Source organism: Leptopilina heterotoma, unplaced genomic scaffold, assembly GCF_015476425.1.
Source record: "Leptopilina heterotoma isolate Lh14 unplaced genomic scaffold, ASM1547642v1 Lhet_217, whole genome shotgun sequence".
NCBI classification, from domain to species: Eukaryota; Metazoa; Arthropoda; class Insecta; order Hymenoptera; family Figitidae; genus Leptopilina; species Leptopilina heterotoma.
Window position 1 is genome coordinate 1,168,059 of NW_025110934.1, and position 72,089 is coordinate 1,240,147.

Below are 72,089 nucleotides of genomic sequence, written 5' to 3' on the forward strand. Positions count from 1 at the left end.
TTTTTCATAATAATAACATTGTGTCGTCTGTTTGTTTTCCCTCTAATTATTTGACGTCATACTCAAACTCGAAATATTTTGATGTATGTAGTGAAACATTCTGATTATGGATTTTACTTAATAGTTATTATGCTCTGTTCATTTTTAAATGAACGCATGCCTACTCAAGAAGTCAAGAATGCTATCTATCTACCCATCACTGTTTAGCCTTTCTTGTGTTTATAGTAGTGCTTGCGAGAAGAAAATATACTAAATTTGTTTAAATAACATTGCTACGCACGAAATGGATTTAGAAGAATTAATTATTGTATCTGTACAAGAACACACATGTTTGTACGATTTAGAATCACCTGATTATAAAAATAAAACAAAAAAATATTCAATTTGGAAAAGCATTGCCCATCGAGTCAGCAGAATGTTTAACAAGCCGTTTACAGGTATGTATTATGTGAATTCAAATTTCCCAACAAATAAAACAGTCTCTTAAAGTTTATTTTATGTATAATATATATTTACTTAAGTCTTTTGATATTTATATTTTATTACAGCTCAGAAAGTTAAGAATAAGTGGAAATATTTAAAACAAAAATATACAGAAGAGCAAAAAAAAACAACAATTTACGTTCCTTCAGGCTCAGCAGCTATCAATACCTCTAGTAATTGGAAGTATTTTACTTTAATGATGTTTATGAGAAAGTTTGTGAAACATCGAAAGTAAGAATGAAAAAATTTGTTATGCCTGTCTTATTGCTGTAATAGAAGTCAATGTTTTGTTTAAATATAATTAATTTTCAATAATTTTGTTTAATAGAACTGACAGCTCATTTAAAAGAAACAAAAATCAAAATGATGACGATAGCAATGATAGTGATGATAGCGACGATAGCGACGATAGCGACGAAGATGACGTCGATAATAATAATGATGATATTGAAGATGGTTCAACTTTTGAAGGTATAATTTCGATTTGTCTACAAAATAAGTACCAATCCGAAAATGACAAGTTTTGTTAAATGTCATTGGCACTTTTGACTCCCTACAATAATTTAAACTACTTAAAAGAAAATATTGCCTTTTCAAAACTTACACTATACAATAATAATAATAATAGTAAATATGCCTTTCAGTTGATGACGAAGATTCAGGAGAAAATAAAGTGCAGACGATGGATCCCAAAACACAAGATTATTTATCAATCATTAAAGATGTTTGGCTTCAAGTTCCTCAGCACAATAAAATAAAATGCTTCAGTAAAATAATGAAGATTATTGAAGAGAAAAAAAATTAATATTGAGAAAATTCTTCTCCGAAATTCAATAATTGTCAACTTTCAAAAATTTTAATAAAAATCTTGGCAAAATTTCAATTATATTCAAAAATTTCCCTGAATTATACTATTTTAATCAAATTCTTTAAAAGAATTCAACTATTTAACATTTTTTTAATAAAATTGTACACAAATATTTAATTATATTCGTAAATAATAAAATTTCCATAAAAGTTTAATTATTTACAAATTTTGTTATAAATTGAATTCTTTTATAAATAATAAACTCATTGCAGAATTTCAATTATTTTTAATACAATTTTAAACAAATTCCTCGAAAAATGTAATTATTCTTAAAAATTTTATTAAAATTCGTCAAAACAATTCAGTTTTTTAAAAATTTATAGATAAAATTCTTTATGAGAATTCAATTTCAACAAGCATTCAATTGTTCAATAAATAATTTACTTTTGCATTTAAATAATTGAACTCTCGTAGAATTTTCAAATAAAAATTACTTAAACATGAAATTTAAATTATAAAATAATTGAATATTTAAAGAATTTTACAATAAAAAAGAATTCGTAAATACAGTGAAGACTCCATGATCCAGACTAATGGATCCAGGTACCTATTTGAATAGTCGAAAATACGGATAATAAAAAAATACAAATAAAACAAATTTTCGATTTATAATTTTATGTATTTATTTGCATATAAATTTAAATAAGATTGAAACGAAATGAAATTCTTAACCCTTTGAGGACCAAATTCTTTCTTAAAAAATCGTTATTTTTGATTATTAAGGGGATGTAAAAGTCGAGTTAATAAAGAAAAGTTTATGTTGCCTGAAAGCAACACTGGTCCTCAAAGGGTTAAAGTCAACATTAGTAAATGTTCAGTTAGAAATAATTCAAAAGATTTACATAAAAATTTTCTTAAAATCATTAAAATACTTAAAAACGCAACATTTATTGTGAAAATTCTAAATTTACAGTATTAAATGCTTATAATCTTTAAAATTTTTTAAAAATGCATTTGAAATTTGTCCGGATAATCGAAAATCTGGATAATGGAATCTCTACTGTAAATGTAATAGAAGATTTTTTTGAGTATCTGATAATTTAATTTAATCTGGATAATGGAATCTCTAATGTAAATGTAATAGAAGATTTTTTTGAGTATCTGATAATTTTGAGAGTAAATCAGAATATTATTTATGATCAGGGAAAAAGTCAAAATTTTGTCTTAAAATCAGAGAAAAGTCTGGGAAAAACAAAATTAAATTTTTGTGACAACCCTGAGTTAAAATAAATACATTATTGTTATCAATTTTAATAAAATTCTTTTTAGAAAAAATTAAAACATATTTTACAAAATTCTTTCGAGCAATTGAATTATTTTCAAAAGTTTTTGGGACATTTTTGTCAAGAATTCAATTATTTTCACAAACAATAAAATTTTTCACTGAAATTTAAATATTTTCAATATCTATATTTTTAAAAAAATCCTCAAAAGAATTCGATTTTTAAAACAAAAAATTAATCAAATTGTTAACAAAAATTGCCTCAATTTAACTATTTTTTATTTATGTAAATAAGTTCCTATATAGGGCTAAGGAGGCCTAATTTTCGATGAAAATAAATTAAAATGCAGAGTCATAATTGTATTAATTACATTTACACAATTGTTTATAATAAACAAACATAATATATTACATTATTTTTATCATACACTATACTTACCAGATGTAATTTCATTAATTTAAATAATACCTGCAGCTTTAAACAAACTTCTAAAACAATGAGTTCATATTTTAAAACTGTCGTGCCTCGACAGTTGGCAACACGTACGTTTGTGACGTCAGCGCGTACACGTCCACGTCTGCGTTCGCGTATACGTCACCTAATGTAGACTCTACTTTAGGGTGATCGCATGGCGCGGCCCTTTTCGTTCATTGAACGTTGGTATCTTCAAGTACATCATTTCTTAATGATAATTTTTATTTAATTAATATAGAGAAAAAGATTTAAATAATTTTAAATATCTCTTAAACGGAAATAGAAAAAAATTAGTGAAGTATATTGTCAATTAACTTTTTACACAAACATTTTATTAAGATTATTATCTAGCAGGCAGCTTAAAAACCATGGTAACATTATTCGTTTATTTACAGTACTTAACACTTCTGCAAAGACATTAAGCTTTACACAAGAAGGATTAAGGGTAAATCCGATTCCAACAAAACCTACCAAAAATAAGAAAACAATTTCAAATGCAAAGCAACTACGTAAGTAAAAATTTCCTTAGATAATTAATATTTTTAATAATGTAATAGTAAGTAATAATCAAATATTATTTCTTAATTAAGTGTTTATTCTATATTTTTAATTGTTTAATAAACTTTGTATTTAAAGTCGAGATTTTATCTAAAATCTAAGAATTTTTAGCTATTAATTTATATATCAATCATATTTCAGAAGACAATTCTAAACACAAACCCGAAGTAGAATATGCAAACTCTTTCCCATCTCTCACATTTGCCAAAACAACAAGGTATTAGAAATTAATATATAAAATTCTTGTTAAAATTTGTTTTTAAAAATAAAAAAATTAATAATTTATTAAAAAACATTTTACTAGGTTCATCAGATGAAACATTATTCCACAGATGATAAAACTGAAGAGGAAGAAGACAATTCCGAAAATATATTAAATAAAACAAAAAATTCCAATGGTAAACGAAGTTAGTATTTACATACAGTGAAAATTTTAAATGTATTTTAATTATTATTACAATAATATAATTTACTTAAATTTTGAATTCAGGTGATGCTCAAAACAATAAAAATTCAATAATGGGAAAATCTAAAGACAGAATGAATAGCAGAAAAAATCTCAAACTACTTTCAACTAAAAGGAAGAAAGACTTTAAAGATGAAACTGAAAAATTAAATGATCCAAAAAGTATAACATCGCAATCTAATAAGGAACCGAAAAGTAAATTTCAATAACTTTTTTAAACTATCATTTACTGTTTTCAAAGTTTGGTATTGAATATCTTTTTAATTAATTGTTTTAGGACGAAATATTCTCGAACAAATGGACCAAAATTTGAATATTTTTACGCCCAATATCTCTTCCAAAGAACAAGGTACATATAATAAATATATTCTTAGAGTTTCAACAGACTACAGTTGATTCTATATTTCATCTTTAAATTTTCTTTATATTTTACAGAAAATCCTTTACTCCTTCAGTCTAGGATGCTAAAAGCAATGCATATATTACACATTGATCATTTGGAAATGTCTCGACAGTTAAGAGACATGCAGTCAATGTTAGTAGCAAATGGGTCCAATATCAATCTGCCTTCTACTGTTGCGGAGAAATATAAATTGGAATTGCCATTTTCAACATTGGAAGAATTTCACGCAATGGAAGAAAAATTGAAGTCCGATAAAATATTTAGGCAAGAGTTTGTAAGTACAGCACACTTATTATTATTATTATTCTAGAAACAAAATATGATATAATTATTCGATACAATCGAAGTGGAAATATTTTTTTCCTTAAATTTTTAATTTGTATAAATAATATATTTTACTATTTCTAGACAATGTTAATAAACTTGGTAGCAAACTTATACTCACAAAAATATTTCAGACTTTTTTCAAACAGTAAAACAGTACTTCAAATTAAATATATGTTTTTATGGTTTATAAAATTAATGGACTAATATAAATAATTCGTATTTTTTTAATTACTTTTTTGTAGAAGCAGACATTAAGCTACTTAGTTGATAAAAACAATGTACTATCTCGAACTTTCATCAACATTTTAAAAAATGTACTTTTCACGAGATGTAATTCTTCTGTTTAATGCATCAAAAAAAACAATTACAAAAGAGCAAGTTTTTAATAAAACTGAATTTTATAAGTGCATGTTCGGTAAGACTTAAATAATTATTTTTATCTTTCATTTAAGAAACTTTTTATAAACTAATTTTATAATTAGAATAAATGTAATCTAATAGTACCAAAAATTTTTCACCTTTTATTACCAAAAAAATGGAATTAGATAATGAACCCAAAATAACCGAAAAAGAATTTCTTCGAATTCTTTGCCCCGTCATTACGAATGCCGTAGATTGGGATGGGCACCGTAATTCTAGACCAAAAAAAGTTAATATAGAAGATCTGGAAGTTATTGTCGTAGCCCAAAATGCTGAAGTTAATTAAAGATCTACATAAATAATATATATAATGAATAAAAAAAAGTATATTTATATATATATATAAATAATTAATAACATTAAAAAATAAATACTTATATAAATTTGAAAGTTTTTTAAACGATGGAGTTTTTATTTTAAATTTAATTACTAATATTTTAATAAAATACTAAATTTTGAAAAGATCTAAGTTTACTGTATGTACCTAGATTTACAATATACTCGCTGGACAGTTAAACTATATAGCAACTAGTCGATAAAATCGTTACATTTCTGGACAGATTCTGTACAGTATATCTATCTCGTGCCAGTATAGTATCTAGAGAAACTAGACAGATTTGTTACAGTGCCATGACTATTTTCCACATGGGTACAGTAACAACATTCTTATATTATTATATAAAATAATGATTTTATTACTCAGTCATCTTTAATTACTAAAAAAGGAAGAAAATTCTTCACGTTTTATAATAATATTTTCTTTCAAGCTATTATTGAGTTTGAAAGTTTTGAAATATTTTTTTCTATGAAAAAATAATAATGATTAAAAAAGAAATAACGTTATTGATATTTTCGAATACTTTTACAATTAAAGAAATTCTTAAATAAATGTACCAAATGAAATTATTTTTTTGAGTATTTAATCATTTTTACTGTGAATCAGAATATTCTTTAGGGTAAGAAAACAAAAATTTTGTCTGGAAATCAGGAAAAAGTCAGGGAAAAAGAAAAGTAAAAAAAAAAAAAAATGTTTAGAAAAAAAAAATGAAAAATGTTTAGAATAGTGAAATTTTTCAAGAAATTCGATTAAAATTGTATTAAAAATAATTAATACTGCCAACAGTTTTATTATTTCTTAAAATGATTAAATATTGAGAAAAAACTTTAAAAATATTTGTAAATATTTGAATTCCTGTAACATTTTTATTATTAATGAAAATAATTAAATGTTTGCGTACAATTTTATTAAAATTGGTTTTGAATAATAAATTCTTTTGGGTAATTTTATTAAAATAGTAGATATTAAAAATCATTGAAATGAAGAAAATTTTTGAATATAATTGAAATTTTACCAAGAATTTTATTAAAGTTTTTATCAAATAAAATTGTTTATATTGTGGCCTTGGGTCCACCCAAGGCAACAATATAAACAATTTTATTTGACAAAAATTATGGTCCTGAAAACACTCTACGTTATTAAAGTTTTTAAAAATAATTGAATTTTGAAGAAGAATTTTATTGTTTACAAAGATTGTTGAAATTTTTACGAGAATTTTAAACAATTTTTGAATATTATAGAATTATACAGGGCGCGAAGTAAGTCAGTATTTTCCGTAAAAGTCAGGAAAATTTTGTCAGGTCCGTAAAAGTCAGTAATTTTTTGTGAGAGTCCGTATAAGGAAATTTTTAAATAATTATTTTTGCTATTTATTAAAGCCAAACTTTATTTACTATTAGTGTTTTTAAAATAAAAATTTCTAAACTTTGCGATAGTAAAAAAATTTTTTCAAAAAATAATATTATTTATGAAAAAATTTAGTTTGAAAGATAACCTTTTAAATATCTCAAAACACGTCATCTCCGATTTTTTTTATACTTATGTCAAAATAAAACTTAAATATTCTAGTATTATTCCCTGTAAATATTATAATGGAAAATTCAGTGGGATTTGAGAAATTATTTAATTTTTACAAAGATTTCAGAGGTTTTAACCTCTGAAATCTGAAGATTTGAAAAAAACAAATTTCGCTCGGTACATGCATTATAACCTCTGATATCTTTGTAAAATTTAATTAATTTCTTAAATTCCCTTGAATTGTCCATTATAATATCCACAAGGAATAAAACTAGAATATTTAAGCTTTATTTTGACATAAGTTTAAAGAAATCGGAGGTGACGTGTTTTGAGATATTCAAAAGTTTATCTTTCAAAACAAATTTTTTTCATAAGTATCACATAATATTCACATTCTTTTAAAAAAAATGTTTACTATCGTAAAGTTAAGAAATTTTTCTTTTAAAAACACTATAGTAGTAAATAAAGTTTGCCTTTAATAAATAGGGGAAATAATCATTTAAAAATTGCCTTACAATAGCAATTTTTTGTGAAGAGGGTCGTTTTGAAATGGAATGCCTCTTATATTCTTTTTTAATGACAATTATTTGCTGAAAGTAATATAGTTTTATTGAAGAGAGGATGATGTTAAGTTTTTTCTTTTTCATATAATAATCTATAAGATTCGCATAAATAATTTCTTTTTATTCTGAATATTATTAGCGACAGTATTTTCAAAGGCTCATCTCGCTTCGCGCCCTAAATTATAGAAATTGAGAATAAAAAATTTTAGAAAATAAGAAAAAAATGTTTTGTCTTCTTTTTGATAATTTTAAAAAATAAATATATATATACATATAAAATATAAATACATATGTATTGATATTGCAGGGTAAACAAAACATCACTGATACCGATGATGAAAATAAAAAAAAGGAGATATCTGCCCCAATCACTGAGGACAAAACCGACAAAACTCCAAATGACAAGGGAGATAATCAGCAGGTAGTAAGGGAACGTTCATAAACTACGTAGCACATCAAGGGGGAGGGGGGGTCAAACTATTGTCTACCATAAGATGAAAAAATGGCGCTAATACATGTAATTGCGTCTACGTGAGGGGAGCGGGTTAAAATTTCAAAAAAATTGGTCTACGTAGTTTATGAACGTTCCCTAAAACAAGAATTTTGTGCCAAACCGTGATTTTATTTTAACAAAAAAGAAGATTTATAATATTAATTTGTTTTTAAAAAATCGCTTTTATTTCAGTTTTTATAGATAATTATACCGTTCTCTAAATTTTAATTAGTTAAAAATAATTAATTTCACAGTAATAAATCTGGATGTAAATAAATTTGAAAAAAATTATCAAATTAATAACAATTTTGTGAAATTCAATTGAAAAAAATCAAATGTGTTAAAGAATTTCATTAACTTTTAAACAAATAAAATTTTGAAAGTATTTCAATTTAATAATTGATATAAGTAATTGAATTTCATAAAGAGTAACATTCTTATGTATTCATGTGTTTCTTAATGCGAAGATTAATAATTAAAATTGTTATTAGTTAATTCAAAAAAATTTACACACATAACATTTTTAAATAAAATTGAATTTTCGCAAATTTTTTTGAAAATTCTGCAAAATAAGATTTTTGTAATTTTTTAATTCTATTATTTCAAGATAATTGAATTCTTATAAACAAATAATTGGAAATTCTTGACGTAATTATAATTTAAATGATATTATTACAGAATAAACAAAACCTCACTGATTTTAATGATGGAGATGATGCGGAGGAGACAGCATCTGTATTATCGACTGGGGACAAATCTCCAAACGGCAAAAAGGATAGTCAGCAGGTAGTAAACATTATGATAATAATAATACCAATAAATAATTAATAACTATTCTAAGGGTGTCTATTAACCGGGAATTTAATTTGACCGGTAAAATCCAGGAATAAACAAAGAATTTAATGCCAAACCGAGATTTTTTTTACCAAATTAAAAAAAGATTTATAATTTTAATTAGTTTTTAAAAAATCGCTTTTATTTTAATTTTTATAGATAACTTACCGTTCTGTAAATTTGAATTAGTTAAAAATAATTAATTTGACAGTAAAAAATCAGGATGAAAATAAATTTGGAAAAAATTATCCAATTAATAAGAATTTTGTGAAATTCAATTAAAAAAAATCAAATTTGTTAAATAATTTCATTAACTTTTTAACAAACAAAATTTTGAAAGTATTTCAATTTAATAATTGATATAAGTAATTAAATCTAATAAAGAGTAACATTCTTATGTATTGTTACGTCCGTAACCTATTACTCTATAAATTATATTACTAATGTATGTGTGTTGTATTTACCTTATATATTTTTAACTCTTATAATCTATATTTTAATTATTGCATTATATTCAGTATATTTCTCTATTAAAATATTGTAATTATCATTTATACAATTTCTGTATTAGTATTATATTTAATACATTTTTCTATTTTAATATTGTATTCTATTGTCATATATTATTTGCATATTGATTACTATACAAATGTACACTATGTATTTTGAAACTGTAACAATCCAAGAAAGGAAAGTAATACTATTACTCATGTAAAAAGAATAACGATGAAGCGACAATTCGACAACCTTCTAAAAACGTAGGCCGGACGAAAGAAAGTAAAAGCAGCAAACCCCGAGAAGTTTAGGTGAACAACAAACGCCGAGAAACTTAACGAAAGGGCGATACGTACAATCTCCCGGAGGAAATATCAACAACGCATAGAGAAATTCTTTCGCTATTAACTAGCACAAGGAGAAACAAATTTTAGCACGTGTACAATTTTTCGGCATCATTACAGTTATGAAAATCTAATATAAAAAGAGCAAGCAGTTTCATTCAGCAGAGAGTAATAATTTGAAAGCCAACCTTATAACATCTTCAGTACAGAGAGTAATAATTTGAAAGCCAACCTTATAACATCTTCAGTACAGAGAGTAATAATTTGAAAGCCAACCTCATAACATCTTCAGTAGAGAGAGTAATTTTTTGGGAATCAACCTGTACACATCGTAAAACCATCGCTCTAGTATAAAGAGTATATCATCAACGAGTGAATTATATCTTCAAGTTTTTATTTTTGAAACGAAGTTCGAATCACTGATTTAAAGTACAACTTAATAATTTCCAAAAATATATTAAATTGGAAATAAACCCAAGTATCAACGAAAGTATAATATTGAAACGCAGTTCCAAGTTTCAACAAATCTTTTATTGAAGTATTACACATTTCGAACCATCGAAATTTGTTCAAGAGGCGACAACTGTCTGGAAGAAAGCAGATATTTTCAAAATACAATACACTATCTCATTAGTGTAAACAAGAGGATCAACACTCAACCATTAAGGACAACTGTCACAGCCCCAGTGCGTCTAGCCCTCAACACCATTAGAGATCGGACAAGCAGATACAACCACCAGTTCAAACAACACCAGTAATCGTTATTCTTTAAAAGTAAGATTTTCTAAACTCAATTATACTCATTGTATTTTGTCAATTCTTTTCTTTCTTGTTGGTTTTTAAATAAATTATTCTCTCAGTACATTTAGTAGGCTCATTGACTTATCCTCATCCCAAATTAGATTCATTTATGAAACTAATTTAAAACGAGGAACGTTAGGAATATTTAAAAAGGTTTCTTGTTGTTTTCGACGTAACAGAAGCCCTTTTAAATTTTGGTGCATCGGCCCGGGAAAATTATAAAGTCGATCAGCCACTATTTTGTCAAATTTTTAATAAAATTCGAAAATTTTAATTAATATAATTTTTAAATTAATAAAATAATTAAATAAAATAAATCAATGAGTATACCAATTGTGAAAAAAAGGAAAAATTTTTTAGTAATAAATAATAATAACAAATAGTATCAACATACATTAAAAAAAATATAATCAGTAACATTTAATAAGAAAAATAGATTTTTTAATTTGGTACATTTTATGCTAATTGATAATATAATACAAGATTTAAGTCGCAAGGTGCATTCATAAATATACATCATAAATTGGTATTGATGAATAGAGGTTCAAGTCCACTTAACTTTTTCAAGTCGCACGGTGCATTTATTGGTTTAATTCTGTATTAATATTAATAAATAGAGGTTCGAGTCCTCTTAACTTATAATTATTAAAGTTGCAAGGTGCATTCATCAAATTAAATCCTGTGTTATATTACTGAATAGAGGTTCGAGTCCTCTAGACTTATGGAATTTTTTGTCTTGTATTTGAATCATTTTTTATATTTGATTGTGCTAAAACAAAATTTGTTTTGTTCATTTAATTGTGATTTGTTATTATTATTAAATATTTGAATATATTTTAATATACTGAAGCAATATAAAAATATTAACCACAAAAGAGAAGTGTATTTTATATTGAAGAGACAAGATTGACAATTTTACAATTATTACGTATATTATAAATTTTGATAATATGACATTTTTTAATGTCTTCTTCGAATAAAAATACTACCGATTCCTCACATTTAACTCGTTTTCAAATAAAAAATAATCCAGATTTAGAATTGAATTCGGGAATTCCTAATTATAAAACAAAACCATCAACAAGTACACTCAGATATTCTAAAGAAAACTCTAATCCCTTAGAATTACAGAAACAGTTTGACTCAGGCTATATTTATTCTCAACTTTTTGATACTGACGATAATTCTTTCGACAGTAACAGTAACGATAGTGAAAATACCATTACAGAAAAAACCTTAGTTGAACAAAATTCAAATAAAAGCTTAAATAAACCTTTAACTGACGAAATTGAGACAAACGATAACTCTGAAAATAATTCTCTCGATAACACTAGAGATAATAATAACTTTGAAGAAAACATGGCTCTTCCAAATAATCAGCAAGTGTCATTACGCGACGCTTTAGAAACAATACCAATGTTTGACGGAAAAAACATACCACTATCTGTATTTATTGAAAGTTGTTTAGAAGCAAAATCTATGCTTCCTGATAATGCACAAGTACAAACAAATTGAGTAAAATTAATTAGGAGTCGAATTTCGGGTGAAGCAAGAAGAATTATAATAGGAAATAATTTTAATACAGTAGAACAGTTAACAGAAAGGTTAAAACAAATTTACGCGCCAGCAAAATCTGTATATCAGTTACAAGGAGAACTAGGAGCAATATATATGTGGGAACACGAAAATGTAATTTCTTATGGGTCAAGAATCGCAGAAGCAGCAGAAAGAATATTAGACGCGCACAGAATTAGCAATGAAAATAGAGTAGATAAACCATTTAAAGCAAGTTTAGATAAAACAACTGTTGATTGTTTTTCGCGAGGACTTAGACCAGAAATTGAAATACGAATTGGAACAGCAGATACATTTCAAGAGATAGTTAATAAAGCAGTAGAAATAGAAAGAAGATTGTTATCACACCGCGAACTAAGAAAAAGTGAGCATAATACTGAATATAATTCTCATCTTAAAAATAATAAAGACTTTGCTAAAACAACAAAAATTAATATCGCTCAAGATAATATAATAACTTGTTTAGTTTGTGGAAAGAAAGGTCATTTTGCAGTAAACTGTTTTCAACTTAATAAATTGATAGGACCAAGACGAGAAAACTCTTCTTACCCAGGACCACGACAAAATTTTTCAAACCAAAATCAGAATCGATTTAACAATCAAAATCCAATGTTTAATAGATTTCAAAGTCAAAACTTTTACAAAAATCAACAACGAAATTTTTTTCAAGAACCAAGAACTACCAATACAACAAACTTCGCAAGTAGAAATCAAAGTATAATGTGTAATCATTGCAAAAAGTTAGGACACATTTCCACTAATTGTAGGAAAAAGATGTGGGATGATAACAATAAACAACAACAAACAAATTCACAAACACAAAATCAGGAAAACTCCAAAATTCCTCTTCAGTAGGGTGCTCTGAGGAGGAATTAAGAAGAAATTACTATGCATCCAGAAACATCAATTTAGCAAAAACTAATACAATTCCATATATTCGAATTGACACTAAAGAGTTAAAAGTTCCAACAACAATGATGATTGACACAGGAGCAGGACCAAATCTGTTAAAAATTCGCGCATTAAATTCTGATATAAAAATTGATGAAAATAAATGTCTTAAATTAACAGGAATTAACGATCACGCAGTTTATACTTTAGGACAAGTAGAAATTAATATTTTCGGAATTCCAACAACTTTTAACCTTTTATCTAATGAAGTTCCAATTGAACATGACGGTATACTAGGAACAGAATTTTTTGTCAAAAATAAAGTAAAAATTAATTACGAAGAAGGACATCTAGAAATCAATAAACAAAAATTTAATTTTGATTTAAAAAATTATTTTTCAATACCAGCAAGATCAATCTATAATATTCATGTAAAAATTTTAAATAAAGATAAAAAAGAAGGTTATATTCCAAGACTAAAAGTAAAAGATGGTGTCTACTTAGGTGATGCAGTAGTTTCAAACATGGAAGGCTTAGCTTATTTAAAAGCAATTAATACCCTAAATGAATCAATAGACATACCAATTTTTGAAGTAAACTTAGAAGATTTTGATGAAGTAAAACAAGAAACTCAAATAAACAAATCTGATATTAAAAGTGAAGACTCATCAATTCAAAAAATCATTGATGTATTTTCAAAAAATGTTAAATCAGAAAATGTTTTCAACATTACAGGCAACGATAGAGTTGAAGAAATAAAAAAATTACTTCGTCTCGACCATTTAAATAAAGAAGAATTACAACACATGATGAATTTAGTAAAAAATTATTCAGATAGATTCCATATACCTGGAGAATATTTAGAAGGGACTGACCTAATAAAGCACAGAATTATAACTACCGACGATACACCGATCGTAACTAAACAATATAGATTTCCGCCTGTCCATAAAGAAGAAATGACACGTCAAGTGAACGAATTATTGAAACAGAAAATTATTAAACACTCCGACTCACCATACAATACACCGATATGGATAGTACCCAAAAAAGATGATTCACAGGGAAATAAAAAATGGAGATTAGTTTTGGATTTTAGGAAACTCAACGAACGAACAGTAGGTCAATTTTACCCACTCCCTAATATTACGGACCTACTTGACCAACTAGGTAATGCTCAATATTTTTCAGTCTTTGACTTGGCGTCAGGTTTCCATCAAATAAAAATGGATCCTAGAGATTCTTATAAGACAGCTTTTTCAACGCCATTTGGACACTATGAATTTGATAGAATGCCTTTTGGATTGAAAAATTCACCAAGCACATTCCAAAAACTTATTGACCAAGTATTGTTGGGTTTACAAGGATCAGAACTATTTGTTTATTTAGACGACATTGTGATTTATGCAGACACCTTAGAAGAACATGAAGAAAAATTCTCGAAACTTATGGAACGACTACGTTTTGCTAATTTAAAACTCCAGCCAGATAAATGTGAATTTTTGAGGTTAGAAGTAGGATACTTAGGACACATAATTGATAAAAATGGGGTACGACCTGACCCGAAAAAAGTAGAAGCTGTTTAAAAATTTCCACTACCCAAAAATGTAAAAAATATAAAACAATTTTTAGGACTAGCAGGATATTATCGTAAATTTATAGACGGTTTTTCAAAAATAGCAAATCCTTTGAATCAACTTTTAAGAAAAGATGTACCCTTTTTTTGGACTGATAAACAACAAATAGCTTTCGATACGCTAAAGAATAAACTCTGTGAGGAACCGCTATTAAAAAGACCAGACTTCTCACAACCATTTATACTTACAACGGATGCTTCAGGTTTTGCAATAGGAGGTATATTATCACAAGGTATAATCGGCAAGGATCAACCAGTCGCTTATACATCACGAACATTAAGCGAATGTGAAAGAAAATATGACACCTATGAAAAGGAAGCATTAGCAATCATTTACAGTGTGCAACATTTTCGACCATATCTTTATGGAAGAAAATTTACGTTAGTTACGGATCACAAACCATTAGTTTGGTTTCAAAATTCAAAAGATCCTTGCTCAAGAGTAACAAGATGGAAGCTGAAACTAGCTGAGTACGATTTTCATGTTGTCTACAAAGCAGGCAAAACCAATGTTAATGCTGATGCCTTATCCAGAAACCCAGTCGAAGATATTATTGAAGAAAAAATCCAAGGAATAAAAGAAGAAGAAATTGAAAAAACCCAGGAAAATCAGGAAAACATAATGAAATGTGTGCAAGAAAAAATTAAAGAATATATACATTGTGTAGCAAACGAAAATAAAAACTATATGAATTCGGAGATAATAAAAAATCTCCATGATATTGAAAGAATATTTGAAGATAATAAATCCTATGAAAATTCGGATATATTAAGAACTTTTCGATCTATTAAAAAAATATTTGAGGACAATGAATCCTACATGAATTTTGAGATAAAGAAAAGTCTCCAATCTATTGAAAGAATATTTAAGGACAATGCATCCTATTTGAATTTGGAGATAAGAAAAAGTCTCCCATATATGGAAAAAATAATTATTGACAATGAATGCTACATGAATTCGGAGATAATAAAAATTCTCCAAAGTATTAAAAGAAATTATTGTACAAGTGACGAAACTTGTAACGTTATAACCAGAAATCAAAGAAAAATACAAGAAAATGATAATCAAGAAAACAAAAATGAAGAAATCCAAGAATTTGAAAATGAAATAATAAATGCACATAAAACAAAGAAACGAGGTAGACCGAAGAAACAAAGCACACGTTTGAATACCTCCTTTTCCAAGAAGAGAAGGGGAAGACCAAAACAGGTTTATTAAACAAAAATCAAAATTGAAGAAACACGAAGAAATAGATCAAGGCTACGAAAATTCCAATTCTGAAGTATCATCTGAAGAAGAAGATAATTTAGTAGAGAACGAAGATTGTGAAAATTTAAATGTAAAACAAGAAAGATATATTATCGACTGTAGAGACCAATTACCAATGCGTAGAGACAACCTAACCTACTTTCTTTCAGTCAATGGAGATCCTCGAGATAATGGCTCCAGATCACTTGCCAAACGTGAGAAATTGCCAAATTTTGGTAAACTTCAATTAGGTATAGCAGAAAAAAAAGAGAGGTATATATTACCATATCGCTCTCCTTATAGAAAATGAAATAAAAGAAAATTTATCTGATACAATAAAAAGAATTAAAACTACAATTATTTCAATGAAAAATTTATGCGAAGAATTAAAATTAAAAAGCATAAGTATTGCAAAGACAGCCCAAATAAATAATATAACTTGGGACGAAATCCTGTCAATGATAAAGTTAATTTTTGAAAATTCATTTGTAAAAGTTGTTGTATGCAGTGGACATACAAAATATCCCACAAAAGAAGAATATATGCAGTTAATTGAAGAAGCTCATTCAAGTTCAGTTGGAGGACATAAAGGTGTAACCAAAACTTATGGAAGAATACGACAAAATTATTAAATTGGGAAAATATGAAAAATAATATTCAAAAATATATACAAAGTTGCCTCCAATGTCAATTAAAAAAATTAGTTAGAGTAAAAACAAAAGACCCAATGATTAACCAGGTACAGCATTCGAGAAAATAGCAATGGACATCGTTGGACCATTACCAAAAACTAAAAATGGGAGTGAATATATATTAACAATACAAGATAATTTAACTAAATATTCATTAGCAATTGCACTTCCAAATCATCAAGCAAGTACAATAGCTGATGCATTTATTAAAAAATTTATTTGTATTTTTGGATCACCCAAAGGAGTATTAACAGAACAGGGGACAGATTTTTTAAGTAATTTAATGAGAAGATTAGCAAAAAGATTTAGAATACGACAATTTAAAACAACCGCTTTTCATCCCCAGTCTAACGGTTCAATCGAAAGATCTCATCACGTTTTAGGAGAATATTTAAAACAATTTATCAATAAAAATGAAGAATGGGATGATTGGTTAGAATTAGCCATGTTCTCATATAATACAAGCATTCATGAAGGCACCAAATGCACCCCGTACGAGTTAATTTTTGGAAAATTAGCGCGATTGCCATCAAGCGATCCACCACTTGAACATGAAAAATTGGAGACTTACGATCAATATTTAACAGACTTAATAACGAGACTTCATGAAATGAGAAACATTGCTAGAGAAAACTTGATTCTAGCAAAAGAAAAGTCAAAATTTTATTACGATAGAAATTGTAATCCACAAAATCTTAAACTCGGTGATGAAGTATTTCTACTACACGGAGGAAAAATTCATAAATTTGCAAATCAATATACAGGACCACATAAAATATTAGAAATTTTAAATAAAGGAAACGTTAAAATACAAGTTAAAAATAAACAAAAAATAGTACAAACAAACAGACTTAAACTATCACGAATTAAACAAGAGTAATAAAACTGGATTATTTTTTTTATAAAAATAACTATTTGTATAAAATTATTCCTAGTTTTATGTTTCAGAAAAGGACTAAAAAATTGAGTTATTTTTACTGAATTCAATTTTTATAACTGATAAACAAAATTTTTAATTATATTTTTTCACTATAATAATAATCTAATTGAAAAAAATACTTCTTTAAAAAAAATTCGCAAATTTAAATTAAATTTTTATAAAATTTCGACAATTTTTTTTTAATTTGTAATGACTTTATCTTAGATCTTAAGCACAATTCTACATACTTATTTTGCACTAAAAGAAATTGAAACTCAATTTTTTCACACAGTAAATTAAACTTTGTTACTTATTTTATACCAATTTATTGAAGAAGAAACTAAAAATGTCATTATTCAAAATTCTATTATCAAAATAAAATTATTTAAAATTCGTTCTCAACACATATTAAATTATGTCCAAATGTAGCATGAGAACAAAAGAAAACTGCATAAATGTAACAACTAAAAGCAACAAAATATAAGAAATAAAGACACATTTTAAAAATTGTTAAATCTGAAATATAAAATGCGTCTTAAATATAAAAATTTAATATTTTCCATCTGTAAAATTAAAAGTACAAAATTTTGTTTCAGAAATGTAAAAGAAAAATATTGTATTCTATTGTCATATATTATTTGCATATTGATTACTATACAAATGTACACTATGTATTTTGAAACTGTAACAATCCAAGAAAGGAAAGTAATACTATTACTCATGTAAAAAGAATAACGATGAAGCGACAATTCGACAACCTTCTAAAAACGTAGGCCGGACGAAAGAAAGTAAAAGCAGCAAACCCCGAGAAGTTTAGGTGAACAACAAACGCCGAGAAACTTAACGAAAGGGCGATACGTACAATCTCCCGGAGGAAATATCAACAACGCATAGAGAAATTCTTTCGCTATTAACTAGCACAAGGAGAAACAAATTTTAGCAAGTGTACAATTTTTCGGCATCATTACAGTTATGAAAATCTAATATAAAAAGAGCAAGCAGTTTCATTCAGCAGAGAGTAATAATTTGAAAGCCAACCTTATAACATCTTCAGTACAGAGAGTAATAATTTGAAAGCCAACCTTATAACATCTTCAGTACAGAGAGTAATAATTTGAAAGCCAACCTCATAACATCTTCAGTAGAGAGAGTAATTTTTTGGGAATCAACCTGTACACATCGTAAAACCATCGCTCTAGTATAAAGAGTATATCATCAACGAGTGAATTATATCTTCAAGTTTTTATTTTTGAAACGAAGTTCGAATCACTGATTTAAAGTACAACTTAATAATTTCCAAAAATATATTAAATTGGAAATAAACCCAAGTATCAACGAAAGTATAATATTGAAACGCAGTTCCAAGTTTCAACAAATCTTTTATTGAAGTATTACACATTTCGAACCATCGAAATTTGTTCAAGAGGCGACAACTGTCTGGAAGAAAGCAGATATTTTCAAAATACAATACACTATCTCATTAGTGTAAACAAGAGGATCAACACTCAACCATTAAGGACAACTGTCACAGCCCCAGTGCGTCTAGCCCTCAACACCATTAGAGATCGGACAAGCAGATACAACCACCAGTTCAAACAACACCAGTAATCGTTATTCTTTAAAAGTAAGATTTTCTAAACTCAATTATACTCATTGTATTTTGTCAATTCTTTTCTTTCTTGTTGGTTTTTAAATAAATTATTCTCTGAGTACATTTAGTAGGCTCATTGACTTATCCTCATCCCAAATTAGATTCATTTATGAAACTAATTTAAAACAAGGAACGTTAGGAATATTTAAAAAGGTTTCTTGTTGTTTTTGACGTAACAGTATTCATGTTTCTTAATGCGGAGATTAATAATTAAAATTGTTATTAGTTAATTTAAAAAGATATACACACATAACATTTTTTAATAAAATTGAATTTTTACAAAATTTTTTTTAAATTCTGCAAAATAAGATTTTTGTAATTTTTCGACTCTATTATTTCAAGATAACTGAATTTTTATAAACAAATAATTCGAAATTCTTGACGTAATTATAATTGTAATGATATTATTACAGAATAAAGAAAACCTCACTGATTTTAATGATGGAGATGATGCAGAGGAGACAGCATCTGCATTATCGACTGGGGACAAATCTCCAAACGGCAAAAATAATAGTCAGCAGGTAGTAAACATTATGATAATAATAATACCAATAAATATCAATAAATAATTAATAACTATTCTAAGGGTGTCTATTAACCGGGAATTTAATTTGACCGGTAAAGTCCAGGAAAAAACCAAGAATTTAATGCCAAACCGGGAATTTTTTTACCAAATTAAAAAAAGATTTATAATTTTAATTTGTTTTTAAAAAATCGCATTTATTTTAATTTTTATAGATAACATACCGTTCTCTAAATTTGAATTAGTTAAAAATAATTAATTTGACAGTAAAAAATCAGTCACTGATTGAAATATAGGATGTAAATAAACTTGAAAAAAATTATCCAATCAATAAAAATTTTATGAAATTCAATTGAAAAACAATTAAATTTGTTAAAGAATTTCATTAAAAAGTTTTGAAAAAACGAATTTTCAAATTATTAAATTAATTAAAATTTTATTTTTAAAAATTTCTTCACAATATATATTCAATTACTTTCATAAATAGTAAAACTCGTAGCAAAAATTCAATAATAATTATTTTTTAGAAAAAAATTCTTCCTCAGAATTTTCGAAACTAAAATTATCTTTCTAAATAATTAAATTGTTCTCCACAATTTAATTATTTTCAAAAATTTTAATTAAATTTTACGCAAACAGTTAATTATTTTAATAAATATCTAATAATATTCTTTGGAAGGATTCAATTACTTATATAATTAGTAAAATCGATGTCTTCATGTTTTATTACAATTAAAGATGACCGAGTGATAAAATCATTATTTTATATTATAAGACTTTATAAAAAAAATTGGCAAGTAATTGAATTTTGCAGAATAATTTTGATATTTACAAAAATAATTGAAATTTTAAGAATTTTAAAAAATTTTCCAAAATAATTGAATATCTGTGAAGAATTTTCATACTTTTGAAGATAACTGCATTTTGAAAAGAATTTTATCAGAACTTTTGAAAATAATTAAATTTCCAGGATGAATTTTATTATTTATGAAGATAAATAAAATTTTGACGAGGAATTTTAAAAAAAATTTGAAAATAATAGAATTTCTAGGATGAATTTTTTTATTTATAAAGATAATTGAAATTTTGACAAGAATTTTATTATTACTAGCGACATGTACCTCACTCGCTAACGCTCGTTCGGTTGTATTTAAACTCATTTGTTTTTACTTATTTATTTTTATTTCTTTGAACTAAGTAAATATTTACTGGACATAAATATTTTAATTTATGGTATCAAATAAATAGTTATTTGAACCAAATACAAATTACTTAAGTCAATTAAATGGAATAATTTGATCTAATAAATATTGCTTTAAATCAATTATGAAAATTATTGGATTCAATAATGCATATTATTATTAGATTTTCACGGCAGCAAATGCTGACTGAGTATAGAAAAATTGTTCACGACGCTCTTTGCCAACATTGCTTTTTTGACATAAACTTGAAAAAAATTATAAAAAATGTTTATGAATGTTTATAAACATAAATTTATTGAATAAAATTAATATTTTACTTTTCAGTTATTCATTTTTTATTTTTATTTAATTTAATAATAATTTAACATAATTGTCTAATTTTATAAATAATAAATTATTTAAACAAATTAAAATTATAAACAAAATTTAAACTTTAATGTCAACAATAATTTGGTTCTTATTAAAATACTATTATACTTCTAACTATGAATAAAAAATTATTAAAAATTACCACTTGTAAAATGTTAAATGCAATAAGTAAAGTTATTTAATTCTATTATTAAAAATTTAGTTTTTTATTACCGTCAACCGGGACTATTTTGTGCACCAAATAGCTTTTTTTTATTTAAAGATTTATTTAAATTCAGAATTAAGAGAATAAAGAAAATCAACTTTTGATGTATGTTGTGGACATCCTTCTGAAGGTTTCCTATAAATTTTGCAAAGAAAAAAATTTTTTTGTCTTAGTTATAGTCATTGAAAGTCGTGCACACAATAACTCCCGGGATGGGGCTATTCTGTGCATCGAACTTTGTTTTTCTATAATGTTGCGTAAACAATTTTTTTAATCGTTTCTGCTTTATGAAATCTTTTGTGTATATATTTGAGAGTAAATTAAAAAAAGAATGACCTAGTAAAATTTTTTTTGTAGATATATTGTACAAAAAATGTAAAATAAAGCACTAAACTTTTGCTAAAATCTGGATTTACTAAAAGTTAACAATCTTTCTTTAAATTGTATATTACGCAGATATTAAATAACATTTTCTTCTTTTTTAATATATATTTTATAATAATATACTAATATAATTATAAAATGATCGTTTAAACACTTATAAATAACTTTAAAACATCATTTCAATAGGAGCTTTTTTAATGGTTTTGAATGATATTTTTAAATAACTTGAAATAAATATTTTTAAGGTTAAATAGATAAGAATTTAATATCTAATATGATTTTCAAGTTATTTTAAGAGAAACGAGAAAATAGTTTTAAAACTAATTTTAAAAACTTATAAATATTAATTAATGTTCATTTTTTGAGGTTGCGTTGTGCACCGGTAGAGCTTTTAATCGTTTTAATGATTTTAATTAACGTATTTACAGTTTTTTGACAGAAAAGTAAGACAAAAATGTATAAAAATGATAAACAGAATCTTCTTTACTTACTAAATAAAATATTTATGAAAAATATTTTATTTTTTTAAGTGCACAAAATAGCCCCATGGAATCCTGGTTTTTCAGTTTTTTCCACTTTTCTCTTAAAATAATGAATAAAAAGTTAGCGCATTACGTATGTATCATCACAACACAATTGAAAACAAATATCTAACTCAGTTTATGAGATACATAAAAACTCTAGAAGATCTGGTATAATTTTTCCGAACTTTCAAAATTTTTGACACAAATTTTCCGTTTTTAGGAATTTTTTTCTCTTAATTGCCAAAGAATTAAATAATAACATTTAGTGCTCTCTATTGTCATGTAATAAAACTTTCATTTCACAAAATAGCAGATTAAAATAATTCATTTTAATAATTTTTTTCATTAAAAAACTCGCGTGCACAAAATAGCCCCCGGATGCACAAAATAGCCCCAGTTGACGGTATTTCTAACGTATCTTTTTTTTCTCATCTTTGATTCAAAAATTGTAAGTCTAAATGATACTGAGATGTTAAGGCAATGTTTCACCGTAATATTAATATAGTATTCCAAGGTAATGTTGAATGAATATTAAGGGAATATTCCCTGAAAATATTCCAAAATTTCATACTTTGAAAAAATTTGACTTTTTTTCTCTTTATCTTCTTTTTTTTAGTAAAAACGAATTCAATGGTATTTTCAACATATTAAATATTAGCTGGGAACATTCCCTCAACATCACCCTGGAATATTCCATTAATATTACGGTGGAACATTCCTTCAACATCATCCTGGAATATTACTTCGATATTACCATGGAACATTCCCTAAATGTTATCTTGGAATATTCCTGTGCGGCAGACATTTTAATATTACTTTAAGATCTTTAGAACATTCCACTGGAATATTCCCAATATGAAATGCATTATTCCCTTCAATTTAAGGTACTACTACACATTAGAATTTAAAAAAATTTTATTTTTTTTATTGTATTTTTTAACTCCTTATGGCTTTAGAAAACACCTCCTAAAGTATTTAAAACCAATTGTAAAAAATAAAAGTAAATTTTTCAAAAAATATTCAATTAATGTAAAAAGTCATTGACAAATTAAGTAAGGCTTTAAGGGGATGGTGGGGTCCAGCTTTTTGTTACGACCAGTAGAAACATTGGTACTAATGTATGTAACAGTGTCTGAAATAAAAAAAATGGTGGTGTTTCAATTTGCAAAAGAATTTTAGGTAATTTATGGATGGCCTCTAACGATACATATAAGTTTAAACGCGTTTTTCTCAAAATAACGTTTTCTCAAATTGCGGATAGTTTATCTCTGAATCTACTAAACCGATTTTAATAAATAATAACTCGTTTTGTTTGTTAGCATGTCCTGTGTGAGAATTTACCAGAAAATGGTCAAAAAATTAAAAAAAGACATTTTTGCAGACTAGAAAAATACTGAAAAACCTAGTGTATTTTGACAAAAATTATTCAAACATCTGCTATTTTTTTATTTTAGTCCATTTTTCATTAATGGTGGTAGATTTCTACACGGAGAAAAATGAAAAAATGATTTATGCAGTCAGTGTAGTACTCCTTTATAGAATAATATGTGACAGGTACACACTATAGTATTAGAAGTTTCATAGCTAAACACTTTGGGACTCAACACAAGTTATTCCATTCATCAGCTTAAACAAGACTGTTTATATAGTCTAAGAGGGAATAAGAGTATACAAAATTGGAATGAGAAATTACTTTCTCACGTAATTGTTAAAAGAACGCGGCAGTGTACAAAACACAAGTCAATAATAGAAGCGAATATTGAACAACTAGTACTCAGTCCAGTTCTTTCGAAAAATGAACGCCGCGTGCACATAAAGTAGATACCTACTCGAAAACCACAAGTTATTCTCTCTCTCTCACACTAATGGTCGTTCACTTATTTTACCGTTTCACTTAGAGCAAGTTTCACCAACTTCCGATTAAAAGTTAATCAATGATTAAAGACAGTTTAAAGGCTTCTGATTGGTTAATTGAGGATTTAATCATTGATTAACTTTTAATTGGTGTTGGTGAATTCGGCCCTTACTCTTACTACTCTCAACTATTATGCAGTGCAATTAAGTTAATTAAATTATTGAATATTGCTGTGAGAATAATTAATTATACATGTCATTCAAGGTCAATTCACTATTTTGTACACGTAAAAAAAAGAATAATCACATTTACCATGAAGAGTCTTAAACTTGAAAAAAGTTAAGAAAAAATTAATGTTTTTTATTTATTTATTATTAAATTCTAATAACCGTATCAAATTTAAACTAGTTGACAATATTATTTATTCAATATTATGAATATTGTTGACATTCATACTTACATTAATTACAAAGTAAAATCGACGCATATTCTTATTTATTTCATTGGTAAGGGATGTTTCTTAAATAGGAAATTTCCCCCATCGAGATAAACTGTCCGCAATTGGATACACTGTTAAAAATGTTCTGAATATTCCGATAAAATTCAGACACAAATGTAACAAAATTTTCCAAATGATGGTACTGAAAGCATTTATATGTTACATTTGCTTGAAATTTACTACACGTTTCTTATGATTTCTAAATGTTACTCAAAATTCAAAATTTTTAGTAAAAATCCTTATGAGTAACGGAATTCTAACTTCAGTCAAACTAAAATCAGTAACTAGTTAAGGAAATTTAATGAAATGTAACTGAAAATTTGGGAATAGTTTTAAAAAGTATAAAGAGTAACTGAAAATTACGAAACTGTAACAAAATTTTCAGTTACCACAGCTGAATTAAGATGCGCACAATTACTTTCGCGCCGCTTGGGTCTGTTGCAGGAAATACATAACTGAAAATGCCCTTCGAAAAAGTGGTTGTGCGTAGAAAATGTTTCATTGTATAAAGTTATTTAAATAAGTAAAAAAGTGTTATAAATTATTTTTAAAGTTTCATAAGTGATCATTCTTGGGATTAAAAAGTTGAAGCATATTTCCACATATAAAAAGTATGTACAAAATCTATTTTTATTCATGCTCCATTACACGTATTAGATATTTTTGAAGAAAAATCGTCCTGCAAAATGGAATGTCCATGCTAGGAACCAGTACCGTAACTATGATGAGCTTATTGATATTCAGAGCAATCAAAGTTGTGATACTTTTGATACTTTATTAATAAATGAATGATTAATATTATTTGATTGAATAAATAGTTTTGTGCATAAAAAGTAAGAAATAAATATTATTTATATTATTTACTAGTTGTTTTTTGATCAAATTTATTTATAAACCATAAATAAATAATTTTTAAACAATAACATTATTATTAAATATTTTTAAGTTTAAATAATTTTTTACTGAAAATCTAGTGGGATAGAAAAAATTGTGAGACAAACTTAGAAATAATGAAGTTATACATATTAAATTGTACTTTGTATTTTAATGTAAATTATGTTCGCTATCACTGATGAGTGTCATTAAAATTTATTGTTTCAGTTTTGTTCAGTTCTGATTATTAAGCAATATGTAACATTTGAGTTACATATTATTGTTTAATAATCAAAACTGGAAAAAGCGGTAGCAAAATTTTTAGGAAAAATAAAAAAATTCAAGCTATGACATGTTATGAAATATTATGAAACTAAAAAAAAATTTCGGAAAGGAGCAACAGCAAGTTTAAGCTGTAACGTGATACAAAAATTTAATTATTTTTAAAAATTTATGCTGTAATGCTTTTAATATTCAATTATTATCAAAAATTTTAACTTAAATTCATTTTGAAATAAATTTTTATAAAAAAATTCTACGAGAACTCAATTATTTAAATACAAAAATAAATATAATTTATTGAATTTTCATAAAATTTAATTATTATAAGGAACTTAATCAAAATTTATTAAAATTGAATTCTTTTGAAGAATTTTAATAAAATTTCCAAGAATTAATTGCATTTTTCGAATCTGTAACATATTTTTCAATAAGGTATGTAACGGAAGTATTATTGTATTGCGTGTTCCAGAAATTTACGAAATTGTAACATAATTTCGAAAATAAGCAACTGAAGTTTTCTGCAGTTACGTGTTCCAGAAATTTACGAAACTGTAACAAAATTTCCAAAATAAGCAACTGAAGTTTTATGCAGTTACGTGTTCCAGAAATTTACGAAACTGTAACAAAATTTCCAAAATAAGCAACTGAAGTTTTATGCAGTTACGTGTTTCGTAAAATTACGAAACTGTAACAAAATTTTCAGTGACTTGTGATTAAAGATTTATGCAGTCACATGGTTCTGAAAATTATGAAATGTTTCAAAGTTTTACGTAAAACGTAACTGCAGAAAACTTCAGTTGCTTTTTTCTGAAAATTCCAACAAAAATTTCTAACAGTGTAACTAACTTTTTGGAGTTTCAATCTGAATGCTGTCTGCAGATTATGAAATTAAATAAAAATTAAAAACAAACCATTATTTTTATTCTCCAAATATGTACTAATATAGGCAAAAAAGTATTTTAAATATTTATAATAAGAGACCTAAAAAAAAATTTTTTTAATTTGGTCTTTTAAGAGCCTTCTAAAGTGTAGTAGTACCTTAAGGTTATATTCCGTGCTACTTGGGTACTTTGTAATTTGATAGTGTTTAGGGTCCTAAATAAGTGTGCCAAAAAGTTTTACAAAATTTTTAATATTTTGCAAGATATTTGCAAGAGAGCGTTCATAAATGATGTCACGTTTTTTGGGCGAGGGTGGAGGGTCTCTACTAAACGTGACACAATGTATTTTTACATGTGAAATTGCATGAAATTGCGTGAGAGGGGAGGGGGGTATATAAAATCCCGAAAAATTGCGTGACATCATTTGTAAACGCTCCCCAATCAAATAATTTCAACACTTTTTTTAGGAATTTTTATCTCGTAAAGTATATAAAAATGCTGTTTTATTAATTTTTTTGAGAAATGTTTTTTTTAAATTTTTACTGCACTATTCTTACGCACATCACCGTCACCAATATTGTTACAATATGTATTGTAACAATATTGTTACGACTTTGTCTAGACTTTGGGTTTTTGCAAGTCTAGACAATATAGTTGTATAATAATATAAATTTTTCTTTCTAAACCAGAGTTTGAACATTTACAAAATTAAAACCTCCCAGTGTGCACGTTCTAGAACTGTTCTAGAACAGTTAATGGAAATAAAGAACAGTTCTGGAACGGTTCCAGAATTGTTCCAGTACGTGTACACTGGGTTATAGTGGTTAGAAAATGTAAAAAATTATTAATATTTATAAGAATAAAAATTATTTTATTTAAAATCATTGTGTAATAAGACAAAAATTAAGAAGTGACATTTTAAAAAAATGTCATTGTACATTATACGAAATGTTATTTTTACGTATTCTCTTACAAAATCTTTCATTTTCGTCCGCTATACTGGATTCAGTTAAAAAGTACTAAAATATCAGTCATTCTTCACTGATTGTCATTTTATTATGTTTTTTATTATTATTGTAAATTTCTGTCAAACAAATAATTTTACTGAAAATCAGCAGAAAATTACACTTACAGAAATCTCAGTCATTTTTCACTGATTATCCATTTAAATATTATTGTTAATTTATATCAAACAAATAAATAAGTAAATACACAAAATTAAAAAATTCAACAACTTATATTATCAATCGTTTATTAAATCTATATATGTGATTTGTGTATATGTATGATTTTATATCTGCATATGAGTCAGTATACATGTGTATGTAATTTATGTATATGTGTGAGCATACATGTACATGTGATTAGTGTATATGTGTGGGTGATTTGCGCGCATGCTTGATATTTATAGAACACTACTGCGCATGCGTAACATTGATAGAACACTACTGTGCATTCCTGACATTGATAGAACACTACTGCGCATGCCTAACATTGATAGGACACTACTGCGCATGCCTAATATTGCTAGAACACTACTGCGCATGCATAACATTGATAGGATACTACTGCGCATGCCTAACATTGATAGGATACTACTGCGCATGCCTAACATTCGTAGAACACTACTGCGCATGTCTAACATTCGTATAACACTACTACGCATGCCTAACATTGGTAGAACACTACTGCGCATGCCTAACATTCATAGAACACTACTGCGCATGCCTAACATTCGTAGAACACTACTGCGCATGCCTAACTTTAATAGAACACTACTGCGCATGCCTAACTTTGGTAGAACACTACTGCGCATGCCTAACATTCGTAGAACACTACTGCGCATGCCTAACATTGATAGGATACCACTGCGCATGCCTAACATTGATAGGATACTACTGCGCATGCCTAACATTCGTAGAACACTACTGCGCATGTCTAACATTCGTATAACACTACTACGCATGCCTAACATTCGTAGAACACTACTGCGCATGTCTAACATTCGTATAACACTACTACGCATGCCTAACATTGGTAGAACACTACTGCGCATGCCTAACATTCATAGAACACTACTGCGCATGCCTAACTTTGGTAGAACACTACTGCGCATGCCTAACATTCGTAGAACACTACTGCGCATGCCTAACATTGATAGGATACTACTGCGCATGCGTGACATGACATGTACATATATGTGTTTAGAGTATATGTGTAACATACATGGGTATATGTTTTTTGGACATGTGTGTGAGTGAAGTATTCTAATAGATGTTAGACAGATAGAAAGAGGTGTGAGTCGGTCGGTCGGTCGGTCGGTCGGTCGTACATTAACTTAATATAATATAGAGGATTTTTACAAATAATTAAATTTCAGAGAAGAATTTTTTTATTTATGAAGATAATTGAAATCTTGAACAGATTTTTTTAAAAATATTTAAAAATAATTGAATTTTGCAGAAGAATTTTCTTACTTTTGAAGATAATTGAATTTTGTAAAGAATGTTATCGAGAATATTTGAGCGGATGGGAAGAAGAACTCACCGAGCGCGAGACCGTAAGGGATAATATCAGTCAGGTAGCAGTGAGCGCCTCTGGGCCACACACTACTACCTGACTGGAACTATCCTTTATGGTCTCGCGCTCAGCGAGTTCTTCTTCCCATCCGCTCATTTGAATTTGAAAAAAAAATTGAATATAATTGAATTTCTGCGAAGAATTTTAATACTTATGAAAATAATTGAATTTCAGAGAAGAATTTTATTATTTATAAACATAATTGAAATTCTGACAAGAATTTTATTATTATTTTTACAAATAATTTTATTTCAGAGAAGAATTTTATTATTTATAAAGATAATTAAAATTTTGACAAGAATTTTATTATTATTTTTACAAATAATTCAATTTCAGAGAAGAATTTTATTATTTATAAAGATAATTGAAATTTTGAACAGATTTCTTTAAAAATGTTTGAAAGTAAGTATTAGAGTTTTATCAGAACTTTTGAAAATAGTTAAATTTCCATAATGAATTTTATTATTTATAAAATTTTGACGAGAAATTAAAAAAAAAATTTGAATATAGTTGAATTTCTGCGAAGAATTTTATTACTTATTAAAATAATTGAATTTCAGAGAAGAATTTTATTATTTATAAAGATAATTTACATTTTAAAGAGAATTTTTAAAAAAAATGTTAAAAATACCTAATTAAAAATCCGAGCCCTGAATGTGTTTAATTCAATTAACTTTAAAATCTTTAATTAAAATTCCTTGAGTGAATTAAATTATTTTATAATATTGTAATAAAATTCAAATTGTAAAAAGAATTTAATTACTTTACTAATTAATAAATAATATTTTATTAATGAATAAATGTGGACGTCCACATGAAAAGGGCCCATATTGTCGGTTCTAGTTCTCGAGATAATCGCAATTTAGTAATTTTGGAGCAAAATCTTAATTTTTGTTTACTTTTTATTATCAATCTACATGTGTTGACAAGTCGAATCATGCGGTTTTTATTAATTTATCGATAATTTAACTGTTTGATTTCATTGGTTCTTTAGAAAAATGAAAAGGGCTCATTTTGTCGGTCATTTGCAAAATTAATCCGTATTTTAAAAATGGAGGTGTGGAAAAATTTAAAACCTCTTAATTTTTCATCTTTAAGGTGTCCTGGACTGTAAACAATTCTTATCTGATTAACTTCCCAGAAGAACAAGAGATATTGATGTTAGAGTCTTTTTTTCGTAATTATCGAAATGAAAATTTGGATATTTCGTCAATTTTTTCATAATAGAGACTGTCAAAAAATTTTTAATAAGTTTAATATCTATTCTTTTTCTTCAAATGACACAATAAAATTGTACCTAATCATAAATCTTGTAAAAAAATGGTTTCTTAATAGAAAAACTGTCCTTTTTAGAAAAGGGCTCATATTGTCAGTTTTTCGTATTTTCAAAATTAAGAGGGGGGATGGTTTTAAAAATTTTAAACTTATTGGTTTTTGATCTTTTAGGTACCCTGGACTGTAAACAATTCTTATCTGAATAACTTCCCAGAAGAACCAGAGATATTGATGTTAGAATCTTTGTTTTCGTAATTGTCGAAATGAAAATTTGGATATTGCGTCAATTTTTTTATAATAGAGACTGTCAAAAAACTTTAAATAAGTTTAATTTCGATTATTTTTCTTCAAATGACACAATAAAATTGCACCCAATCATTTATCTTGTAAAAAAATTGTTTTTTAATAGAAAAACTGTCCTTTTTAGAAAAGGGCCCATATTGTCGGTTTTTAAATTAATTAATTAATTAAGGGGAGGGGGTGGTTCTAAAAATTTAAAACCTGTTGGTTTTTTATCTTCAAGGTGCCCTGAACTGGAAACAATTCTTATCTGAATAACTTCTAAGAAAAACCAGAGATACAACAATTAGTTGGTATCGCAATCTTTAATTCCGTTTTTCTCGAAATGAGGTTTTTAGCGTTCTAAACTTTGAAATTACGTAACTCAGCGAATTTTTAACCAAAATAGTTCTAAGACCACTTAAAATTTTCCAAATTTTGCCAGGAATACGCCCATATAGATAACTCCAATAGTGCAAAAATGGGCCCTTTTCATGTGGACGTCCACAAATAAAGAAACTACATTGTTGTAAAAAAATACAAAGAAATTCTTTAAAAGATAGACTTTATGTAGGTACTACAGCTGTGCAAAAGAATTCGAACCGAACTGTTCGAATTTTTTTGCCTAGTTTGAATGTCGAAAATTCGACATTCTAGTTAGCTTAGACCGAATGTCGAATATTCGACATTCAAGTTACTACAAAATTCGAACCAAACCGAGTTTTGTTCAGTTTTGGAACGCTCAAATGTCGAATTCTAAAATTCGACATTTCAGTCGCCCAGTTCGAATGTCGAAAAACCGACATTCGAGTTAGCCTAGTTCGAATGTCGAATATTCGACATTCGAGTTAGCCTAGTTCTAATGTCGAATATTCGACATATCGGCTCCCAAAAACCGAACAAAACTCGGTTCTGTTCGAATTTTGCACAGCTCTAGTAGGTACATACTAATTGTTAATTACTTTAAATGAAATAAAAAATTTTTGGGTAATTGAATTAAGGCAAAAAAATCGGGTAAATGTTCATTCGGAAAAATATTCATTCAGGTGTACGGATTCGGGTTGGTATTTTCGGGCGTATACCCAAGTATTCGTATACTGAGCAAATGAATTAGATAAAATAAGTTATTTCAACTTTTTTTAAATATAGTAAAGTAGAAGGTTATTCAAAGTTAAAGTTATGTATACGTTTCAAAATATAAAATTTGCAATTTAAACAATAAAAATTTTCTTGTAAAATAAAAAAAATTGTTACATTACAGGGAAGAAACATGGAGAGGTACGGTAGAAGCAGGAGTGGTGGGAAAACTAAAATTGCAAGAGCTGCTGCGTTTAATGTAAGATTAATTAATTTACATGAAGGGAATTCAGTTACTATTCACGCATGAGCAAAACTTGCTATATGAGCGGACGGGAAAAGTAACTATCCGGGCGCGCGATTGCATGCAATGTAATATCAATCAGGTAGCAATGAGAGCCTCTGGGCCACACACTGCAACCTGACTGGTATAATATCTTTTCATCGCGTTTTTGGCGAATTGTATTCCCATCCGCTCATATATAGAAGACTAGTTAGTTATGAGAGAAATATACGTTTACTTAATTTTAATAAAATATATTTATGGTCTAATAAAATTTTTCTCTGGGTATAAGACGAAAAAATAAATTTTACGAAAAAGCTGCCAACAAAATTTACCATTAAATCAATTTTCAAAAGTACAATATTTTTTTATAATTTCTATGTTTATATAATTCACAATTTTCTCACTTCTACTCCGAATTTATATCGATATAAAAATCAAAATAACTTGTACTTTTTTTGTACTAAAAATTGTGATATTTTGTCACAATTTTTTTAAATGAGTCGAAAAAAGTCACAATTTTCTTAATTTCTCTGACTTTACTGACATTCTTGCTTTGAAATATGTTCAAAAATAATCTTTTTAATTTTTTAACATACAGGAGTACAAAAAAAACTAATCTTTTTAATTTGCAGTATTCACGTGGACAATTGTATATGGGGGGAGGGGGTTTGACAAATGACCACGACTGTCCACAACGGGGGGCAAGAAATTGGTTAAAAATTGTCCACGTGGTTTATGGACGGCCCCATATGTTAAAAAACAAGTAAAGAGATTACAAGAAAAATTTTCGAATTTCTTCTTCCACAAATTTTTTTTTCTTTTTTATTGAAGAGCGATACCTCTAGTTATTTTCTCATTTTATTTTTTTAAGTTAAGATTTCACTGATCATTTAGTGAAATTCCACTAATTAAATGAAATAAATGTTTATTTACAGCTTATGAAGAAAGACAAAAAGAAGAAAAAAAAAGATGGAAAGAAGATCAGAGAGGAACAGTCCGGAAGATCGAGAGAAATGAAACGAAAAGAAGAAGGTGGAACGAATGATCTGAGAGGTATAGAAAAAAAATAAATAAAAATAAAAAAGAAGTATATAATTCTAAAATTTTTTTATTAAAATTCGTCGAAAGAATTCAATTATTTGAGTTGATAAAATTATGTATAAGAATTCAATTTTATAAAAAACATTTAATTTTTCAATAAATTTTTTTTTGTATTCAAATAGGGTCATTTGGGGTAAATGTTAACGGAATATCTGTTTTTCACCAAAAACATTAGTTTTTTTTTTGTTAAAAGGTAAAACGGACGGATTTCTTTTACATGAACTTGTTGCTAGTGTTCCCTAAGAAAAATTTGATGAGGTACAAAAAAATATTGATGCACCTGAATCCCCTAAAACTGACTGTTTAGATTTACCCCGAGATTTTGAAATTTTTCTAAAATTCGGGGTAAATGTAAACACTATTGTAGTTAAGCGAGGTTTAAGAAACAAGTTATTTCAAGTATACTACTGTTTTAAGGGATGGAAAAACTGAAAAAAAAATTCTTCGTAGATGTATAGTAAATCAACCAGTTGACTGATAATGTATCATATAAAATGAACAATCAACAATTACAAAATTAGTAATGTAAAAACTTGAATAACTTGAACTTGATCCATTATGGCGGTCAAACATAAACTGTGACTAACTGACTAACACGAAGGAGGTATGAAAAAAGACCTAATTTCCTTTTCTATGTAATTTTATATTGCCAAAGTAATGAAATTGGCAAATATATGAAAATTGGCATTCAATTATTTTCTTTTAAAATGTAGTTCAAGTTCTGTTTACATTTACCCCGAGTTTTCGAATTCTCGGGTAAATGTAAACTCTTAATTATTTATTAACTAAATTAACGAAAATCAAAAATCAAAGTCAATTTTTGTTAAGGCATATATAAGGAAGAATTACAAATTTTAGTTTGATTTTTTAATTTACTTTTATGCAAATGCGAGACAAAATACTGGAACATTTACTGTTTCAGTATTTTGTCTTTGATTGGCAATTGTCAAAATAAAACATTGGCAATACTCAAAAAATCTTGTAGGTGAGCTGAGGTAAAAATATTGACGTCGTACTTATTTTTAAATTTGTAAATTTAGCTGAAACATCTACTTGTTAAAGTAGGATTTAGAAATTTAATTTTAAAAGATTAATTTTTAAAACTTTAACTCACGTGTCCTTCGGACAAAGAAATTGTAAAGGTAGTGGATTCCCCCTCTACTTAGTTATTGATTCAACTAAGAGGTTGAGAACCCTACTCTTAAGAAAAATGAGAAGATAGGAAAATTAATTAGGATGTTTAAATTAAAATGCAAAATTAAGATGTAAACCATGAATTATATATTTTACCCAAAAAATCCCTAATACAAGTAATATAATTTTTATGTGTGTAAAGAAAGTACTTTATATATGTGTGATTGAACTTGTAGTGTGTGTTATGTGGTGTAAGTCTTTTATACTCACTACTCAGTAATTCGATCTCCTTGAAATATTAATCCAATGACACGTTCTGACTTCGTAAATTTCGCGTTGTATCTCCGAAAAACTAAAGAAATACCCAATCTAGGTTCACTAGATTGATATTTCGTCTTGAACCTTAATATACCTTTTATTGCACAAAATAAAGACTTTATTTTCTATATTTTCTTTTAATTATTCTACTTTTTCACTTGTCACTTTTATTATTCTCAATATAACTTTTAAATTCAACCTTTCTTTACTTTTTATTTCTTTATATTTTTATTCTCAATTCAAATTCACTTTTCTGATCAAACTTTTTATTAAACCCGTTAACTTCTAAGGAAATCCCTTGCTCAGGGATTACAAAATTTAATTGAACACGGCCGATTGCCGGACTTAGAATTGCCTGGCCAAAACTGCCGGCTACAACTACAGGTGACTACGACCTGGACTAAACTGCGGGCCCAAACTGCCCGGGCTAACTGCCGGCTACAACGGCCTGGCTTAAACTGCCCAGATTTCCCAGTGTCAATCAATTTTATTGAAAGACGATTTAGTGGGGAAATCGTATGTTAAGTTTATTGCACTTGACTGTTGCCAAGCCAATTCTGCAAGCTTGCAGATTTAGGCAGTGGCGTGATCCGGGTTCAGTGACTTGGATGCACCACTCCTTATATTGGGCAATTTATTCTTTTATATTTTCTAGATATTTCTCCAAAGGTCAACAAACTGTTTGTCCAAGAAAGGAATTTATTAAGAAATACCCTGTTATATTCTTAGGTTTTCACCTCGAAATTGTGAAATTCAAAGGAATGTTAAATTTCATTAAATCTATTAATTAAATAAAATTAGATTTTTATCCGATTAAAATACTTTAGATTTAAATATTCAAAAAGAAGAATGTCCCTTTTGTGAAATTACAAAGGGTTGTATTTTGTGTAAATGTTTTTGTGATGTTTAACAAAATCTCATGTTGCGTGTAATTGTTGCATGTAATTTTAGTTTAATATAATTAAAAAAGGTATTAACAATATAAAAAGTTACGGAGTTCGGCCGTAACACTACTGTTTACATTTACCCCAAATGAACCTAATTGAATTCTTGTACAATTTTCTAATAAAAATTGATTTAAAAATAAATTTCAGTTAAAGTTTTAGATAATAATATAATTTTTAAGAAGTTATTAATAATTGCAATTTTTAAAGTTATTAAATTTTGTAAAAGTTTCAAATTAAAATTTTTGAAAATCTGATTTATTCATACTTTTAATTAAAACTTGTATGGAACTCATTTTTTACAGAATGTTGTAAAATGTAAAGTTCTGAAATGTAAACAAACCCAACACAAAAATCGCAATTTTCAAACAGCCATTTCTCCTATAAAAATTGACATTTTAGCACTTTCCTTACGAAAATGGAAAATTGGAGTGTTAAATTTTCGAATGAAATCATTTTTGGCCAAAAGCAATTCCTCATGCTGAACGTCAAATCGCTAACTGGGACTTCTTCATCATCCGTACGGTTGATTTATAGTCAAACAGTTTATTTTTCGCGACGCGTAAAAAATACTATTTTATTCATCATTCTAATTTGTTATTTTACTCATTGCTTTTTATTGCTCATGGCCAAAAATGATTTCATTGAAAAATTTGACATTCCAATTTACCATTTTCGTAAAGAAAGTGTAAAATAGTATATTTCGTAACGAGTTACGAACGATATTTTTCATAACAAGGTGCAAAAAAGTGCCCTTTTTTGCACCGCGTTATGAAAATGTTAATTTTCGTGGGAGAAAAGGCTTTTACAAAATTGCGGTTTTAGTATTTGGTTTTTCTACCTTTTTGTTTGTTTACATTTTACAACTTGGCCATGACCTTAATCGAAATATTTTTAAATTATTTAAGTTTTTATTTCTGATGCATATTTAATCGAAGAACTTTCGCATAATCGAAATTTCTTAAAATTGAATTATAAGGAAATGAATTTGAAAATTCTCAAATAAACTGTATGAAAAAATCTGAAAAATAATATTTTAAAGAAGAATTTTATTTAAAAATTGTAGAAAATAACAAATTGAATTGAAGTGATAAAAATAATATTGAAGTAGGTAGTTATAATAAAAATATAGTCTTACAATACAAAACAATAATAATTTTATCACTCGGTCATCTATTTTATTATTATAAAACATGTAGAAATCGATCACCCCGAGTCGAAGAGTCATCGATTTCTTCATGTTTTATAACAATATTTTAATAAGTCGTTTAATTTCAGAAAGGTAATAATATTTTGAATTTATTGAAAATCTTTGTTCCTATGGAAAAATAATGATAATTAAATATTTATTTAAAAATGAAGTTATTACGCTGTTTGTGAATAATGTTAAAATTAATAAAAATCCCTAAATAAATGAAAAAAAACTTTCTTTTGAGTATCTAATAATTTTTAAAGGGAATCAGAATATTCTTTAGAGTCAGAGAAAAAGTCTAAATATTCTCTGCACATCAGAGAAAAACAAAATAAAAATTTTATGGCAACCCTGTTATTATAATCAATATTAATTGAATATTTTTTGTTTCAGATAAGAAGAAGACAAAAGAAGAAAGCAAGATCATTATAATTAATAAAGGCGGACATATTTATTTCGATAAATAAAAAACTAAAAAAATAAACATAAGTTTTTTCTTTTAAATCCGAATACTTTCGATTTTTTTGTGTATTGAGTCATTATTTCACTTCCCTGGAACAATTTTATGGAGTAGAAGAAAATATGGGAATTATTTCTTACAAAATTTTAGAAAAAATCAATTTCAAGTATGGAAATGTTAAATGATACAAAGAATTACATTAAAAATGATGTTAATTATAAAATAATTCAAACTAATAAATATTAATGCATTGCGTAAGTTTAACCCTTTAACGCCCAGCGATTTAGATGAAAACCACTTTTGACTTCAAACTTTCATAAATTTGACAAAAATTAAAATATTTTTGATTTCCAAACACCCAACACCCAGAAATTTATTCTACTTTATGAAAAAAATTTATAGTGCAATAAAGAATTAATAATTTTTTAATTCTAACAATAATAAAAAAAGAATGTTTATGGCAAGATTTACAGCAAAATTAGAAAATCGAAAATTAAATGAGGCTAAGCTAATGAAAATGATTACTTGAGGGTTTTTGAGGTCGCTGATTATAAATCCGATGTCAGTTTTTCAAAATAAAAACGGCTGTCAAAAAAATGAAGAAAATTGCACTTTTCTAAAAAAAAGTCGGGTTTTAAAGCCAAAAGATGAAACACATTACACAAATGAAGGTTTGTTCTCTCTTTTTCTCTTCTATTCTCTCTGATTCTCATATGGGACCGTCCATAAACCACGTGGACACATTTGGGGGGGGGGGGGTGAATCAGAAGTCCACGGAGGGGAGGCGGGGGTGTTAAAGCAAATGTCAACGTGGACATATAACCAAAGATATTTCCAAAAAAGATATCTTAAGTTTAATCAGGATGATCATAAGTTTCAGTTAATCAATTTCCCTAAAAATTTACTGACATTAAAATTAATTTCCCTGACAAAATTCTTATTTTACAGGAAAATATGAATGTTTACGGAAAATGATTAACCACTTCACTGGCGGGGCGTTCCAAATGGCGTTCCACGCGCCGAGGCCCAGACTGGCAAAAACACCGAAATGGCGTTCCTAATAAAACTTTATTTTTAAAGAGTGTACACTACTTTTAACTTATACAAAGCAATATTTCTATAGTTTAGACATCAGGGAACAAGATTATCACAATGAAAATTTCAGTTTTTGGGATTTTCAATGTGTTTTCATACGTTGAAATAGTCCATTTTTACCACTTTTCACCAAATGGCGTTCCACTTTTTTTTAATTTTTACACAGTAAAACTAATATTTTTTATTTAAAAAATATATTTACATACAAAACATTATAATATAATAATGTAATAAGTAAAAAATAAATATAAATAATTAATAAATAAAATTTAATAATTATTAATAATAACAAAAGTGGAACGCCATTTGTTAAAAAGTGTTAAAAATCGACTATTTCAACGTTCGAAGAAACATTGAAAATCTCAAAAACTGAAATTTTCATTGTGATAATCTTGTTCCCTGATGTCTAAACTATAGAAATATTGCTTTGTAGTAGTAAAAAGTAGTGTACACTCTTTAAAAATAAAGTTTTATTAGGAACGCCATTTCGGTGTTTTTGCCAGTCTGGGCCTCGGCGCGTGGAACGCCATTTGGAACGCCCCGCCAGTGAAGTGGTTAAAAGGACAACGCACTAAATACACTAAAAAATGGCTTTCGGTTAAAATTCTTAATATTTTCAAATTTTTTAGTTAAAGGTTTTCTGTTTAAAAAAATAATTAAGCGAAGGTCAAGAAATAAATAACCGAAAGCCATTTTCAGTGTGTTTAGTGCGGGGTCCTTTACGATTTTAATTATTTTTTAAAGTGACAATTATAACCCTTCCTGAATTCAATTATTTTCTACAATTTCCAACTAAACCTTCGTCTCTGAATCAATTAATTCAAATAATTTTCCGAAAGTTCTTCTAAAATTTTGTTATATTTTTAAATTATTTTTGAATTTGATTAATAAATTTTAATTAAAAATTTTGAACATGGATCCTCTAAAATGTTAAAAATAATTTTAAAATGTTATCTTTTTGTATATATTTGAATTTTTGAAAATATGTAATTGAAAATATTGAATTTTAAAAAATTAGAAGCTAATTTTCATTAATTTTTATTTTTAAATTTACCTTTAAAGATTTTTTATTATTCAAAAATTGTAACAAAAGACTTGAAATAAATTAATTAATTAATTAATTATTTTCAATTAAATTTTACAAAATTTCAACTATTCAAAAAGATTTGTTTATAGTTATTTTTCACATTATAAAAATCAAAATAACTTGTACTTTTTTTTACTGAAAATTGTGGTATTTTATCGCAATTTTTTTAAATGAGTCGAAAGAAGTCACAATTTGCTTAATTTCCCTGACAAAATATTTTTTCCTGACATTTCCCTGACAATACTGACATTCTTGCTTTGAAATATGTTCAAAAATAATCTTTTTTATTTTTTAACATACAGGAATACAAAAAAACTTATTTTTTTAATTTGCAATATCCACGTGGACAATTGTATAGGGGGGAGGGGGTTTGACAAATGTCCACGACTGTCCACAACGGAGGGCGGGAGGGGTCAAAAATTGGTGAAAAATTGTCCACGTGGTTTATGGACGGCCCCTATATAATGCTAAAAATAGTGTTGTACTTTGACAGAAACAATTTTCTCTCTTTCTATTATAAGAAATATTGTTGAAATTATTCTGTTTCTATTTACCCCGAATTTCCAGTCTTTTGGGGTAAATAGAAACAATCTCCTATTTTTAATTAAAGTTTGCAAAATGAAAAAATCAAAGTGGATTTTTGTTGTAGTATTAATAAGAGATAATTATAAATTTTAATATGAATTTTTAGTTAATTTGTTTCCAAATGCGAGTCAAAAAAGTGAAAGAGTTTCTTCTTTGATTTTTAATTTTTCATACAATAGGAAATATTTTTGTATATACGAGGTTTAAATTTATTAAATTTAGTAATAAAAAATTATAATTTTTCGATTAAAAGTATAAAAACAATGAATTTTCTTTTATGAACGTAAGCTGGTTTAAAAAAAATTAAACAACTGTAACCGTATATTTTCTTTAAGATTTTTATTTATTTAATTTTTATTAAATTAAACATTTGTTTACAAAATACTGCTGAGGTGATATCTATTTAAAATATGTTAAATAAATCTCACATACATTACAGGATTATTAAAAGTTGTTTTATTACTTAAAGTATGTAATTTGTTAATTTAAACAATTTGATTTTTTTCAAATAAAGAAAACTTATTTCTTTCAATTCTTACATTTGACAATAACAGAAATACAAAAATAAAAAACATTAAATGTACGTTTAAAATAAATAAACAATTAATATTTTGTAGAAAATAAAGTAAGAATTCAAAAGTATTTAAATTTAATAGGTTAACTTCACTATAAATTCAAATATTGGCGCACTACTGTACTCTGTCAATACGACATATGCATAGCGCTCCTACTTACCTACAGTACAACAGATTAAATCAATTTAATAATTATTTCTCATTTAATACATATTTTTAAAAACCAACAAAATATGTACAAAATATTTTTAATATATAAATATTATCTTTCAATTTCTGTATTAATCCGTCTGTATATTATGATTTCGTGATTTAATTAAATATATGGGCAATTCCACGCAAGATTTACCTATGACCTTGAAAATTGGGTTAAACATATTTTTTTCTCAATCTATATGGAAAAAAAAGAAACACGTGTTTTTTTATTTTTGTTTAATCGCCTAAATTTTCGAGTTATAAATTTTCGAAATTTTGGATTTGTAACTGTAGACATATTTTCAGTAGCTTATAAGTCTGAAAATATTGAGTGTAGAAAAAACTTGTCAAGAAATGAAAGTTTTAGTTTTCTTTCAACTTTTAAGAAATGTAAAAAAAAATTTTTTTTAATTTTTTATTAAAAAAAAATTTTTTTTTATAAACAAATTAATTTTTTTTAACTTTGGACCCTTTTCTTTTTTATTTTTTTAAAATTTATTTATACCTTATAATATACAGAAGATTTTCCAAAAAGTTTTGGAGTGGGCCGACGCGTTTAATGAGTTGTACAAAATTTTCAAAAATCACGTGCAAGGTGCTCGTGTTCTACAAAACGCCTCACAATGGAATTTTTTTACAATTTACTTCTCAAAAAATATCTACAGACTAAAATTTTTAATCGATTCGAGTGTTTTTTGTTTTAAATAAAAGGAGAACAATTTCTGAACATATCCCTCCATGCAAACCTAAGAATCTTAAATTGTTTATAATTTTTTTTTAAATACTAAAAGTTAACAAATTAGTTGTGTAGTTTCCTTTAAAAATGAATGATTATTTTCTTATTTTGCTACTACACATGTCCTAAATCAGATTCAATTAATATAATATATGACCACCAGATAAATAGTAAAACATAAAATAATTTATCTAAACACTTATAAACAATATTAGTTAACAAATAGTTAACTTTGGTTCCTCTCCATAAAAAAACTTTGTTCTTTCATATTCATATTGTACTTTAGGTTCATTTAATGAATACATCTCCCTTTCGTTAAAAAACTATTTTTAATTGTTATAAACAATAATAGTTAACAAATAATGAACTTTGGTTCCTCTGCACCAAAAAGAATTTTTTTCATAGTTTTCAATGAAGTTTATTGCAAAGAATGTTTGTCTCAAAATAAAGCAATAAACATTTTAATGTTCAGAATATATATTAATTGCATTTATTTTATTTTAATTAATTTTTTTATTTTAATTTTAAAAAACACAAGGAAAGAAAAAAAACATTTAATACAAATTTATATATATTAAATTGTTTATAGTTATTGAACAAACTATTTCATACGTTCACTATTTTTTAACATATATTCTTTGTAATAAACTTCAATGAAAACTATGGAAAAAATTCTTTTTGGTGCAGAGGAACCAAAGTTCATTATTTGTTAACTATTATTGTTTATAACAATTAAAAATAGTTTTTTAACGAAAGGAAGATGTATTTATTAAATGAACCTAAAGTATAATATGAATATGAAAGAACAAAGTTTTTTTATAGAGAGGAACCAAAGTTAACTATTTGTTAACTAATATTGTTTATAAGTGTTTAGATAAATTATTTTATGTTTTACTATTTATCTGGTGGTCATATATTATATTAATTGAATCTGATTTAGGACATGTGTAGTAGCAAAATAAGAAAATAATCATTCATTTTTAAAGGAAACTACACAACTAATTTGTTAACTTTTTGTATTTAAAAAAAAATTATAAACAATTGAAGATTCTTAGGTTTGCATGGAGGGATATGTTCAGAAATCGTTCTCCTTTTATTTAAAACAAAAAATACTCGAATCGATTAAAAATTTTAGTCTGTAGACATTTTTTGAGAAGTAAATTGTAAAAAAATTCCATTGTGAGGCGTTTCGTAGAACACGAGCACCTTGCACGTGATTTTTGAAAATTTTGTACAAATCATTAAACGCGTCGGCCCACTCCAAAACTTTTTGGAAAATCTTCTGTATATTATAAGGTATAAATAAATTAAAAAAAAAATAAAAAAGAAAAGGGTCCAAAGTTAAAAAAAATTAATTTGTTTATAAAAAAAAATTTTTTTTTTACATTTTTTAACAGTTGAAAGAAAACTAAAACTTTCATTCCCTGACAAGTTTTTGCTAAACTCAATATTTTCAGACTTATAAGCTACTGAAAATATGTCTACAGTTACAAATCCAAAATTTCGAAAATTCATAACTCGAAAATTTGGGCGATTAAACAAAAATAAAAAAACACGTATTTCTTTTTTTTCCATATAGAATGAGAAAAAAATATGTTTAACCGAATTTTCAAGGTCATAGGTAAATCTTGCGTGGAATTGCCCATATACTACATTTATTTGTATTATATTAAAAGATAACCTTTTAAAAATAATTTTTCAAAAAATTATCTGTTTGAGTGTAATATTTATTTATATGACAACGATAAAGAAACAATAATAACATTACTTACCTGCTAATAAACATTAAATCAACCTAATTAATTATTTGATTATTCCATCACTTTCCAATTTCGCGATACAATTCACCAAAGAATTGTATTATGACGCCATCTCGTAGGCGAGTTTCAACTACATTTTACTTTTGTCGGTAAGTCACTAATACATATAAACACTTTACTATTGATTATACTTTCGCTTACATTATAATTTTCATTTTTAATTATTTTCAACATAAAAATAGTATTAAATGGCAATTTTTTTGTATAAATAGCTTCAGTGTATTATTATCTTATAATTTTATACGCGTAAAGTGCTTGAAATAGTGATTTTGCACTTGTTTTTAACAAATCCCTCAACAAGTGTTAATGATCTCCAAAATAATAAATTTTTAATTTAATTAATTTTACATTAAAAATTAACTAATCTGACAATATTAATAACTAAAAATGTTCGTTAGAACCTCCTCTTTCAATATCTATAATGCAAATTTACAATTTACATTGTTTTAATTACTTTTTTAACGAATCCCTAAAAAATACCCATATTACGGGGATTTTTCAGGGATCACAATCCGATAGGGTGGAGTAGGTAGCTGTCCAAACTCGGTTAACAATTTAGAAATCTGTTTTAGCGATGGAGCTGTTGGCGGGAGATTTAAATTTTTTTGAAACTAAACTGTCTTTCGCGGGTAAACTGTTTTACCGACAGTGGAAGCTTACTCACTGTCCAACAGATGGCGCTACAAAAAAATTAGCAGCCTAGTCGCTTGAATTTTTTAAATTTCGCGCGCAAAAATGGCGCCATATTGTTTACACTACTGAGTTTACCAAAGACTCAATAGATGGCGCTACTAAATGTTGTTAAAATCTATTTTATTAAACATAACCTTAAAATCTATTCCTGATTATGTAACGTAATACTAATAAAGGTATTTCATTAAATACAGTATTAATAACATTTTATACATTTATTATATTCAATATACAATATTTACACTTGTTTTATTTTAAATTCAATATGGTTGTATGGACCACCAATATACTTAAGCCGCAATTGTCCAGAACTAATTGCTTCTTGCATTTGGTCCAAGCATATCGAGTCATCGGTGAACATTGGTACAAATCTTGAAGGTAGGAATGTATTGAACTTTTTATCCACCTCAACGTCGACCTTGACTCCATACCTGGTGCTGACAACCTGGATCTTCGTTATAGGATACTTATGTCCTGGAGTCAGCTCGGAAATCGACTTCGTAGGTAGGAAAGCATCCATGCGACCAATGGCGTTGATTCTGGTTAAATCCATCTTTTCTTAGAGATAATACTTTGTGAAGTCACAAAACAGAATGACTAAATCGGTTGAGATCCCTCAATTTATACCCAAATATTACGCAATACCCCCCACTACTTTTTCTACGCATGCGAAATACCCCCACTACTGCTTCTACGCATGCGCATTACCCCCACTTTTATTTATTAAGCCACGCCTACTTTGTTATGTCATAAGACAAGTCTAAACTATTTTTAACATGTTTAATAGTTTCACGCATATGTAATAAAGATAATAGGATGTGGAAGGGTTAATTAATGTAAACATTCGTAATACATTTAATACATTTATTCATTAAATATGAAATTTTCACAATCATTATAAAAATCTTTCAATGTACAATCATTGTCAACTTTATCAGTATTTTCTATATTATTTCGTAGTACATTTGACGGTTGTATCGACCAATTTCGTAGATTACATACATTTTTAACAGCACAATTGCTAAAGCTACGTGTGTGATTTGTGTATGTAGATGAACTATCTGCACTTAAACTTTTATTTTTGTTTTTCTAAACCTTTTACATAAACAGTAGGTGTACATATTAAAATTTCTTTTATTATAGGTTGTAATTCTTCATAAGGAATGTCACCAGCAGCCCAATCGATACCATGATAATTATTTGTAAGCCATCGATTCTTACATTTGTATCTTGCAGGTAATCGGCTCCAGGCATATGGCGGCTCGAAGAGGTAGACCAATGGACAAGCATTATGTTGAAGTGGTAGAATCGCCAACTCTTTGATGATAAACTCGTTGTATGGTCTCTTGAAGCACTGAATATCTACGACGTACGCCATGGTATCTGAAATAGAATAATGGCTCAAGCCTTAGAGAGACGCTCTCTTTATAGCCTTTTCCCCACCACTCCAAATACCCCCACTACCGATGTCATCTATGATTGGTCATTATTTCTACCAATCACGTTACTTTTTTAACAACGCCGCTGATTGGTGTATACTGTATAATGCGGTCGTGAATTATAAGGCAATATGCAGCTGTATTGGCTGGAAAATTTTCATTTGCTTCAAATTCCAATCGCACATCTACAGATGCTTGTTTTAGAAATTCGTTTTGTTTTGAGCAATCAATAACAGCCAATGGTGCATAATCTTTAAAGTTATTTCTAGTTTATAAAGGTTCAGATTTTTTTCCATAGTAGGATGGTTGAAAATTACAATACATTTCATATAGTATGGAAAATTTGTTTTGAGTAAAATTTAAATTTCCATAAGGATAGTACTGTGAGTTTAAGAAAAGTTTAACATTGAGAAGATTACAGGCATCAAATAAATTTGCATACCTTCCTTGATCTTCTTTTCGATTTGTTTGAAAACCAAGAATAACATATCGAGGTTTTTCAACTTGTATTGAAGTTTTTACAGTTTACACGTGCTTTTGAGTGGCAGAAATCATAGGATACTCATACAAATCCCATGATCTAAAACTCATTGTTATAAGTGAGTCTTTTTCAATGAATTTCAATAATTCAAATTTTTTGGCGATCATTTACCATTAAATATGGACTTAACCATTCAACTTTGTTGATTATAATTTTAAAATCTTCACGCTCAGCTGCTCCAATGTTTACTACAGCATTGAAATCAGTACGAGATCTTGTTAAAATAAGTTCATGTTTGCATGTACAACAATCTTTCGATAGTCTTCAGCAAAACCAATAATCATACTTAGTGGAATATTTACATCAAAATATCCAGCATCATTTGTTACTCTACTATCATCATCATAAGGTAGATAACCAGCATTTTCAGAGTAAATCATTTGATTAGGTGTTTGAGAAATTATATTTTTCATTGTGGTTGTAATACCAACATTTTTAGAGCGATCAATTTTAACACCATTTAATTCATAACGAATCTCATTAAACAGGTAGGAAATACCATTGCTAATTAACTTTGTATTAGTTACAAGCGTATTGTTTGATTTAACAATTCTGCCAGTGACGTGTAAAGTACTTTTAGAGGGAAGAATGTACAAGTCTTGATGTTGAACTGCAATTCGAATCTCGTCACTATTATTAAATGCTGATGACACGTATGGTTGATGTGCATGAATCTCATAGTGTGCCACAGAATTATCAAATTTAACTGGACTTAGAATGTTTAAAATTTCTTCCATTTTTGTTACAACAACAAATAAAAAGTATGTGAAAAATCATTTTTTTCCCTTGTTTTCTTGATAAACTCTTTGGCCTAGCTGCTTCAGAAATAGTACCAGCTTCCACCAGTTTTTCTATGAAATACAATTCCCATTACGTTGATTTAACGTGTAATCGAATTGTTATAGTTTCACCTCTAAAGTTTATTAAATCTCCGTCTTGATCAACGATTCTTACTTGAATATTATGTATTGTCTTCACAGCGATTATATGGTAAATGACGTGAGATGAAACTTCCACAATCTTATATCCAGCTGGTACAATTGGAAAAAATTCGTGAATTGTGTGTACCTTTTTATTATTTATGTATGCACCAGTAGTAATGTTACATTCAATTCTGATAGCATTTACCTTAAGAATGGCTACTGGTACATCTGACGTATGAGCCTTATTAGCTGTCAATATTCGTGAAGTAAATCCTAATAATTTACCAATTGAATTGTTTTGTTCAAAACTCACTTTAAGGCTGCTTGTTATTTCACTACGTAAAGTATTATTGTTAGGTTTGATTCTTAGAATTTTAGATCCATTTTCAATAGAGTTTTGAATATATTTTTCAATATCTTCAATTTCATAGCTTCCAGGGGGTATAGTAATCACTTTATCACCAATATAAAATTTATTTTTACCTTGATCGATATTAGGAATTGAATTGAAAGTTAGTAATTCAACTAAGCCAAGTACATAATTTTTATTAGATAATAATTCTATCGGAGGAAAATATTCTGCCTCCAGGACAGATGAATTGCCTGAGATAGTCAGAGTAAAAGATTCTTGCATGTTGATGACTTTTTATAAACTGATTAGGTGGAATGACTTACAATCACTTATATAGAATATATTTTTGAGTTATTTCAAGCTGTCCACATAAGAATTTTAGACATAAATGACCACAATTAAAGCTATTATAATCTTGATAATTTTGATGATTATACTGTATTAAAGTATTGTAACCTAAGTAATTGACAAGTTCATAGGGTGGTTGAAGATTACCAAAACTATCAAAGTATACTGCTTTATTATTAACTTTTTTATGTGCAACCCAATGAGTTCCAGAACCATCTTTATCATCTAAATTAATAATGGCGATTTCATTTTTTCGAGGACCTCTTATAGGTAGTTCATTTCGCATAAAAACTCCTCGAAAATGGGAAATTTTCATTTCTTTAGCATATTTAAGTAAATCTAGATCTGTAAGTGCTCGTTGAGGTAGCTTTAAACTTTTTTTTTCTACATCGTCTTTTTATACCTTGTCCTTTAACGTATGGTTTCAAATGAAGTCCCAAACCTTGTCGGTATGGTTTTAAATGTAGACCTTTGCCAAGAGCCACTGCTTCCAACTCTTTATTATGACGCTAAGCTTCCTTTAACTGCTCTTTTGCTGCACTTGCATCATTAACAGCTTTTGCTACACCAGCAGCTCCACCAGTAAGCGCTCCAAGTGCACTTAGACCAGCAAAAATTGGAATTAATGGTAACAGACCACCAACTTTTGATGGAACATGTAGAATACGAGGTGTTAAAACTTTTTCTCTACCACCTGCTTTCCTTACAGCTTTTCGAGCTGTTTTAATAGCTGACTTTATTGTTAAACGACCATCATTACCAGGAATTATTGATTTTCTTGCATCATCAACAATTTTTCTAAGATTTACTCGTTTTTTTGATTTTATCTTCTTTACTCGTTTCTTTGACTTTGTCTTCTTCTTTACTCCCATTTCAAATTTTGATTTTGCTTTCATAGCGTTTATTATTGCGTAAGCTGTAGCTCTTTCACTATATTGTGCGTCTGGAGCAAATACACGTTGCCACGCTTTGTCAGCTAATACTCTATCAGCAGCGTTTCTTTCTTCAACGTTTTCTCGATTTTTCGAGTAAGCAATATCGTGCTCTTTACAAGCGGCGTCTAATGGATCAACACCTGGATCACCTCGGTATAGACGTTTTGCTAACTTTGTGCCTGGTCCACAATATTGATAACCTGGCAACCTGGCTGGTTTATTAATTAACCCTTTTCCTTGAGAGCGATGATGTATAATCATACCTTACTCTGTGAAAGTTAAAATTAGAATGACTTGTAAGCTATATAAGCGCTGTATTTATACCTTTAGCGGCAGTCTAAATCAGGATGCGGTTCAAGGAACAACTTCACAAGCTGCCAGTCGTCAATCTAGACTGGATTGTTGAACAACAAGAGAAGAAAGTGAAGCGTCATGGTAGTTTGTTTTCCGGTAGTATTCGAGCTTTTTTTTGTGGACCATCAAATTGTGGAAAGACAAATGTAGTCCTTTCTTTAATTTTACATCCTAATGGTCTTAGATTTGATAATATTTACTTGTACTCAAAGTCTCTACATCAACCCAAGTATAAATTCTTGGAACAAGTTGTAAGTAATGTTGAACGAGTAGAGTATTTACCATTTAGTGAGCATGAAGAAGTCATTACTCCTAAAGATGCAAAACGGAATTCAATATTTTTATTTGATGATATTGCTTGTGAGAAGCAAGATAATGTAAGGGCATTCTTTTGCATGGGTAGACATGTTGATGTTGATTCTTTTTATCTTTGTCAAACATATGCCCGCATTCCTAAACATTTAGTACGTGATAATGTTAATTTACTAGTTCTTTTTCGTCAAGATGAAAAAAATTTAAGGCATGTTTATGATGACCACGTTAATACTGACATGACATTTAATCAATTTCGAGAAATATGTTTAACATGTTGGAATTCAGACAAGTATGGATTTGTAGTAATTGATAAAGATTCTGATTTAAATGATAGAAGATATAGAAAAGGATTTGATAGCTTTGTAACACTATAAATATAAGATCATCCCTAAAATATTGTTAGTTCAATATGAAACCTTGTAATAATAACATGTTTCATAAAGAAAAAGAATATCTTCATCAAATTGCTAAAGCTAGTGAGGCAATTAGGCGAAAACATCGTATGTTAAAATTAGGAAAAGAAGAAGCTGAAAATGTGCTGACTGAAACATTTAAACCGATAGTTCAACCCTTACAGAAAATTATCAACTTGACAGACAGTGAACATGAAAACTTTAAGACTGAAAATGTTAAGATTGAAAAGAAAGAGCAGAAGGAGGATGATAGCATAAACTATGAAAGTGAAACTAAAAAATCTCCAGATGATGATAAAATAAGTAATAAATTTCTATACTTATTAAATCATAATAGAAAGCAATGTTTAGATTCAACATGCGGCATACGTAAGCTAAGTGATGGATCACTTATGATTGGTGATTCACCAATAACTCTTGAAGATCAGTTTGTTAAAATTGGCGTTAAACGATATCTTCAAACACCTGGATTACTTGAACTTTTATTCAAAAGTAAACCTACCAGATCGTTTATAAGTGAAGCTGATGAAAGAAACTATAAAGAGATTCTGATTGCTACTAATGCACACAAAAAGAAGTATAGTTCCTCTGAATCTATACACACGGATAAGAGTTACAAGTATTTGAATTTTATATCTCAATTCTTCCCTCGAACACCTACCAAACAACCATCTGTAAGCGGTAGTTCATTACCTATATTTATGATTACAAACAGAAATTTTCAACGAGAATATATCTATTGGGATGATCCGAATGAGTTGGCTGACCGTCTTAGACTATTAATGGCTTCTCAAGATGCTGGAAATCCTAGTCACAATAATGAAATCGATTCCACACTACCTTAATTTTCATCCATTCTACCGCTACTACAACATTCACACACACATGCATTATATAATTTACCCTAACCTACAATATTATTAAATACACACTTATTTTAGAAAATATATCTTGTATATTATTATTATTATTTAATTATTAATATAATTATTAATTATAATTTTTATTACGACGCGTGGTCGGCGGCGACGTCGCTCTCGACGACCTCCATGTGGAGGTGTCGGCGCTCGAGGTGACGCTGTTCGCGGTAGTAGGTGAATTCGCCGAAAGTTGATTTCGCCCAAAAACGCTACGTTCAGACTGCTCTATGAAGAGACTAATATAAGAGTGTCTACTCTTCACTAAGATGATTATAGTGAGAATATTTATAAGGTAGATGGCAATAGAAATACCATTTGTTGTGAAATGTCTTTTAATACTATTTGACTTGTGTTTTGGAATAATATGAATTAATTGATTTTAATTATGTGTTATTAATTAATTAATCAATTAGTATATTCTGTTTAATTAATTAATTAATTAATTAATTACTTAGTTAATTAGTTAGTGATGTGAATGTAATTCAGTGATGTGATATAAAAATCGAAAGCAATTTAACAATAATGGACAAAAGTAATTATACTTTCATATATAATTATTTAGTGCGGTTTTTTATAATTATTATAAATAACTTTTAAAAACATTTAAACAATGATATTAAACTAACCCTATAATTTATCATGAAATGTTTCTTTTTTTATATTTAAAAAATATACAGTGTACCGTTTATAACCTAAAATAATTACATTTCATATGTGTATATATTTTAATTTCTACTTTTTAAATTGAATGCGTTTACTTGATATAAATTTGTAATCAATAAATTAATTTAATTAATTAATTAATTAATTAATTGTCATTATTCAGTAAGAGAATTATTTTGGTGATGTGAAGAAAAAAGTGAAAAGTGATTAAATTACTGTTGGATATAGTTATATAGTTATTTATTCAGCAATATTCTTAATAATTATTATAAATTAGTTTTAAAATTATTTAAAAATGACATTATTAAATTATCCTTTAGAATTAATAAAGAAGTGTTGCCTTTTAATATAAATATTTAGTATATATAGTTTATAACCTGAAAATGTACAAGACATTTGAGATTTATTTTATTTAAATTTTTGTGGGGAAATGTGTTTATTTGGTAAACTTTTAATTAATTAATCAATTAATAATTAATTGTAAAATAGTGTAATTAGTAAGAAATATTTTTGGTTTTTTAAAGTAATAATGCAAAGTGATTTAATGATAAAATAATAATGACAACGATTACTTTTTCATAATTAATTATTTAATGATGTTTTTAATAATTACACAGCCACACAAAAAAAAAAGTTCTGATCTGGGGGTCTCACTATGTAGACTTTATGTTTTTTGGGTCGCTGAATCCGACGGATCCGAGGTCCATTTAACCTCATCAGATCAGAATTTTGACATAACCTCAAAAACCAATATGGCGGACACATTTTTGAAAAGTTCATTGGATTCGCTTGAAATTCGTTACTCGGGGGTTTTTGGGGTCACTGATTACGAATTTGAAGTCAGATTTCAAAAATTCAAAATGGCGGATCCAATATGTCTGTGTCAGCCATATTGGATCCGCCATTTTGAATTTTGAAAAACCGACATCAGATTCGTAATCAGCGACCCCAAAAACCCCAGAGTAACGAATTTCAAGCGAATCCGATGAATTTTTCAAAAACGTGTCCGCCATATTGGATCCGCCATTTTGAATTTTTGAAATCAGACTTCAAATTCGTAATCAGCGACCCCAAAAACCCCCGAGTAACGAATTTGAAGCGAATCCGATGAACTTTTCAAAAATGTGTCCGCCATATTGGTTTTTGAGGTTATGTCAAAATCCTGATCTGATGGGGTTAAAGGGACCTCGGATTCAGATTCAGCGACCCAAAAAACATAAAGTCTACATAGTGAGACCCCCAGATCAGAACTTTTTTTTTGTGTGGCTGTGTTATTATAAAAAAGTTTTAAAATTATTATTCAATTTTACTATTTTATTAAACTAACTTTAACATTAATAATAAAAATGTATCCTTTTAATATGAATATAAATATATATATATATATATATATATATATATATATATATATATATATATATATATATATATATATATATATATATATATATATATATATATATATATATATATATATATATATATATTTATATTTATATATATATATGTATATATATTTTTATTTAAATAGTGTATAATTTCTAACCTAAAATTGTACATGTATTATGTGTCATTTTAGATCGTTTTGTTTTAATTTTGTGGGAAATTGTGTTTATTTTTTTAAATTAATTGTTATTAAAATGTAATTTACAGATATATATGCACATTTCATTAATTGGTTTCCTTAAAAGATTTATTTGTTTATACTTTTTGTTTTCAGATTCATGACGTCGTGTTATTTCTAAAATGTTAAGAATTTAAAGAAATTAATAACACGGTAATCAAAAATTTGAAACTTGATTTTTAATAAAAATTCGAATCACAAAATTGCCTTAAAATTTATGTCCAATTCGTTGAAAAAAATTAAACTATGAATTGATAAAAGAATACCGTAAATATTGCTAATGAGAACCAAGATGGAAAACTCGAGGTATTTATGTAAACTTTTAATTTTCTTTTTTCAATTATTAGGTGTAGGTATTTATATTAAATAAACCATAATACCTTTCAAATATAATTTTATTAATTTTAATTTAGTTCGTCATTACAATTTTTTAAAAGAAATTATTTACAAAGAAAGAAGTCACTTATAAAAATCAAAATAAACTTAAATTATATCATTGCTGATTCACTGTCCACATCTAATATGTCTGGTTTTATAACTGAAAAAGAAAATAAAAATGATTTTTAATTTGTATATTACATACAAAAATATTCTGATTGAACTTGAAGCTGAAACTGGCAGCATTTATATTTTTATAAAAAAACATTAGATGAATAAACTTCTGACAGTTTTCAAAAAATGTTCTGCAATCATGCGAAGATCCGAAACGATCAATTAAGAAATTTAATTTCCTGTATAAATAAAATTAATTATTTAATAATACTTACATGATTTTTATTTTAATTGTATTCAAAAAAAATTGCATTACAATAAATTAATAAAAATAATAATAGTAATGAATAGCAATCTATTATTGCCTATATTTAAAAATACATAGTTTCAATATTAATTATAATATTATTAACAAAAAATAAAGCAAACCAAAAATCGATAATGAAATATTCTCAAGGAAGGAAAAGTGAATTTTTTCAGAATTAAAACTTGGTATTATTCAGAAAAAATCATTTTATAAAGCCCAATGATCGCGTCAAAAGTTCGAAAAGGGTCTTTTAGGTTTTTAGTAATCTAAAAAAAGTATTTCATTCAAAATTGATAGTTAAAAATAGTCAAGGAAGAAAATGTGAATTTTTTCAGTAATAAAACTTGGTTTTTTCCAGAAAAAATCTTTTTTTAAGGCCCAATGATCGCGTCAAAATGTCGAATAGAGTTTTTAAGGTTTGTAGTAATCAGACAAAATTATTTCACTAAAAGTATTATACTATCAGGGTAGACACTTTTTTCATAAAAAAAATTAACGGTTATTTGCCAGTCATAAATATTTTTTCATGGTTTTAAAGAATAACTCTGAAAATAAATTATTCCATGAATAATTGAAAAATTCCCCTAATTTCTAGACAAAACTTTGACTGTTTCCAGATCCCTAAAAATATTTTAGTTTGCTCTAAAAATAATTGAAAGTCTAAAATATGTTTATAAATAATACATTTTTTGAATGTCGTTATCTGTAAAATCATTTGGAGGTTAAGTAGATGTTTTGAAATAAGTATTTAATTATTATCCATTATTTTTCCATAGAAAGATTTAAAAAATAATTTAAATTTAAATCCTTTAAACTCCAATAATTTTTAAAAATGGCTACTGTAACTTATTAAAAATTATTTTCAAAATTTCAATTCAACTATTTTCTAGAAATTTTAACTAAAATATTTCTAAAATCCAATTGTTTACAAGACAGTTCCATGAAATTTTGAATAATTTGAAAGTTTTTCAATTAAATATTATATATTTAAAAATGTAACTAATTTGAAGAAAATGTGAATGAAAATGTTTCAAAACAGTAACTTATTTAGAATTTTTAACTGAAATCGTTTACAATTCAACTTTTATAAAACTTTAAATTAAAACTTTTCAAAATGCAATTTACATTAATTTTATTAATATTAATTTAACAATCTTAAATGTAGAAAAAGTTGTTAATAAATAATTGTAAGAAACGAATTGATATTAATGCAAAATACGATTTTTTAGAAATTTACTTTCTAAGAAAAGAAATTTTATTTATTCTTTATTTACTTTATTCATTATTTAAAAATTAATTTTTAAACATTTCGTATCACTTTTGTTCTAATTAATTTAAATTTGTTTTATTATAATATTATTACAAAACAAAATTTTAAATTGATTTGTTTTTTACTATTTCATAGGATGTGAAATATTTTCTCTTTCCAATACTTTTGACAAATTCAATTAAAATTATATTTTATTTAATTATTGTTAAAAAACAGAAAGATTTTAAAATTAAATTTAATATATTCTTTTTTTAAGTATGTTACGTTGGACAAGATTCATAATTTTCTTATAAATTCTAGAAAATAGATATTTTTATAGTGGGTCAGTCTACAGACTTTTGTCTGTATAATGTAAATTTTATTTTTTCAGATTTTATTATTAATCAAAAGTTGGATGTTTAGAGGGTCATTTTGTAACCCTGACTTTTCCCTTACTTTCCCTGACCGAGCAAACATTTTTCCCTGACTTTTTAAAACTGTCAGTAAAGTAAAGAAATGTTCTTACGTGTTGCATTTTCCGCTACTTTGTTGAATTGACATAATATATGATTTGATATGCATGTTGTTTTGTGGTAATTTTCTTTTCCGGGAACTTTTTTTATTTCTTTCCATATTATTTCAATTTCTTTTATATATTTAGTAATTGTTGTATCACCACATATAAAATCACATAATTCTGTCCTACTTGGTACTTGATTTCTTTTAATCAGACATTTAATCAAAAATTCATAAATTATTGGCGTACATTTGATGGCAGCAATGTCAGCTTTCGTTTCATTTATACGGTACCACATGATTTTAAGAGCCTCATCATTTTTATCTGTAAATAAAATATTAAACAATAAACATAAAACATTCCAAAAATAGTTTTTAAGTTTTTAAATTTTAATAGTGTTCATTTTTGTTTTACATTTACAAAAGGTGTATGAGACTTATTCTTTATTAGGTTTAAATTTTCACTTGAATTCATATCATAGATCCCAGTAAACGAAAACTAATTGAAATGAATTAAAAAGAATTCACAAAGAGCTTACGTGAATCCCGCTTTGTGACAAATACGAATTGGAGCCATGATGCAATTTTCCTGAATTCGTGAAACTGTATTGAACTTCCAAACCTTCTATCTGTACCAATTCACTGGACAAGTTTTGAGCCTTTAATTTTTTTTCAATTCGTTAGCACGAATTCAATGCATTCCTTGGCCATTTCTTTCGAATGCGAATTCGTTTGGACAAATTGGTACATATTGAATTAAATTCAATTGAATATGCAAAGAGCTTGAGTGAATCCCGCTTTGTGACAAATACGAATTGGAGCCTACCAAAAATGTTAATTCGTTTCAATTCATTTGAATTAGTTTTTTTTTACTGGGATCTGCCATTATGGATTGTTGTAATTTATCTTCACGCATATAGCTAATACGCAACATTGAATAATAAACTTGACAATATTGCACTACAATGTACAGGTAAGTTTCAAGAAAGATTATATAATTCCATCTCATAACAATCTTCTTTAGTAATTTTTTCAAAAAAAAAGTACTGGTTATATTTTAAAAAAATTCTTTGCATATTTATGTATACTTACAGTGCACTAATGTATTTGGATAGGATTGTCCTCTGATGATTTCAACTTCCTCTTTACTGTATAATTCATCAGAAAGTGCTATGATGTTCTCTATATGAAAATAAATTTTTTATTGTAATTTATTATTTTTAATTGTAATGTTTTATAAATTTTTTCTTTAAAGTCAAGTTAAGGGCATATTATTCGATAATTATGCGTTCTAATAGTGAAGCAAAATCCTCACTAAAAATAGTGAAGTTACTAAATCCGAATGCAGGGTCTACTTTATCTCATCCAATCACGGTTTTGACATAACTTAAAAAATGAAAAAAAATATGTCGAATACTTTTTTAAAAATTGCTTTTAAATTTACACACTGGTTTTCGAGGTTGCGTTCACGTGCTCGACCGATTATTGCAGCGAAATGCTAAATTATAAATTTGATGTTACCTTCAATAATTCAAAATAACGAATTTTAAGTGATTGTTGATGTTAGTTTTTATGATGACGATGGGATTGTATGTCTGCTTTCTCAACTTTTTAATCAGGATATACGTACATGTTTGTCTTGTATAAATATGGAAGCCATTATCCAGACAATTAGATGAATACTAGATAATCTCCAAAGTATACCGCAACCACGTGAAGGTGCCATAAATATGCAGACACACGTAAAATATAGAGTAATTTCAGGTACACTTGGACAGACAAGTTTTTAATTCATAAAAAGAAAATATTTATTAGACCAATCATTTTCAATTCTTTCAAACTCACCTCGAATTCGTAATTAGCATTCTCAAAAAGGAATTTAATGAATTTTTAAGAAAGAGTCCACTATTTGATACGCCTTTTTAAATGTTTAAGAAAACTAACTTCAAATTCGTAATTATCTCAAAAACCCGCGTGTAAAAATTTTGCATCGAATTAAAAAAATCTTTTTAAAATGTATTCCTCATATTTGTTTCTTGAAGTTATGTACCTTGAATTCGGATTTAGCGACCCAAAAAAATAGACATGCAAAGTCTGATTTGCAGATCAAAAACAAGAATTTTTTGTGTAGCTGCTCAGTAAATAAATTTATACATCCACATGAAAAAGGTCACTTTTCGTTTTTTCAGAGATTTCGTTTTTTTAGAAGACTATTGTATTTTTTAAAGTTCTCCACATTATATTTATTTCTGGAAAACAAACTCCAAAATCTCAAAGTTTAATTAATTGAAAAAAATTATAAATAAAACAATAAAACGAAATTATAACTTTATTTATAATTTTTTAAATTACTCGGAGAACATAAGGTTGAGATTTATATGACCGAGCATAAGGATATTTTTCATTTTAAAAATATTTCCAAGTTTCATTTCACAAAAAAGAATTAAATGCTTTCACCAAATTTCAAATTTAAAAAAAATTCAATTTCACTAATACTTCTCCAGGAGCTCGCTCAGCTTTACTGCTTTTTTATGAGAGTAAGAGGAAAACAAAACATTTAATTTGACTTTTCTGACTTATTTAAAATGTTTAGAATTTTTTGAAGAATATTCTTATAATAGGTATATGAATCAAAATATATTATAATATAAGAATGAATAGTAAGTAAATTTAATAATTAATAAATAATTATAATAAAAATTAATAACTAAATAAGTTTTGAAGTAAACCATTTTCATGTGAACATATACAGATATCAATTGAAATAAAAATTTTTAAGGCAATATTTTTTTAAGGACATACTTATATAAGTATAATTAGTATAAAACTTAGTCCTATTGTCGTAAGCCGTTTTAAATGGTGTTTCCGTCATAATTTCTTCGTTCAATACTTTAAAGAAATTAAATGATTATATAACTTAAATGATATACAATTAAATGCAAATAATAAAGTTACTGTTAATGACATTAATGTTAAGGTGCAGTAATGGAATTTTTAGAGATTTTAAGACGAAAGGTTAAGACTTATTTTGAACCCACACAAACCGGGTTAGACTAACTACAATAGTAGTTGTTTTAACTACTTTTCACTTAACTATCCAAAGGTATAGTTGAATTTGTCAGATTTATTTTTTTCAGTATAAATGATATTTTGTCGACAAAAATCCCATAAACATCTTTTAACATAATAATTTAAAATTTTAAACTTCTTATATTTTGATGATAATTCTTGGGAGAAAAATCAGTTTACTCTCTAAATTTGAATCATCGAAAAATCGCTGATTATGCAGCTGAAAATATCAGTGACTGTTATACTTATAGCTGCATAATCAGCGACTTTTCGCTGATTCAAATTTAAAGAGTAATTATAATACAAAATACATGAAAATACAAAACATAAATATAAATCAATGTAGGAAATTATTTGCTGATTAAGAATTTTAATTAAGGAAGATTTCGACTATATCACCAATCAGTGGTTTATTTTCATATTTATTTTTTATATTTGAATGATGTGAGAAATTATTTATATATTTTTTCTTATTTCAATGACTCAATTTAAAATTTATTACATTTAGGTACTTAATAATATTGTGACCGTTTAAATTTATTAACATCAAAGCATAATTAAAGCAGTAATTAACTTTTGAGCATAATTATAGCAATATTCTATTTTTAAAAAAGTATAATTACAAGTATTTAAAGAGCATTTATTGTCTTGTCGAAAAGCATAAAGTTTCAGTCTCTATATGTACACTCAAATCTCGCTATAAGTATAAAATGTTAGGGAACTGTTAGAAAAAAGATTTTGTTGTATTATTTTTAGAAGAATATTGAAATCCCGGTAAATCTCATTTCTCTTCTGAGTTTATAGATTATTAATTGTTAAGTAGTTAAGCTACACGGGTTCTAACCCAGTTACCGACCGACGGTAAGGTAGATTACCTAATAGATCACTTTCAGGTGGGTTAGAAGGGATGTTCTACTTTACCGACCGAGTTTTTAGTACCGGCTGCCACCGCTAGATGGCGCCACCACTCAATTTAAACCCCCTTAGATGGGTATTAAAATTTTTATTTTTGAATTTTCAAGTGTGTTAGAAGGGACGTTCTGTTTTACCGACATCTGTGTTCAAGCTGCCACCGAGAGATGGCGCCACATGTAAATTCTGACCCACGTGGCGGGATATTTAAATTTTTTATTTTTAAACTTTCAAGTGGGTTACAAGAGGCAATTTTAAATTTCGCGCCACTAAGTGAAAGTTGGTTGGTGCTCTACTTTACCGACCTTGATGATAATGCCCCTATAAAAATGCCGGTAAATTACCGACCGATGGTAAGTATTATCATCAGTCGGTAATGCAGATGTCTTCCACGATTTTTGGTCGGGTCGGTATGTCAGAGTTCTGCATTACCGACCGATGACCCACTTGGGTTATGTTAACTTCAAGTTATCCCGGTAGTCGGCGTTTACTACATTGTGGTAGGAGAGTTGCGCGCGCCTGTGGAGTAGTGGGGAGTTGCGCAGTGGGGAGGTGAGTATAGTGGGGACTAGGGTATAAGTTACGGAGCGCGGGCAAACACACTCATTCTTTCTTTCAGCTTCCATCATTTTAGGTAAGTTTCTCTTCCAGGTCTTGTTCTCTCTTTCAGGTCTCTTTCTCCTTAACATATCTTTTCACCCTTTTTTTTTTAAGTTTTAATTTCAGGTTTTTTCTAAGTTTTTTTTATTTTATTTTTTTTTATTTTTAAAGAGTTTTTTACAGCTATATTTTTAAGTTTCTTTTTCAGCTATATTTTCTAATTTTCTTTTTCAGCTATATTTTTGAGTTTCTTTTACAGCTATATTTTCTAAGTTCTTTTACAGCTATATTTTCTAAGTTTCTTTTTCAGCTAAATTTTCTAAGTTTCTTTTTCAACTATATTTTCTAAGTTTCTTTTTCAGCTATATTTTCTGTGTTACTTTTAAAAACTAATTTTTTTATTACAGTTCTTTGTCTTGTTTTTTTTGTTTAAGGTTTTCTTACAGCTAAAAAAAATGGATCTAGAAAAAGTCAACTCTGTTGAGCGATTTGAAGGTTACCTGCCGACGAAGCCGCTCGCGGAATTGATGAAAGATGGACTGTACTACGTCTCAAAAATGAAGAAAGTCCAAACCAAATATGGACCTAGGATCATAGTTGAGATTGATGCTGATTTCGTCACATACTTACCAACAAGATTAATCAAGCTCTTTGAGGATGAACCTACCACCTTGGACATGATGAAAGAAGCTGCGATATCGAAGAAACTTCAAATGAAGTATCTTGGAGGACCATATAATGTTGTCGAATTTAAATTGTTACAATAAATTGTAAAAAGAAAATGTATATATATATATTTAAAAAAATTTTGATAAAATAAACACACAAAGTTTTACCTATAAATTGGTTTTAAATTTACTTTACTTCTCTTAGTATAAGTTATTTTTCAAAATTAGAATAAGTTTTATTTTGAGGAATTTATTTATTTAATTTAACTTTGTTATTGTCAGAAGGCAAAACGTATGGAACCATCCATTCAAGTTTATTTATGGAAATTTTGCATTCTTCATCCCCTCCTTGTCCTGTTTGAATTACAGCATTCACGTCAGAACGTGCTCTTGTTAAAATAAGTTCATGTTTAGCGTTCATAATGATTTTTTTATAATCTTCGGCAAAACCAAAAATCATGCTGAGTGGTATTGTGACATCAAAATATCCATTTTCCAATACAAGTCTTGCATCAGCTGCAATTTTTGAATATCCAGCATTTTCAATAAAATTTAACTGAGTTGGTGTTTGCGAGGTGTAATTTTTCATGATTGTAATATGTCCAACGTATTTGCAGCGATCAATTTCAATACCATTTAGTTCATAGCGAATTTCATCAAACAAAAAACATACAGCATTATTACTTAAATGTACGTTTTGTGTAAGAGTAATTCCATCATTTTTAGTTAATCTACCAAAAATGTGTAATGAACTTTTACTAGGTAAAATGCACAATTCGAATTTCATCGCTATTGTTAAACGATGATGATGCGTATGGTTGATGAGCATGAATTTCATAATGAGCTATGGACTCATCGAAATTCACTGCTGCTGGAATATTGAGAAGTTCGTCCATTTTTATTGCAACAGCAACCAAAAAATATGTAGATTAATTGTCTTCTTGTCTTATTTTCTTTCCTTGAACTTTTAGACCTAGTTCTTGCAGAAAGAGGCGATTCTGAGGTGTTAACACCTTGTGAGATAAATTTAGACTGATTGGACTCTTGCATATTGGTTGACTTTTATAGTTTCCACCAACAACAGCTCTTTGATTATAAACGATTCCCATTACAAAGACTTTATATGCAATCGAATTGTTATAGTTTCTCCTCTAAAATTGATTAAATCACCGTCCTGATCAACAATTCGCAGCTGTATACTATGTATTGTCTTGGTGGCAATCGGAAGGTAAATGACGTGTGCAGGCACTTCCACAATCTTATATCCTGGTGGAACGCTAGGAAAAAATTCATGGATAGTGTGAACTTTTTGGTTATTTATATACGCTCCAGATGTTATGTTGCACTCAATTCTAACTGAATTAACCTTTAAAATGGCTACAGGTAAATCAGAAGTTTGTGCCCTATGAGATGACAGTTTCTGCGATGTAAATCCCAACAACTTACCAATCGAATCTTTAGGTTTAAAATCAATTGGTAAATTAGATTCAACAATACTGCGAAATGTATTATTATTAGGTTTTATAGTAATAACAGTTCCAGTTTTTACAGAATTTTGTAAATATGATTCAATATCTTTAATTTCATAACTTCCAATTGGAATATCAATTACTTGATTTCCAACGTAAAACTTGTTATTTCCTTTATTAATATTGGGAATTGAATTAAAATTCAACAGTTCAACAAGTCCAAGTACATAACTTTTATTTGAATTTAGTTCTATTGGAGGGAAATATTCAGCTCCCAGAACTGAAGAATTTCCTGTTAACGTTAAAGTAAACGAATCACTCATGTTGCTGTCAGATTTTATACTGAAAGCTTACAGGTGTTACATAGTCTTATAAAGGTTAAAACAACTCTTAACATTAAGTTGATTACACAAAAATGTAAGACACAAGTGTCCACATACAAATGTATCATAATTTTGATATCTTTTATAATTATATTTTATTAAGCTACCATCACCTAAGTAAATGACAAGATCTGTTGGTGGAGCAAGGTTGCCAAAACTATCAAAATACATTGTTTCGTTTTTGAATTTTTTATATGCTACTCAATGTGTTCCAGCACCTTCTTTATTATCAAGATTAATTATTCCTGATTCACACTGGTGAGGACCACTTACAGGTAGTTCATTTCGCATAAAAATACCACGAAAATGAGGTATTTTGGCAACTTTGGCATACTTCAACAAATCAAAATCAGTTAATGGACGGTGAGGTAGCTTCAAAACAAGTTTTTTTTGCTTCTTGTTGTTTGCTTCTTTTTTCTTGATGCTCGTTTTTTAATTCCTTTTCCTTGAATGTAGGGTTTCAAGTGGAGACCAAGTCCTTGTCGATAAGGTTTAAGGTGTGATCCTTTTCCAAGCGATATGGCTTCCATAGTTCTATTGCGACGTTGAGCTTCTTTAAGCTGTTCACTAGCTGTTTTAGCCCTATTAACAGCTCTTGCTATTCCTGAAGCGCCTCCAACAAGAGCTCCTAAAGCACTAAGTCCAGCAAAAATTGGAACTAGCGGTAAAATTCCACCTACTTTAGTAGGTACAGGAAGAATTCTAGGTGATAAAATTTTGGATTTACCACCAACATTTTTTATTGCTTTTTGAGTACCAATCATAGCTGCTCTTATTGATTCTTCAGCATTATTACTGAGAAACATACTTTTTCGAGCAGCATCAACAATTTTTCTTAGCGCTATTTGCTTCTTCTTACACATTGTTTTACTCTTTTTCTTCTTTATAGATGATTTCCTTTCTATTCCCATACCTAATTTTGATTTAGCTTTCATGGTTCCAGATATAGCTAAAGCAGCTGCTCTTTCACTTACACCAAAATCTTTAGCTGTAACACGTTCCCACGCTTTCTTAGCTAATACTTTATCTGCTTCGTTTCTTGCTTCAATATTTTCACGATTTAGCGAATATGCAATGTCGTGTTGCTTGCATGCAGCGTCTAGTGGATTAATTCCCTGATCACCTCGAGACAAACGCTTTGCCAAATTTGTACCAGGTCCACAGAATTGATATCCTGGTAAATGTAACTCAATCGGTAAACTATTGATTATACGATTCATTAAACCTTTTCCTTGATAGCGACCTTTTTTCACCTCCTGATGCAGAATCATACTTTACTCTACAATGGTTGACGTGAAACTGACAAAATTGACTATAAAAGCTGGGTATTTATAGATTTTTAAGCAGTTACTGTCAAGATGCAGTTCACGAAACAACCTATCGCACTGCCAATCTCTAGTATTAATGTTGAAACTAATGAAAAAAAGAATAGACGCCATGGTAGTCTGTTTTCAGACAGCATTCGAGCAGTTTTCTGTGGCCCCTCAAATTGTGGTAAAACAAATGCTCTTCTTTCCCTAATAATACATCCAAATGGTCTAAGTTTTGAGAATATTTACCTCTACTCTAAATCTCTACAGCAGTCGAAATACAGATTTTTAGAAAATGTAATCAGTCAGGTAGATGGTGTTGAGTATTTTCCATTTAGTGAACATGAAGAAGTAGTATCTCCAAAAGATGCTAAAGCAAATTCAATATTCGTTTTCGATGACATTGCTTGTGAAAAGCAAGATAATGTTAGAGCTTTCTTTTGTATGGGCAGACATGTAAATGTTGACAGTTTCTATTTATGTCAAACGTATGCTCGTATTCCTAAACATCTTGTTCGAGATAATGTTAATTTATTGGTTCTATTTAAACAAGATGAAAAGAATCTGAAACATGTATACGAAGATCATGTTAATACAGATATGAGTTATACTCAATTTCATGATTTATGTTCAGAATGTTGGAGATTAGACAAATATGGATTTGTTGTTATTGATAAGGACCGTAATTTTAATGACGGAAGATATAGAAGAGGATTTGATTGCTTCATTTCACTATAAATACGAGAACTTTATTGAATTTTTCATTAGTATAGTTTATCTTGTCTCGAAGAAAACATGTATCGAAAAAAGCAAGAAACGCTTCGTCAAATAGCAAAAGCAAGTGATGCTATTAGGCGGAAACATCGTTTACTCAAAATGGGTAAAGAGGCTGCAGAAACAGTATTGAAAGAAACTTTTCAACCTATAGTAACACCTCTGGAAAAGTTAGTGAACATAACTGACATACCTTTCAAAAATATTAAGAAAGAAAAATTTAAAAAGGAGGAAAATGATTTTTCTTTCTTAACTGCTGTAAATAAGGAAGAGGAATTTGATAAAACACTATTCAATGACACTGTACTTGATAAGATCAACAACTTTGAAGAAGAAGAAGAACTTAATTATGAAAATTTGACAAATAAATTTATTCAATTATTGAATAAAAACAGAAAAAGTTTTTTAGACATGGTTTATGGAGAACGTAAGCTTCCTAATGGTTCTTTTATTATTGGTGATACACCAGTTGATTTAGAAGGTCTACATATTCAACTTGCTGGAAAGAAAAAATATTTAAAAACTGCTGGGTTGATTGAACTTTTATTTAAACAAAGACCTAATCATGCATTAATAAGTTCAGATGATTTGGAAAATTATAAAGAAATTCTTGTAGCTACAAATGCACACCGAAAAAATTATAGTTCCAGTGGACTTGTCAACGTAACCTGGAGTTCTAAATACACTGATGTCATTTCAAAATTTTTAAGGGTACGCCAAAAAAGGGTAGTGGTGTTTTGAAGAAGAAGAAGCTTGTAAAGAAATTACCTTAATTTATGATTTCAAAGAAACAATTTAACCCAGACTACATCTATTGGGATGATCCCAATGAACTAGTTGACCGTTTACGTCTGCTAGTAGCATCACAGCAAGCTGGTAATCCAAGCCATAATAATGAAATTATGTCAATCATCGAAGAACTACGTGAAGCTCGCATTATATATTAGGAGAGTATAAGCAAATAGAGCTTAGTATTAAAATGAGCATTGATGTGTTTGGACATCCCCTGTCACAGCCTCTTGCAAGTCGTGAACTTCCTGGACCTTCTGGAATTGGTTTTAAAATTACTCCAAGTGAACAATACGACATTGATAACAAAAGACTTTGCAACGTTCAAGACGCTGAAGAGCAACGAGACGCTGTAAATTTAAGACTTGCACAGAAAATTATTAAAAACGAGATAAAAACAGTTTTTCAAATTACATCTTCTATAAGATCAGCTATTGATGATTTGAATCTTTATATCCGAATTATCGAGGATAGAGTAAATGAAAAACTTAAAGAAATTGAATCACAGCAAAATTATATCATTAAAGAGGCTAAATTTATTCAACAGTGATGGCTGATCAAAAATTAACAGTTGTAACTGAACTGCATAAACAAGCTAGAAAAAATTATCCTCGTCGAAAAGTTCAAATGCGTGGCATCGATGAAACCTGGCAAGCAGATTTGGTTGAAATGATACCTTATTCTTATTCTAATAAAGGTTTCAAATACATGCTCACAGTTATAGACATATTTTCCAAATATGCCTGGGCTGTAGCTGTAAAGAGTAAGAATAGAAAGGATATTTCTTTAGCCATGAAAACTATTCTCAAACAAGGCCGAATTCCAAAAAAATTTGCATACTGATAGAGGCAAAGAATTTTACAATTCTGAATTTAAGAGTTTAATGCAAGAATTTAACATTAATCTCTATTCTACCTATAGTAATTTGAAAGCCTCAATTGTTGAAAGATTTAACCGCACTCTAAAAAATATGATGTGGCCTGAATTCAGCTTGTAAGGCAATTATAAATGGATTAATCTTTTACCAACTCTCATGTCAAAGTACAATAATAAAAAGCATCGTACTATTGGTATGAAACCCAAAGATGTCACCGTAGAAGATACAAGAGAACTGCTGAGACGTATCCGTAAACTACGTAGAATTCCGCTGAAAAGATTAAAATTCAAAGTTGGAGACAGAGTTCGAGTTAGCAAATTTAAAAATATCTTTGAAGAAGGATATACTCCCAATTGTACAACGGAAATATTCACCGTGGATAAAGTTAAATCAACAAAACCAGTTAGATACAAGCTGAAAGATTATCAAAATCAACCCATCGAAGGTGGTTTCTATGAAGAAGAATTGCTGAAAGTTCAATATCCACATGTTTACCTCGTAGAAAAAGTTCTCAAGACTCGTGGTAATGATGTATACGTGAAATGGCTTGGATTCGATAGCTCACATAATAGTTGGATAAAAAAATCTGATATGTAATATAGTTAAAGTAACGTTAAAGTATAGTTAAAGTAATGTTAAAGTAAAGTTAAAATAAGTTAAAGTATAGTTAAAGTAACGTTAAAATAAGTTAGAATAAGTTAAAATATAGTTAAAATAAGTTAAAATATAGTTAAAATAAGTTTAAATGTAGTTAAAAAAATTATAACAAGTTAATGTAACTACATTAAGGTTTTTTAAATAAAGTAGACATAAAATATAATAAGATAAACATCTTTTATTCAAACAACCATTTCTTCCTCCTCTTCTCTTTTTTTTACATTAGTTTATCCTCATCGTCATCGATTTCAAAAATTTTACAATGACCCCATGCGAGGGTGTCGGTGCTGTTTTCTAAAAGATACCTCTTATCGTCATAAGGACTTAAAGCAATTTTCGTTCGTTTCAAAGTTTGTACTTTGTGAAGATTCGACCTAATTGAATATTGCGTTCTAGATTGCATTTTAATATTTAGTAGACAATAAACATAATCATCAAAGTCGATATTTTTCTTGACAACTCCTGCTTTGACACCTTTAGCCTTTTTTATGATATCTTTCCCTTCTACACGGACGCTGTACATTTTGCTCCGCAAGCCAACAAATTCTGTTACAATTTTTCCGCAGCATTCATCCTTCATGAGACCTAATATCTTTTTGTTGGCTTGCGGAATATTGTACACGTTATTAACCGGATAATCAGAAGTGTCGAATTTCATAATGTCTTGCTTCATATCAGCGTAAATGTCTGAGCACTTGATTTCATAAATCAGGCTATCGGTGTCGGTGTACAATAATTTCAATTTATTTTCATCATACTTGTTTAACATGTAATCGTAGTGGAAATCATAAATAAGTGTTTTTGACACATCCAAAACAGTCAAGCCAACATACACCGGCTTGTTCATTAGTACCTCTATTTTCCTAAGTTCCACAGCAACCAAATTCTGATTAAAGATGGATCTGCTGTGGAAGTTAGGTTTAGAGATTAAGGCTTCAGCTCCATACCTACCCTCCCACTTTGTCACAAGTTTAATTTCAACATGTTTTCGCACGTTCTCCAATGTTTTGCCAAATACCGCGTTGTTCATCAATTTAAACAAGTTTTTCTCAAATTCATTACTAGCGTTTGTTCTTCGTGTGGTATTAAAGTCAATGTAACTTTTCAACCAAGTGGATTGTTCGAATTTTAAGACGCGATGAATTTTAACTAACACGAGACCGTTGGCAATAGCTTGTTTTAAGGCACGATAATGGAGAACGTGCTTTCGTTTCGGTAGGAGGGTAGTTAGGAGCTTCTCCTCTTTTGACCCTGGTGGCTTCGAGTGTTCCGGACAAAATGGAAAATCGCTGTGTTTATCATGAAAATGATCTGGATAATCCAAATCAACTTCCAAAATGTAACCTATAGGTGCATCGTCTGCAACATTGAAATCAAAACTATTATCAACATTCTCTACCCACTTGAAGCCACCATAGGGAAGCGGTTGAACCATTGCCCAACCGTATAGATTATTTGCGTCAAAGTATACGATGTAAGATGTGTCCTCATTTTCATCAAATTTTTCCATGTAATGATTGTTAGCTTTTGCATATCGATTTGTACACCACCTCTTATTCCTCGTTCAATAAACATTACCATGTCAATGTCTGTCAAGAGTTCAAGTCTTACTTCAGTATACTTTAACATTGCGTCCCAAGTCAAACCCGGTGTAGTATAATAGTGTGCTGGATCTAGACCATACGAGATTAAACACTGGTTTCTGAAATTTTCAAAAATGTCCGCGAGTAACAGTATGTCGGTTTGCATGTACAAGTATACATAATCACCAAGATTTTGACAATTAAATTCACTCCACACTTTCTGCGCATGTGCATAGTCTTCATCAGAAACATTCGAATCGTTTAATGTGCTGTAGAATTTATCTTTCGGCGGTAACTCTGTTTCGTCGAGTTTTTCCCTTGAATCAATGTATTCATAAGGAAAAACTCCTTTTCGCGTCAACAATTGAATTTTATCGTCGCTGTAATTCGAAAAAACGGAATTCACAATTTTGTATTCATCGAGATAGGATGCTAACTTATCCAGAGATGATGCCATAAACTTGAAAGAATCAATAAAACGAAATTTTAGAAACCCACCTTTTACATTTTTAGTAAAACTAATGTACTTTTCTTTGTTAATGGGAAGCAAATAAACATTACCTTCAAATCCAGTAGCAATAGCATCAATAATGAAATGCGCATCATAGCCACTTAGGTTATGGAAAACAACAGGTATGATATGCGATTCATAATTAATATTACAATCTTGATGAGCGGGTCCGCGGTACTTCCCTGTTAAATGGCAATGGTCTCGTATTTTCACATCCCCATACGCAATTTTCTTTTTACGAATATGACAAGTCATATCATTTTGAAAATCTGCCAACTGCTGTGGACTTAATGTTTCCATGGGAACTGGATTCCTAAATACAGAATCTAGATTATCAGCCAAGTTCTTTAATTCTGTGGAAAACCATTTAGCTGGATTTTCCTCATCTCTAGGTGATGCCTTGTACATAGACAAAGATTCATCGAAACTACACTTTAAGTAATAACCAATACTGAGAGTTTCATGGTTTTGAAACACCTCAGTATTTCTTGGTTCTTGGGGTGCTGCCGAGGGAATTAACAGACTTTCACAATCGGCATAAATGATGAAGGGAACACGTTCCTTATTTTGAAAATTTTTAAACTCGACTGTATTTTGACCTTTTTTGGGTAATTTAATCTTTGTGTCGTTCATTTTTCGACAATGCTCTTCATGTTGAGTGAGCTTTTCTTGATTCAGAAAATAATGTAAGCAACGATTGCAAATGAATTTTTTATTTTTCTGCTTTGATAAGTCTGAGCTAACAAGTCTCGACAAGTCCTTTATCCAGACATAATGGTAGTTAAACGATATGAGCGGTATATCAGTTTCATCATCATCGTCTTCACTTAGATTTTCATCTATGTAGTGATCTTCAATTCGAAGAAGATTGACGTGATTCATCTTCTTTTGAGATGAAAGATGAAGAGGTGAAACTGTAAACTTCTCATCTCTTTTAACAAGACCATACAAGTTGACGGAAATGTTGTTTAGGGTTTCAAATTTAGAAATGTCTCTGAGAGAAACAGGAAATTCGATACCATTAAAATTGAGTGTATCTTCATAGGGTTTATATTTTGAAACTCGATCTGAGTGTTTGTCTGCTGGGTACAGTGCTGACAATATTGCCCATTTAAAACACTGATTATCAGCATTTTGGACATTAATGCAGGTATGCTTTCGATTGATAGAAGTTGGCAAATTGATATAAGAACTTGCGCGCATGGGATTGTACTTGTTAATGTTAACCTCCAACCTTTCAATAGAATGAAGTCTCCAATTAGAATCTTTCTCTTGGAATTCCTCCATTCTTTTTAAGGTTACTTGTTTAACATGAACATTGTACCACTCATCTAATGGGGTTGTAACTAAAATGTCACCGGTTTTCGCGATGAATGTCTTTAAATCTGATATTTCTTGGGTTTTACCATCAATGGAATCTTTAACAAATTTCGCGAACAATACGGTGTAAACTTTTAGCGGACCAAACCTGTCTAAAGCTTTTTGAATGTTAACTTTAAATAAACTAAAGGCATCATCAAGGAATTCATTAATATCCTTGCAATCTAAATTCATTACAGCACTATTTTGTAAACGACTCTCAAACGCTTCTTCAAAATCTACCCATTTCATTCCTTCATTCACTACTTCAACACCCGCACCACGTTTTGTTAGAGTATCAAAATGGTAGAGCAAGTATTCCATTTTTTGTCTTTAATTTAAGCACCTAGATCTTTGAGATGATGAAAAATCAGACTCACGTTAAAAGTTTCGGAAAATGTTTATATACCGTTGACACTTGTTCTGCCATTGGAATGCTGTAACCATTTTTTCCTTGGCAGTCATAGCCATCGTTGAAAGGAGCTGACGTTCCGCTGTTGTAATGAAGTTGTCAGATTCTTGACACATTTCATTGTACTCTTTCATGTCAATACGTTGACGAGACTTCTTTCGCGATTTGCACTTTGGCATCTTGATAGCTAAATCTGAAAGAAACTTTAAAAAAAATACGTCTAAAACTAAGAAAAACCTGAAAAATCCTGAAAATAAACCACTAAAACTAAAAAAAAAATCCTGAAAAACTCAAACTAAAAAAAAATCCTGATAATAAACAACTAAAACTAAAAAAATCCTGAAATAGAAAAAAACCACCACCACCTTAAAAACTAATACAAAATAGAACAAAAAAACCCTAAAATAGAAAAAAAAACCACCACCAACTTAAAACTAATGCAAACTAGAACACAAAAATAAAAAAAAAACCTATAATAAAAAATCAATAACCCCTACATTCAAAACAAAAAAAACTCTGAAAATTAACTCTGGAAAGAAACTCTGAAAACTCTAGAACCCTGAAAACCTGGAAGTAGACTGCTGCACCATTCAAGATGCAACTGATGTTTGTGGCCGCGCTCCGTAACTTATACCCCAGTCCCCACTATACTCACCTCCCCACTGCGCAACTCCCCACTACTCCACAGGCGCGCGCAACTCTCCTACCACAATGTAGTAAACGCCGGCTACCGGGATAACTTGAAGTTAACATAACCCAAGTGGGTCATCGGTCGGTAATGCAGAACTCTGACATACCGACCCGACCAAAAATTGTGAAAGAAATCTGAATTACCGACTGATGGTAACACTTATCATCGGTCGGTAACTTACCATCAGTCGGTAATTTACCGACATTTTTATAGAAGCATTATCATCAAAGTCGGTAAGGTAGAACACTAACCAACTTTCACTTAGTGACGCGAAATTTTAAATTGCCCCTTCTAACCCACTTGAAAGTTTAAAAATAAAAAATTTAAATTTCCCACCAAGTGGGTTAGAATTCACATGTGGCGCCATCTCTCGGTGGCAGCTTGA

General features: G+C 28.2%; 6 protein-coding genes across 6 annotated transcripts in view; 4 read left to right on the plus strand and 2 right to left on the minus strand.

Annotated features, from left to right (window-relative positions):
* Positions 1-248: 248 nt before the first annotated feature.
* LOC122501862 (protein ecdysoneless homolog) lies at positions 249-1,288 on the plus strand. Its single transcript, XM_043611626.1, has 4 exons — positions 249-437; positions 549-714; positions 812-954; positions 1,128-1,288. Exons 1-4 carry the CDS (start codon positions 284-286, stop codon positions 1,286-1,288), a joined length of 624 nt encoding a protein of 207 aa, XP_043467561.1. The 5' UTR covers positions 249-283.
* A 2,492-nt stretch (positions 1,289-3,780) lies between these two features.
* Positions 3,781-37,470, plus strand: LOC122501863 (cylicin-1-like). The gene is made up of 11 exons (XM_043611627.1): positions 3,781-3,823; positions 3,939-4,013; positions 4,097-4,267; positions 4,350-4,421; positions 4,508-4,749; positions 7,948-8,061; positions 8,812-8,919; positions 19,634-19,741; positions 32,213-32,287; positions 33,250-33,367; positions 37,397-37,470. The coding sequence occupies exons 1-11, from the start codon at positions 3,781-3,783 to the stop codon at positions 37,468-37,470; spliced, it is 1,200 nt and encodes a 399-aa protein (XP_043467562.1).
* Positions 37,471-49,865: 12,395 nt separating this feature from the next.
* LOC122501864 lies at positions 49,866-50,714 on the plus strand. Its single transcript, XM_043611628.1, has one exon. The coding sequence runs from the start codon at positions 49,866-49,868 to the stop codon at positions 50,712-50,714; it is 849 nt and encodes a 282-aa protein (XP_043467563.1).
* Positions 50,715-61,139: 10,425 nt separating this feature from the next.
* LOC122501865 lies at positions 61,140-61,727 on the minus strand. The gene has a single exon (XM_043611629.1). It carries the CDS (start codon positions 61,725-61,727, stop codon positions 61,140-61,142), a length of 588 nt encoding a protein of 195 aa, XP_043467564.1.
* A 4,920-nt stretch (positions 61,728-66,647) lies between these two features.
* LOC122501867 lies at positions 66,648-67,088 on the plus strand. The gene has a single exon (XM_043611630.1). It carries the CDS (start codon positions 66,648-66,650, stop codon positions 67,086-67,088), a length of 441 nt encoding a protein of 146 aa, XP_043467565.1.
* Positions 67,089-67,365: 277 nt separating this feature from the next.
* LOC122501868 overlaps positions 67,366-72,089 on the minus strand; it is a 7,342-nt gene continuing 2,618 nt past the window's right edge. The window contains exons 2-4 of the mRNA XM_043611631.1: positions 71,011-71,206; positions 68,552-70,932; positions 67,366-68,507 (exon numbers count right to left, since the gene is read on the minus strand). Coding sequence (XP_043467566.1) covers positions 67,366-68,507; positions 68,552-70,932; positions 71,011-71,206 — 3,719 coding nt within the window. The remainder of the gene's footprint in view (positions 68,508-68,551; positions 70,933-71,010; positions 71,207-72,089) is intronic.

Bases quoted from the DNA above. Each gene is read 5' to 3' on its own strand.
- LOC122501867 (XM_043611630.1), top strand. From the start codon at position 66,648: ATGTCAAAGTACAATAATAAAAAGCATCGTACTATTGGTATGAAACCC.
- LOC122501863 (XM_043611627.1), top strand. From the start codon at position 3,781: ATGCAAACTCTTTCCCATCTCTCACATTTGCCAAAACAACAAG. The intron at 4,422-4,507 runs GTACATATAATA...TATATTTTACAG, and splicing joins TATCTCTTCCAAAGAACAAG to AAAATCCTTTACTCCTTCAG. The intron at 33,368-37,396 runs GTATAGAAAAAA...TTTTTGTTTCAG, and splicing joins TGGAACGAATGATCTGAGAG to ATAAGAAGAAGACAAAAGAA.
- LOC122501862 (XM_043611626.1), top strand. From the start codon at position 284: ATGGATTTAGAAGAATTAATTATTGTATCTGTACAAGAACACACATGT. The intron at 438-548 runs GTATGTATTATG...ATTTTATTACAG, and splicing joins GTTTAACAAGCCGTTTACAG to CTCAGAAAGTTAAGAATAAG. The intron at 955-1,127 runs GTATAATTTCGA...TATGCCTTTCAG, and splicing joins AGATGGTTCAACTTTTGAAG to TTGATGACGAAGATTCAGGA.
- LOC122501865 (XM_043611629.1), bottom strand. From the start codon at position 61,727: ATGAAATTCATGCTCATCAACCATACGCATCATCATCGTTTAACAATA.
- LOC122501864 (XM_043611628.1), top strand. From the start codon at position 49,866: ATGAAACCTTGTAATAATAACATGTTTCATAAAGAAAAAGAATATCTT.